Source organism: Nomascus leucogenys, chromosome 20 (genome assembly GCF_006542625.1).
Source record: "Nomascus leucogenys isolate Asia chromosome 20, Asia_NLE_v1, whole genome shotgun sequence".
NCBI lineage: Eukaryota > Metazoa > Chordata > Mammalia > Primates > Hylobatidae > Nomascus > Nomascus leucogenys.
In genome coordinates this window covers 50,477,635-50,549,723 of record NC_044400.1, presented here as the reverse complement: position 1 = coordinate 50,549,723, position 72,089 = coordinate 50,477,635, and positions in this window count along the sequence as shown.

The following is a 72,089-nucleotide window of genomic DNA, read 5'->3' as shown; positions in this document are numbered from 1 at the left end:
TAAAACATTATGACTATTCCTTCAGATAAATTGTTAAAATCTAGAAAACGTCAACGTCTCTTTGTTTAATAGTGTCATGCTAGTCTATCCTAAGTATATAGTACAATTATTTCAACAATTCCTTCATGAGAATTCAAGTGGTTTCCAGCTTGTTACCACTTTGCTTAATTATAATTGAAGGTATGATAATAGTTGTAATTTACAGAGCCACTCTATCCCATATCCAGAAGATGGGGAAACTAATACTCCATATGTAGGAAAATTCAGCTATGTATAAATTATTTACTCAGTGGAGTTAAAGATTTGGAAAAATCACTTGGAAGGAAATAATATCTAGATTAAGACATTATGGATGAGTAAGAATTACCTGGAACAACAACAACAAAAAGGCATGAAGAAGCTTCCAGATAGGCAGTGTGTATGCCAAAGGCAGGACACAGATACAGATGTGCATGGTAAAGTGCAAATGGTTCATAATTGATAATTTGAAATGAAAGAAGGGAACGGCAGAAGATGGCACCAGACTGATGTTCATGGCCAGACCCTAAGCAGTCCTATCTGCAAATTTGTGCTATGGACATTTTTAGCTAATTTTCTCTACTTCAAATATATCAAAATAATATTTTTATTTAAACTTGTGTATTTTAATTCTGTTATTTAAAACATGTAATAATACTGTTATTTAAACTTGCATATTTTAATTCTTTTCTTTTGTATGTGAAAGAAGCATAATTGTTTTATTTTCCCTCAGATTCCTAAGAATAGTCTCATTGATAAAGCACAAAAGAAAATGAATGTGGGTTAAATAGTAATCATTTAACATGAAATACGACTATCGATTACAGAAATTCATTAATTGAGTTAAATATTTGCCAACAGTTCTACCCACTTATTTTATTTTTAAGATATTTCCATCAAAACAGTCTCATTAAATTTTGTATGTTAATCAGAATGTTTACCATTTAATTTTGCCTAACATTGCTCTGCATTTACGTTTTGGAATCTTTTTTCATTATAATTTTGAAGCAATTAACTCACAAGGAAAAAAGTAATTTGCAGGTTTGTATAATTGCACAGATGTTAGTTGGCTACAGTAGAAAGAATGGCAGGATTTTGAGAGTTTCCTTCAAAAGGAAAATAGAGACAAGAATATGTACACATTAAATTCTTCTTTGGTTGATAATTCTTATAAATCTATTTTTTATATTGTATACAGTAAATTCAGCTTAATAAAAGTGTGGTATGGAAAATTGTTTCTGAGCTTCTGAAATTAGCCTAAGCAAGTTAGAAAACTATTAGTAGATGGGGAAAATTGTAATTATGAAAGACATAATATACCATTGCAGATGATTTTTTATCCTTTTTTTTAATCCCTTACTTTTACATAAAGACAGAAAACCAAAGTCAATTACTTTCCATTCGGCTTTACCAAGTTATAAGAACTTAAATATGAGACGTCTTTTCTTTGTTGAAATAGTTTTAAATAAGTTCAACTGTGAACACCATTAGAAAGTTAACTATAAACCTCGATCTCGTATAAATATTTAATTATTTCTAACTTAACTGTACTGCAAGTTTGTTCTAATACAGAGGACATACATTACATATATATGTTTATATTAGAGAGAGGCTTAATTAAATGGATTTAATATTAATTGAAATTATCTATGCATATAAAATTAAACCATTCTTTATTGTAGCTGTTATTTTATTTATTCTACATATAGTATCTACTCTTCCAAGTCATGATCTATTGACTTTATTAGTCTGTAAACATAAAAACCTGCATTCTGTTGACAAAATTACATTTATTCAGTGTCATTATTGTTTTATCTAATATTGTTTTAAATGTACTAGCTGAATTGCACAACCTTATATTACCTAGTTATTGAGATCTTCTCACTGCTTTCCATCATTGACTTCTTAAGGAATTTTCCTCATGGGCTAACCGTATCTGATATTTTTAATAAAGTGGCTACTATGTGACCTTATTCATCCTTGAATGTGAGGTACAATGGCAAACCAGGATTGCCACTGGGAGGCTATGACTGGCATCTTCAAAAGTAAGGTAGGATTACCAATACGGAAATTTAGAAGTTTCAGAATTCAAGTTCACCCTGGATAAGCTTTGATGCTTATCTGAAGCTTATTCAAACCTCCTGAATAGGTAAAATTGAACTGTAAATGTAAAAAAGCAGACTTTCTCATGAGATTTACTATACTTTAACTTCTGTTCCAAACCAGAAATACCAAGAGGACAGTTTCTTTTGCAATGTCATTGTGACTCTTTTTCAAGTGTTAAATTAAAAGGTGAAAATAAAAAGGCAAGTTGGCGGGGGCAAAATATATAATCTACATTCATTTAAATACTTGTTTAGTTTAAATGATGGAGATAACATGAATTGAAAAAAATTATATTCTTATTGAATTTGTTAAAACTAAAATGTGGCCGGGCGCGGTGGCTCACGCTTGTAATCCCAGCACTTTGGGAGGCCGAGGTGGGCGGATCACGAGGTCAGGAGATCGAGACCACGGTGAAACTCCGTCTCTACTAAAAATACAAAAAATTAGCCGGGCGTGGTGGTGGGCGCCTGTAGTCCCAGCTACTCGGAGAGGCTGAGGCAGGAGAATGGCGTGAACCCGGGAGGCGGAGCTTGCAGTGAGCCGAGATTGCGCCACTGCACTCGAGCCTGGGGGACAGAGTGAGACTCCGCCTCAAAAAAAAAAAAAAAAAAAAAAAAAACTAAAATGTATCTGTGTTCTGTTTTCTCATTCAGTGAGCAAATGAAATTAATAAAGTTTATGTCATTCGCGTGTTTTCAATATAAACAAAATACTCAGTCTATGAAACTGCATATCTCTCCAAGAAAACATTTTGCTAAGGTGGACATTGGGCAAGCCTAGAAGGGCATTTAATAACTTGGCACCTTCAAGCCTCATGCTGAGAAGCAATGACCAATGTTATATTTCTATAACGTTGGTCCTAAATCTACATAAGCTAAGGTTACCTTTTTACATATATTTATTTCAAATATTGTTAATTAAGGGGAATGGGGCTTGATAGTAATACATAAAACAGTTAATACATAAGTTTGTCTACACCTCCTGTATTGAAATCTCAAGTTTTCTTCTTATTTGCTGCCTGATTTTGGCACACAACATAGGAAGGCCTCTGGTTCCTAATATGCAAATATGGATGATAACAAGTTAATTAGTATTGATGTTCAGATGTTAATTTCTTTGCAGTGTCAAATATAAAATTGGTATTAATAACATCATTAATATGACTTTTTCCATACCCTATGTTTCATGAAGTATAGTGGTGAGGTGGGTAATTTTTTTTAACTTCTTGTTTTCAGAATATTGTATTTCCACACTCTGCAAAATTTCTGTATTTGGGAGTCATGTCATCTGTCTAACTATCCTGTACTTTAACACATTTTTGTTATCTACCAACTTTCCAACTATTCCCTATTCATTCATCAAGGACATTCACATAAGTTCCATTTTATACACACCTTCCTATAAATATTCAGGAGATGTGCCAACAATAGGAAGTCTCCTAATTTTGAAATCACTGATTTCTAAATCCAACTGTCACTCTCTCTAGCTCTCTTACTCCATCATTATTCCTTGACAACCTACAATCTTTATTTTATTTTATTTTATTTTGTTTTATTTTATTTTTGGTTGTGGGGCTGATTTTATTGTAGGTCTAGGGAAAAGATGGGTTAAAATTACAGCAAAACAAACCTCTTCCATTTGAGTTTAGACTCCCCAATTCTAAAAATACCCACCTGCCTTTTCTTCTAACTTGGGCTTGAGCCATGTTGCTCTACCTTCTTTCTTCTCTTCACTTGCTCTTTCTTTCTTCTGTGCAGTTCCTCGTAGCTCTAGTATTTCTGCTGCAGAATAGTTTAGCTATCTGTTCAATTCCACTGCCCCCCTGCCGCCACCCCCAATGAGCCTATCAAAACATTTCCTTTAGAAAAGACATACAATGTAGGAATTTTCAGAAAAGGATTTTAAGGCATGTAAAATTTAATTTTAGATCATTCAATCTGATTGACCTTCTGCAGCAGTTCTGTGTTACTTGGAATATTCAGTGCTTATGGAAATAACACCCAGGCATCTGAAATAGTCTACAGCCCTCTATGCTCTTAATAATATCTATGAGCTCCATCAGACTTTCTTTCATAAAGATAACTTCAAACTTGAATTTCTTTATTAATTCAGTAAACACTTGTTGACTATTTACTCTGGAGCAAATACTGTCCTACCAATCAGGGATGCAGTATTTAGCATATGTTACACGGTGCCTTCTCTCTTCGATCTGATTTCCTGTTGTGGGAGGCCTGATATTAACAATCACACAGTTAATGTACTTACACACTGCATTAGTGTTATGCATTAAAGCCAATCAAAGTAAGAACAAAATTAAAACATCTATTTTAAAAGGTATAGTAGAGATCTTTGGAGATTTGACACTTAAACAGTCTTTAAGGATGAGAAGAATGAATAAGATATATGAAAATCAAAAATAACACTCATCCATAAAAAGAACGAAATCATGTCCTTTGCAGCAACATGGATGGAAATGAGGGCCATTATCCTAAGTGAAATAGCTCAGAAACAGAAAGTCAAACACCGTATTTTCTATCTTATAAGTAGCAGCTAAACAATGGGCATACGTGGACATGGAATAAGCATTGGAGACTCAAAAAGGTGGGAGGGTGAGAGGGAGGTGAGGGATGAGAAGTTACTTATTGGGTATAATAGACACTATTTATGTGGTGGCTACATTAGATGTCCAAACTTTACCACTACACAATATATCCATGTAAGAGATCTGCACCTGTACTCCCTAAGTCTACAAAAATTTATCTATGTATATATATATATACACACAGAGAGAGAGAATGAGACATATCAGAGACATATCCAGTGGCAGAAGCAGCATGCAGCAAGACCCTAACATGGAAAGGAGTTTGTGATAAAGGAAGGGGTTGGCTCCAAGGAAGACCAGAGCCATATCATGTAAGCCATTTTTGAGCACTGCAGGCATAATCCCACCAGGATTAGAATAAGAGCTGGGAAGAAAAACCTATTGAGTGACAGAATCAAAATATTTCTTAAAAAGATTATCGACCGCTATGCAGGTGAATAGAGGCTGGGATAAAATCAAGAAAAGAAGTCAGAAAGCTATGTCTGTATTTCAGGTGACAGAAAAAATAAAATATCTGCAGTTAGAGATATAATTTGCAGACAGATCTGAATTGGATATGAGGTTGAGGCAGTGGGTGGAATCAAGGATGACTTCCAGGTTTGTTCCATGGGCAACTTGATGAGTACTGCTGGCATTTACTAAGATGAAAAAGACTGGAGGAGAAGCACATTTTGACTGGGGAATATCATGAATTCATCGACTGTTACCTCGATTTCGGCCTCTTTCCTTAGCATCTTCAATCCCATGACTTAGACAATGTTTGAGGATTCACATATCTGTAGTTGCATTTCAGGTATCTATTTGCTGTCTCGCTTTTGTTGTTATCTCAATGGTTAAACATGATGCGCATATCCGGACTCATCCATTATAGACTTATTTTACACACACAAGCACAAATATAAAACACTTAAATATCTATAACTGTACATATACATATATATGCACTGTGCATGTATACACACACAAACACACGCAGACACATATACAGACACACACATATACAATTGACCCTTGAACAACACAATTTGAACGGTGCTGGTCCACTTACATGTGAATTCTTTTTAAACAAAAGTGGATTGAAAGTACAGTATTTGTGGGATGGTGAATCTGGAGAACCAACTTTGCAAGTATGGCTGGACGTTGTCACGGAGGTCCTGGAACCAATTTCCTGCATATACTGAGAACGACTGCATACAGAACATATAAAACAGCAAATAGTGACATTTATTCCAAAAACCACAATGCACTACATGGATACTATTTTACACTTGAATAATGTAATATATTTTCATGGTATTTTTGGATTCACTGTCATATAAATGATTCATTTATTCAAGATTCCAAAGCTGGATAAAGTCAGATTTGGTATCAAAGTCTTGTCCTGACTACAAATTTAGCAAAAATAAACAATCTATGTTTGTAATAAAAGTTCTTGTGTTACCGTTCTAACCCCATTCTGGCCGTTAATTAATTAATGTATTATTCAAGAAATATAGCTTATGGTTATACACAGCATGTACTACAAAGGATACCAGAGATTTATAACTTGAAAAACACAGTCTGTGAGGCCAAAGAGCTTGTTATCTTTATTTCATGAGCCATGACAAGCCATTTAACATTTCCAAGTCATAGTGCCTTAAACTACAAAATGGAGACAGTAAATAAGATCTGCTTTATATAAATTGAGTGTATTTATGTGTGCATTTATGTGTGTGTCGTGGGGAGAGGAGAGAAAGAGAGAAAGTGTTTTATTATGCAGGTGGGATATTTTGGCCATGATTTCCACATTTAGAATGCCTGTGTTCTTATTTTAGCTCCAACACTAAGTCTGTAATGTTAGACAACAAACATCATAATAGCATACACTTCTATTGTGCTTACTGTCCTGTATTAAATATTTATATTAACGCAGTAGCCCCACAACATCCTTCTGTGTTAGGTATTATTGTACTTCTATTTTACGGCTAATGAAAATTAAACACAGACGGTTTCAGGGACTTGCCCAAATTTAAGAAGCTGGTACAAAAAAGAGCCAATTTTCAAACTCAAGCAGTTTGACTTTAGATTCTGTACACTTAACTATTGCAGTATGCACTACTTCTTATAATTTCTGATCTTTTTTCTCTTACCTGTAAAATATAAAATATTATAGTGCTTATTTCATAACATTGTTGTTAAGACTTAGAAAATGTTTGAATTAAGGTCAAATAAATATCAGAATAAATTATCAAAAAATGTTAGTTATTATATATTGTATACATTTTAAAATGGCTATGCAGTCACTTTCACTAAAATTTTAATTTCTTTATTAATTTTTTGCAACTATAATTCTGAATCTCACTACACTTTTATTTCCCTTATTCATTTTTATTTTTGTTGTGCTTCCATAATTGTACCCATACCATTTAAATCTGACAGCCTCTCTTCTAACGGACATTGCCAAGGGCAAATAAGCACAAGAAAAATGTACTTTGACAGAGTAACATAGAGAAGAAGAACTGGGATAAGGTTTGGACACTGTATTAGTCCATTTTCACGCTGCTAATGAAGACATACCTGAAACCAGGCAATTTGCAAAAGAAAGAGGTTTAACTGGAGGACTCACAGTTCCATATAGCTGGGGAGGCCTTACATCACGGTGGGAGGCAAGGAGGAGCAAGTCACATCTTACGTGGATGGTGGCAGGCAAAGAGAGAGCTTGTGCAGAAAAACTTCTGTTTTAAAAACGGTCAGATGTTGGCCGGGCGCGGTGGCTCACGCTTGTAATCCCAGCACTTTGGGAGGCCGAGGCAGGCGGATCATGAGTCAGGAGATCGAGACCACGGTGAAACCCCGTCTCTACTAAAAATACAAAAAAATTAGCCGGGCGTGGTGGCGGGCGCCTGTAGTCCCAGCTACTCGGAGAGGCTGAGGCAGGAGAATGGCGTGAACCCGGGAGGCGGAGCTTGCAATGAGCCGAGATTGCACCACTGCACTCCAGCCTGGGCGACAGAGCGAGACTCCGTCTCAAAAAAAAAAAAAGCCGTCAGATGTGATATTTATTCCCTATGATGAGAACCACACAAGAAAGGCTTGCCCTATGATTCAATTACCTCCCACTGGGTCCGTCCCACAACATATGGGAATTCAAGATGAGATTCGGATGGGGCCACAGCCAAACCATTTCACACAGTAAAGCATGAGGAAAAACTTCAGAAAATGTCTCCTTTTTAGGGATGATGTAGATGGAGACATTATTTAAAATAAATATCTAAGTAGGAAAAGACTTGATCAACAAATTAACATTGCAAGTAAAAAAATCACTAACTATAGGCTCATTATTGTGGTAAATAGGGGCTTGTAGATAAGCTCCAGTTTTACCTATCAACTTTGTATCCCTTTTGGTACCCAACTTCAGGATGTCTCTTCTCATCTAGAAGACCTCTTTCTATGCCCCGTCATGTAGGGTTATATTGAGAAATTGTCTGAGTTCCCTAAAAAAAAAATGAAATGGTTGTTACCTCAATCTCCTTCAGGTCTTAACTCTCTAGTTCTTAAAACCAATGTGACTGATATTTTTATCAATATGTAACACCAAGTGTAATGCCTAGATCAAATTTTTCCAACCTGCGGCCCGTGGGCTGCTTGAGGCTCAGGATGGCTTCGAATGTGACCCAACACAAAATCATAAGCTTTCTTAAAACATTATGAAATCTTTTTGCAACTTTTTTTAGGTCATCAGCTATCATTCGTGTTAGTGTATTTTATGTGTGGCCCAAGAAAATATTCTTCCAATGTGGCTCAGGGAAGCCAATAATTGAATACCCCTGGTGTAGATAATAGCTATAATTTAAAAAAATGGGCTTTTCACAAAGTTGTCAGACTTATACACAACGTATTAGAATCTTTCTTAAAATTTTGATGACTTCTACTGAGATTTGTCCCTTCCCATTATCCTGAAAACATCAATCTGACATTTTTATTTGTATTTCACCTATTAGCCATAAACAAGGATATTAAGAGAAAACATTCATAAAGCAATAGTTCAAGGTGTATGATACATTGATGAAATGTCAACAGGCAGCTTACACCTTTGGTGTTTATGGGATAGAGTTAGTGTAAGGAAACACAATCAGAAAAAGAGAAAATCACAGGGAATCAAAAAGGAGTAAATTGAATTAGAAATGCACCAAAATGATTCTGCTTGTCTTTTCTCTAAGGAATGACATGGCATTTAATCAAAGTTATAAATTCAAATGTAAACAGGGCAGGATTTGTCAATCAACATCCTTATAATCTCAACATCAGATATGTCAAATGCTTATCCTTCACTTATGAAAAAATAAAATATTGTAGTCCATTTTCATACTTCTATGAAGAACTGCCCAAGACTGGGTAATTTGTTAAGGAAAGAGGTTTAATTGACTCACAGTTCAGCATGTTTGGGGAGGCCTCAGGAAACTTGCAATCATGGCAGAAGGCAACGGGGAAGCAAGGTACCTTCTTCACAAGGCAGCAGGAAGAAGTGCTGAGTGAAGTGGAAGGAGCCTGTTATAAAATTTTCAGATCTCATGAGAACTCACTTACTGTCACAAGAACAGCATGGGGGAAACTATCCCTATGACTCAATTACTTCCACCTGATCTCTCCCTTGACATTTGGGGATTATGGGGATTATGAGGATTATAATTCAAGATGAGATTTGGGTGGGGACACAAAGCCTGTCCATACCATGGCTTCTTCCACTGTTCTCTTCTTTAATATTGGGTCATATGAAGACTTATTAGTATGTAAATAATTATTATATTATATTCGTACTTTATAAATAGTTTTAGTTAACTGAAAAAATAAACATCCCCTGAAGCTTAAGTTATAGACACTGTAATTGTATATGTGTAGAATACATTTTAAAAATGCTTTTATAATTATATATAAATGTATGTTTATTATAAGCAGATAGATTATAAACAGGTGAAAGATATCCTAAACTACATAATATTTAGAAAACAGGGAACTTATTTAGCCAGATGAAACTCCAAAATTTATGTGTCCTGGTATTTTGAAAGTAAAGTGTACACTATAGAAGAAATGAGATTTTGAATATCATTAAAGTCATATGACTTCAGTCACCATCCACCAAAAAATATGCTTTTAGACTGGTACATATGAATATACTTCAAAATGTAAATGTGTCAAAAAACAGAAAGTTTCAAACTTAGACCACACATGTCCTTTAATTTTTCTTTTAAATCTGATTTCATTTAACAATAGAGTAAACTGGAGTTTAGTATGCAAGGTGTTTCTTTATATACTAGTAGTGTCAAATGTGATTCACCATTCCCCTTCTAGAGTAGTAAAATACTCACTGGAAAATACATACAGGTTCCACACCAAACGGTACAGTGAAGCAAGAGTACAATGTAAGAACATTGTATTGCCTTTTTCCAAGAAAACTTCTCTTCTAGGAATTCAACATGAGCGAGAGGGAAAAAAAAGGTTAGAAACATTGTCTGCGTTAATAAAGCACTAAATTAACTTTAGTATCCATCAATAGAAACTTTTGAAAAATTACAGTAACAAATCATATGTAATATTAAGTAGTCACTGAGAATATATACATTTGTAAACATTTTTCTTAAATTTAAAAAATGAATTTAAAAATCATATTGCAAGACAATGTAGAATAAGACCAGTTGATAGATAACAGATACGAAAATAGATAGAAGATATGTTATAAAATGATTATTATGGATTACAATCTAGAGGACTTTTGACTATTACTTTCAGTGTTTATATATCTATATTTTTAGTTTATACAGATTATATTACTTTTGTAATAAAATTAAATACATTTTCATTAAAACCACATTTTCCTTGCTTCACATTACTTATGGTAAACAATAACCAAGCTAACTATAATTTTTTGAAAAATGTGTTAACTTTATAAAATTCTTCAAATAACTATGAAAAGATTATCTAAGAGTCAGTGACAGAGGAGCTTATTTATTTCTTTGTAAAAAAGAAAAAGGTAAACCTCATTTATTTTCAAAAAATCAGGAAATTTGATATTATTTTGAGGAGTTATACTGTTAAATCTTACTGTTGTGTTTGTAAGTTTTGTAAATAATCTAAAAAATACCTATACCTGTAGGTAAAATACCACATTCTGTAGAGAAATGGTACGTAATGGATACATGCATGACCAGAATTCTCCCACCTAAAACTTAGACATCTATAATATGTGAAATAATTAACTTTTAATGATATAGGGCATTTATTTATATGACACAAGGGCATTTTACTTTTAATATTTTTGAATACTTCTGGACTCACAACAATTCAATTCTGTGTACTAGGGTATAATAATTTACTCTTGCAGTAATCACTAGGATGAGTAAAAAAGAATTGGATTCAAAAGGCCAGGAAGAACAAAAAGGCCTTTTTATTAAAGAGCTTATTTCAGTACTATTTACTTCCTGCTGATCTCTTACAAACCTTGCTAGTCGTATAAATCCTCTTAGTCTCCTCTCAATCCTCTTTTTATATGTGAGCACATTTTAAGAAGAAACGGATGCCAGTTTCCATCTTGCATTATTGTTTTAAAGAACAACAAAAAAAGAACGCTTAAGCTTTAGGAAATAAAGAGTATTCAATGAATTTAATTAATAAGTTAACCTTAAACTATGTACATACAAACCAGATTTTTCCATATTCCTATAAACACGTTTAGTTAATAACCTTGTGAATCTCAAATACTTTTTTCATGTAATTGTGTTTTTTTAAATGTGCTAAGATATATATATATACATAATATTCAAAATACTTTAAAACAAAATTTATTATTAATTGAATAAATATAACCAGATGCACAACTTCCAGTTTTAGAAGTTGGTTTTTTTTTGTTTTTTTGTTTTTTTGTTTTTTTTTTTTGGCCAATTTAAGATTATCTGATGTCAACTGGGGAAAAAAAAGGGTTAAAGAATCGAGAATAGCATACTCAATTCTCAGCGCCTTGATAATCCTCACCATGCGGGCCTCAATGTCCCTTCATTACTTCATCCTAGTCTCTAACTGTGGATTCTAAAATTCTAAGAACTATTGATTACTAAACAAGTTTATTCCTCCAAATCTCAAGTGTTACTGTCACTCAACCTCTTCTTTCACATCATAAATTCTTCCAATGCCTTCCTGTCTGTTCTCCCTGGATCTCACTTCCACAGCCGTGGCTACTATTCTCAACTTATTTTTAATAAAGTATCTTACTTCCTCATCAACTCAATTATCTCTTACTAATTACTTCAATTATTTAGGCTTCTTGTTCATCCACACTATTATGTGACCTATTTTGTCATGATATAGTCAATTCTCATTCTTTTTTTCTTTATAAACCTAGTTCATTTGTTTTCTATGCTTGCTATAACAAACTACTGCAAATTTAGTAGCTTAAAACAGTACAGGCCTCTTAAAAAGACCACATTTCCCTTAGGCTCATCTGTCATCAGTTACCCTGGGCCTAAAAATCTCTGCAACATGTGCTTCATATTCTGCTCTAATTCTTAGATTAAGATCATTTAATAAGGATTATTTAGGATTATTTAATCAATTTTAAAAGCAGAATTTAGGACCTACCCAATCTCTTTGTTTTCCCTCCTGTCACCCTTCTATGACATATCAATATTCCATATTTCAGAAAAAATATCAGTTTCTGAAACATATGTATGCTGTACCATATTTCTACATGTGGTTCCTTCTCTCAGAAACTTCTATTTACTTCTCATTTTGAAAATGTATTACTATCTTCGTGTTTACTTAGCTAGCTCCAGGTAATAATACTGCTATTTCCTTTATTCTTTGGATGTCTATTAAACAAATTATAAAGTAAAAATTAACATAGAATAATCCTCATTAGCATGTATATACATAATAAGTTTTATTGAAGCAAACAATGAGTATAATAGTAAGTTTTGGAGAAACGGGTAATAAAGAAAATTAAACAATGTCATGTGGATGATTCAGATTCTCTATTTTGTGCGATGACCTATAATAATCCATTTTTTTCGTGCAGGTTAAAAAAGATTTAGCATCTAACTAGAACTACGTTTAGCCTCTCTAGTGAAAGTTTCATTGGATATTTTGTTCAACACTTTCAATAGAGTTAAAATCATGGAATGTCTGTGAATTACAATTTTTCATGACCCACAGATAATAAACAGTTGATTTAAGTTGACTATAGAAAATATTTATAGTAATGAAATTTAAATGGACTGCTTTGGGTAAAATGACATGTTGTATTTTATTATATTCTGCATATATACTGCCTCCTTATTTGAAGAAAAAATATGAAAATCATCATATTTAAATATCACTATCAAAAAGTTAAGGTACTTAGGAGAAAATATAGAGGCTGTCTTTTTCGGAATTAAGTTAAAATCTATCTCTCTTGATCTACAAAAGTTACTGCCATTTGTACTTTATAAGTTCTATTTATACAGAGTCCTTTGGGTATTAAACTGCTTTTTCTGCAAGTCTAGTTGCTTCTTATAAAAGCATTTTCTCCAGGTTCATTGACAGCTCATCAACCAACAAATCTCAGTAGTGACAAACTTCAATGATTGAAGCACATATCTTGATTTCTCTGAGAATCTCAATATATTTCTGATTCAATACTGACTTTACTGTTATTAGCTCATCTCCTTTTTCACTGCCTCCTTTCATCCATCAAGGATAAACTGCATGTCAGCACTCTAATCACTTGAACTGAGAGAAGGAAAAAAAATAACATTAGTTAACTTTATCCATACTACCATTTAATTCAACTTGCTATAAAATATGTTTCTTAATGATCATACCCAATAATAAATTATACTACTCTAAATTGCTAGTAAATTCCTGAAAATTGAAATTATTTCTCATTCAATACCAACCAAAGATTTGTTCAGTTTTTTTTTGGTATGCTTCCAACTACCAAGCTTTGAAGCAATATCTGTAATTAAATGTCATATTATAAATATCGTCTAGTGATGATATCCATCCAGCAAATCAAGCTAAGCTTGTATTTTCAATTATTATAGTGCTGCAATTAATAATACATACATAATGCACAGTACATACTGTATATTATGAGTAATATTAATTAAGAAAAACTCAAATTTCATTTTCAAATCATTCCTTTAATTCTTTGTCTAACTTTTTTTTTTTGTCTAACATTGCAGAACAACAATTTATATTGTACAAATAATTCCAGTGAGTCATTTAGGCTTTAGAACTATATAACATTTGTATAAATTTAAAATAATAAAACAATGTTATAAAACATTATGTAGAGTATGATAAAATTATTTTACAAGTATATCAGTGGATACGTGTGTACATATATATGTATGATAAAACTATCTATTTAAAAGGTAAGCTATATATTCAAACAAAAAAAAGCTAAGACAATTTCACAGATGAAATTTTATTAGGCTATAAAATGAACCTAGAAAAAAGTAATTGTGGTATAAATATTTTCCATTTTATACATGAGCATGTGTGTGTTTGTAATAGGTAGAATAATGACTCCTATTAAAGGGAGATGATAAAAGTTGCTGATGAAATTAAGTCACTAATTAGTTGACCTTAAAGAAATTATACTGGGTTTTTCAGTTGGATGCAATGTAACCACAAGGGTCCTTAAAATTGAAAGAGGCAGTCAGAAGATTTAGCGTGAGAGCGATACAATGGGAGAACTCAACCTGCTTTCATTGGTAGATGGAGGAATATGACCAGGAGCCAAGAAATATGGGTGGCCTATACAAGCTAAAAAAGGCAAAAAAGCAAATTATTTCCTAGAGCCTTCAGAAAGGAATGCAGCTTGCTGACAGCTTGATTTTTATACCACCGAGATCTATGTTGGACTTCCAATCTAAAAATAACAAATTTGTGTTTTTTCAAGCCACTAAGTGTGGTATTTTGTTATGGCAGCAATAGAAAGCTAACCAAATACAGTATGCAATAGAAAATGAGTGAAAATAGCATGCTTACATTTTAAACATTTTGTTTTAATCATATTAATAATTGATACAATTTGCATATCTAATTCAAGAAAGACTTCCTTCTTTTTTGTTGTTACTTGAAGAGTAAGAGTTTTTGCCTATTTACAGTGAGTAATTTATCAGATATCATTTACTTAAAGGTTTGAAACCACTTACAGTCAAAACAATACTTGTAAAACAGAATAATTTTTCCATAATTATAAAAATGCATGGTGCCCATTTGTGCGTCAGAAAAGTAAAATTATGTGTTTGCTAAAGGACGAATCATTCTGTTGTTAAAAATAACTAATTTAATTAATTTAATTTACATGTGTCCACACGCACACAGCACCATCAAACACACAGACGTGACCTGCATTTTACCTTATTTTTACTGATATACAATTTTATACAGTGGCATACACAGATCTCAAGTTGTGTGGTTAAGAGTATTGAAGGATTATAAACCTAAGTAACCAATACACCAATGAAGATGTAGAACATTTCCATCCTTCAGGAAAGTTTCCTTGTGACATCCAGTAAATCAATGTCAACTGTTACCACTCCCTCCCTACACACTATTTGTTATTCAGTTCATCTGCAGATGGACATTTGAAGTGTTTCTAGTCTGAGACTACTATAATAAAGCTGCTATACACATGTGAGTGCCAAATCATTTTGAGGATATTTTAGTTATTTAACCACGTGCACATAAGTGTGTATTTGGTTAAATAACTAAAAGAAATATTACTAGATCATAAGGAAATTTTATGTGTATAATTTTATAGGAACCTGGAAAATGAGTGCCCAAAGTGGCTATATGATTTTGTACTCCACTAGCAATTTATGAGGGTTTATAATTAATCTTTTGTTACGTAGAGAAATTTGTAAAACTTTCTTTTTTAACATTTCAAGATACTTTTGGCTATTCTAGGTCCTTATCTTTTCCATTAAAGTAATAAAACACCTTGTCAGTTTCTTAAGAAAAATCAATCTGGTCATCATGATTGGGATTAACTTGTATCTACAGATCAAATTAGAGGAAGTTAGCATTTTGTCTATTTTGTATATACATACAAACACAAATATATAGAGAACACTATACATTTATTATACATATGTTATATATGCGGGTTTGTTACATGGGTATATTGCATGACACTGAGTTTCGTGGTATAAATGACACTGTAAATCAGTAGTGAGCATAGTAACCATGAGGTAGTTTTTCAGCCCTTGCTCCTCTCCCTCTCTCCCTGCCAGTAGTGCCCCGTGTATTTTGTTCTTATATTTACATCTATATGTACCCAAGGCTCAGCTCCCACTTCTAAGTGAGAACATGCAGTATTTGATTTTTTGTTCCTGTGTTAATTCGCTTAGGATTATGTTGCTGCAAAGGACATGATTTTGTTCCTTGTTTATGGCTGTGTAGTATTCCATAGTGTATATGTACCACATTTTCTTTATCCAACCCACCATTGATGGGCATCTAGGTTGGTTCCATATCATTTCTAGTGTGAATAATACGGTGATGAACATACATGTGCATGTATCTTTTTGGTAGACTGATTTGTTTTTCTTTAGTTATATACCCAGGAATGATAATGCTAGGCTGAATGGCAGTTCTAAGTTCTTTGAGAAATCTCCAAACTGCTTTCTGCAGTGGTTGAACTAATTTGGGTTCTCTCCAAGAGTGTGTAAGCATTCCCATTTCTCTGCAGCCTTGCCAGTATATATTACTTTTTAACTATGCAATAACACACACATAGACCAATGAGAGAGAGTAGAGAACCCAAAAATAATGCCACACATCTACAATGATGTGATCTTTGACAAAGTCAACAGAAATAAGCAATGGGCAAATTACTCCCTATTCAATAAGTGGTGCTGGGATAACTAGCTAGCCATATGCAGAAGAACGAAACTGGACTCCTACTTTTTCCATATACAAAAATTAAGTCAAAATAGATTACAGATTTAAATGTAAGGTGTAAAACTATAAAAATCCTAGAAAAAAACTAGGCAATACCATTCTGGACATAGACCTTGGAAAGAATCTATGGCAAAGTCCTCAAAAGCAATTGCAACAATAACAAAAAGTGCCAAGTGGGATCTAATTAAATTAAAGAGCTTCTGCACAACAAAAGAAACTATCACCAGGTAAATGGACAACCCAGGGAATGAGAGAAAATATTCACAAACTATACATCCATGGAGGTCTAATATCAAGAATATATAAAGAACCTAAACAATTCAACAAGCAAAAAACTAATAGCTTCATTAACAAGTGAGCAAAGGATATGAACATACCCTTCTTAAAAGGAGACATATACGCAGTCCACAAATGTATGAAAAAATGCTCAGCATCACTAATCTTCAGGGAAATGCAAATCAAAACCACAGTGAGACACCATTTCACGCCAGTGAGAATGGCCATTATTAAAAAGTAAAAAGACAACTGATTTGTATATTGTTGCTGTATCTTGTAAGTATAGTAAGTTTAATTATTATTTCTTTTTTATTTTAATAGGCTGCTTAGGATTTTCTATGGTATACATTATATTATTTATGGATAAAAACAGTTTCACATCTTTACATTTATATATTTTATTTTTCTTTATTATTGAAATGGTTATGATCTCTAGTGGAATGTCAAATAGAATTGCTTGGAAAGAACTTCCTTGCTTATTACCTGAAATTGTGGAGAAAGTATTTAATATGTCACCATTATATATGATGTTAATGGTTGGTTTAATATAGATATGTTTTATCAGATCAAGGAAATTTTCTTTAATCTCTGGTTGTTGCTGAATTTTATTCAAAGTTTTTCTGTATCTATGGAAATAATCATATGATTTGTACAGATAATGTGATGAATTAGTTTTCATATGTTAAGCTAACCATACATTCCCGTAATCAATGCCAACTGTTAATGTAGAATAAACCATGTGGTATTATTCCAACCTCCTAAATAAGATGGGAATAAAGGAAGCCAGAATATTTCAGCACAAAATATGCCTCTTTGACATAAAAATAATGTTTTAACTGAAGGCAATTAAGAAGCAGCAAATGGAGAAAAAAACTCTGCATATTCTCCTCCTTTTCTGCCTATAGTCAGGATATACATTTTCCTTGACTAGAGACAACTCTAGACTCTTAACAGCCCAGAGAAGGTACCAGAGGAATCTACAGACAAACCTTACTCCATCAGTTTCCTTCCATGTAGTTACATCCCACAGTGTTCTGTCCTGTGGAAGCCTAAAGCCATTTGTTCTATCATTTCTTCACAAGTTTATTGTTTTCTATTGGAAATGCCAGAGTTCTAAGCCACTACTTTGAGTTGCTTTTTATTAAGTCTTCTGCCAGATGATGTGAGTTATATGCATTAATAAATTTGTTTATTTTTCTCTTGCTAATCTGCGTTTTGTTACAGGGGTTCATCCTAACTAAAAACTCATGAAGGTTGAGGAAAAAATATGTTTTCTCCCCTGTGGAGGTATTCATACCTTTTCTTTTATGTGAGAGTGTTTATTATTTTTGAGGAAGAACCTTTAATGCAACACAAACTATGTTGAACAGACACAAATTTTTAAAATTTTATATAAAAATTTAGATATATATGTATCTTCTTCTAGTCCTTCCCAAAGAGACATATGGTCCCCCCAGAAATGAATTATATGCGGGGAAAAGACAATCCTCTGGTCTTTGGGATCTAAGCAACAATTACCAAGTGACTGATCATTCAAATCTTCCATCATAAATTCAATTTTGGCCGAGCCACTAAGTCAATGAGTTAGGCAGACCCCATGGATTATAACACAGGAAGTGATATATTCAGAAATATCCCCCAGGAAGGCCAGAGGACATGAGTAAACTGCATAAATACGTGGTCTCACTCCCATTTTACCTATCACTATGTCACCCATGCCTCTCACTCAACTCATAACCATGACCTCATGGATAGTTCCCTATGAACAACTATAAGAGGAGGAAACAGTCCAGGCACGGTGGCTCACACCTGTAATCCTGGCACTTTGAGAAGCCAAGGCGGGCGGATCACCTGAGGTCGGGAGTTTGAAACAAACCTGGCCAACATGGTGAAACCCTGTCCCTATTAAAAATACAAAAATTAGCTGGGCGTGGTGGTGCATGCTTGGAATCCCAGCTACTGGGGAGGCTGAGGCAGGAGAATGGCTTGAACCCAGGAGGCAGAGGTTGCACTGAGCCAAGATCATGTCACAATACTCCAGCCTGGGCAACAGAGCAAAACTCCATCTAAAAAAACAAACAAACAAAAACACAACAACAACAACAAAAAAAAACAGAGCAGAAAACAATACTGGGCCTTTTTCACAAAGGAGTTGACTCAGAAAGTTGGGGTAAATCAAAGATAGAGTTTTGGTACAGTGAAGACCCACTCAAGGGTAACTCTGACAGACAAACACACGGGGAAATTGACTAGTAGGCAGAACTTCAAGCGGTGGATCTGACCATTTTGTGGATAGAGAAAAGCAGCCTGAAATAAGGATAAGACTGGGCCCCTGGGCATCAGTGAATGGGTTGAGTTTTGTCCAAGTTTGGAAGAAACGAGATTATACAATTGAAAAAAATGGGTTTAGGCCAAAGGAATGTTGACAGAACTGTGGGAATTAATCTGTGGGCAAGTTAAGCATCATTCTTAACGCTTACACATGTAAGCACTGATACATTCATGTTCACCAGGGAGCAATGGCTGCTGTCATGTGTATGATTTGTATAAGAATTTATAAAGAATGATGTTTAACTTGCCTCCAGATTAAACTTGATTTGATAGAATTTTACCCCTAACTTGTCAAATTGTAAAAATCTTGTCATTAACAAATTTCATAAACTTATCCATTTAAAACTTGTTTTGAAACTGCTATTGTTGAGAACGCATTTTCTTAAAACTTTTACCTGAAAAAAAGTAATGTAAGTCTGTTGTTTGTGCTTCAGAGAGGGCCTGAAGAAGTACTGATAGAGATCTCTGCTAATACATCAAGGTGCTGGAACCTTAAATCTCCCTGTAAAAGAAACTGACAGAAAAGCTCAATCAGTCATACCATGAATAAACATTGAGCACCTAGGCATAAATCTCTCTGTGATCGTCATGGATTGTGCTGAATTAGGTTTTCTGTGGACTAGAACACTGTAAATGAACTCCAACTTCCTTATTCAGATGATAAGAAAATAATTTTGCTAGTAAAGGTTATTACATGCTAGCCCGAGGAGTCAGAGTGCCTTATGCAATGACAGACTAACCACTTTTAATGAATAAGTGCCCCTATTGCCCTTTCTACTCTAATTAGCTCACTGGCTGCTTAGCTTGTGGAAGAAAATGAATGTATGTGTTTCACTAACCAAATGTGTGTGTTATCAGTAATTCCTTTGAGTATTGTCTACCCTTTGACATCTTGAACTGAATAATTTTGCCCTTAACCTTCAGCTAATGCCCACAATAAAATAACTGCAAAAGAAGCAGCAAGCAACCAAATGGAAATGTTGACTGAGTCAGAAGATATGAACTGGTGTCTGGTCTTGACTCTCGTGAAATTGCACAAACTCATGAAAGGAGGGGTCATTGAAGCTTCACATGGGCCCAATAGCACGTGTTCTCTCTTGCCAAGGCTGATCTAGTTACTGACCCTTGTGAATTTCTGAACAGTCAGGAGATTAGGAAAACACTGAGCTCACAATGTGGTAGAATGCCTCAAGAATAATGTATCATTCTACTGCTGCATAACAAATCACAAATTTGGTGGTTTTTTTTTTAATACATTTATTAACTCACAGTTATATAGGTGAGAATTTTGGGTGGGCTTAGCTAGGTTCTCTTTGTAGAGTCTCACAAGGTGAAAATTAAAGTATCAGCCAGGCTTAGGTCTTATCTAGACATGTGGGAGAAGAATCCACATCTAGATTTATATAAGTTTTTGCAGAACTCTGTTTCACGTGATTGTAGGACTGTAGAATCTTCTCGACTGGCTGACGGTCAGGGGTGTTCTGGCCTTGCACACTGCCCCTTCCATCTCCAAAGCCAAGTTGTGTGTTGAATCCTTCTTGTCCTTCACGTGTCTCTGAGTCTCATTCTGTAATATGTAGGAGAAAACTGTCTGCTTTTAAAGGGATTATATGATTCAGTTAGGCCTAACTGGATGCTCTTCCTTATGATTGACTTAAAGTTTACTGATATCCATGCACATTAACTACATAAAGGTGGTTAAGATGTAGTAACTTAATTACCTTTTCAAAATTATTTTCTTCATGTAATGTAACAAAATCACAGGCGTGATAATCTCGTCATATTCACAATAATGGGGACTGGGGTCCAGGGTAAGACATCTTGAGGAGCTATCTGAAAATTCTTGCTACTGTGCAGAATTATTAACCACTTGTGAAAAATAGTTTATATTATACTTCTTCCACTCTGGAAAAAACAAAAATCATTTCTGAATATGACTATCAGGTATTCTGTGTATAGTTTCATTTTCCTGCCTACAGCACTTTAGCTAATATCATTATTCAAGGGATCATAAAATGTGTGATTTATTAGCATGGGATTCCAAATAATCACCTTGGATTAAGGGACCAATTTCAAGGCTAAGAAAGTATGACAACTGACAATAAGATCATGGATCCACTCTTCTTACTATATACTACATGATATGTACTAAATATTTATGCCCACCCCCCAAAAAATACATACATAGAAGCTCTAATCCTCAGTGAGATGATATTTCCAAATGGACAATTAGGAAGTAATTAGGTAATGAGGGTAGAGCCCTCATGCTGAGATTAGTGCCCTCAAAAGAAGAGACACAAGAAAGACAACCTTTCTCTTTTCCCAATGTGAAGATACAATGAGAAGACTGCAAGCCAAGAAGAAAGCCCTCACCTCGGAACTGTATCAGCTGGTTTACTTGTCCCATCCTCCAGAACTCTGAGAAATAAATTTCTGCTAAGTCACCCAGTCTATGGTATTCTGCTATAGCAGCCAAAACTAAGACACTGCATCTCTCTGAAGATGACAGCCTGATAAAACATTGAAATAGCCTCTTGAGAGTGCAGGAAATAAGCCAGTGGAGATGACATTTTATGAGGTTAAGAAGTTGTCAGGATTTGGTATACAGCTTAACCGTCTGGTATTACATGATGCTCTGTCACCAATAATCAGACTACATGGATCTAAATTGAAAGTGATAGTGTCTCTATTCCCCATTATTTCCAGTGACCCACTTGAATAATTTGTACTTCTGTCCCCACAATACTGTACCTTCTGGGTCAAATCCTGCTTCCCAGAGGAGGAAATCTTTCACCAGGAGACACATTAAAATTCCCACTAAACCTTCTCAGCCACTTGATCACTTCAGATTTCTCATGAAGAGTAATTAGCAGGTTAAAAAAAGGAATTATTATATTTGCAGAGGTATCTATTTTATATGTATATAAATATATACACACACATACACATATACATATACATATATGTGTATATGTATAATTGTGTATAACAATATATAACTATATATATACATATATGTACACATTTAACTTTTCAAAACAAACACTTCTTCTAAAAAGAAGTCCAAATTTATTTTCAGCATTATATTACCAACATAAATATAAATGATTTTTATACCTAAGTTAAGAACTCCAATAAGTCCATTTGGTTCATGGAACACTCATAACAATCATGGAATATAATCAATCATTTGTTCCGTCCAGTAATCTGGAAAAGTTATTCAGAACTGCCTAGATGTATTAGAGTCAATATGTAATACTGACTAATTCTTCAAAAATATATTTATCAACGAATTCATCAGTAATGGAAGTATTATTCCCTGAGAAATCACCATGTACCACGCAGTGAACTAAGTATTTCTCATATAGAAAGTCAACTCACCACACTGTGCAGTGGATAATATTATTATTATATTTTTATATTATATTGAATATGAAGACATATGTAAAATATAATGATAAAGCTACTAAATGGTTAAAATAAGTTAACAATGATAATAGATAGAAATTAATTAATGCTCAATATACATGAGATATAGAAATAAGTAAATCATTAGTATGTAGTAGTAACCCATACATTTGCTACACAAAATTTTGCTAATGAATTTTGGGTAAAAGCAATTTGGTGGAAAACAAGATGGTCTTCATTATAGTTTTTTTTTTTAAACAAATACTTATTTGAAAATTAACATGCTCCATTTTTCTGTGTCTTATATATTGGTTATTTTGATGAATTATGGACCAGAATTTTGAGCTTTCAAACATTTTAAACAAGTTTTTTGTTGTTTTTACAATTTTGTTTTGTAATTAAGTTTCTCCTTTTGTGAGTTCATTACCTCCTACTACAATAAAAAATATAAATTGTATGCAGAAATGCAGTGATAATCAGGCATATCCATTGTTAATTAAAGTAACATCAGCCAACAATGTTATTATTTTCTTTGATTTGCCTAAAAATATTTAACTTTTATTTTGTGACACCATTTGCAATTTCCCTGTATTTGGCACACTTGTAAGACACAGTTTTCATATTATTTGTATTCTGTGACCTGGCAAATAAGATTGACAATCTTATTAGAACAATAAAAAAAAGACTTTGAATGAGCATTTACAGTAAGTGCAAATATTTTCATTCATTGCATCTAATCTTCCCTTAGAAATCCATCCTTACTTTCTGTTTCCAGTGTGCATTGATCAGATGTATTTTTTCAGAAGTGTGACATGGACAAACTAAAGGGCAAAATTGAAGAAAAAAGACCTTTGGCATCAGGATGACTAGGGCTCAAATCTATACTCAAACATCAATTTGCTGAAACAAGCTGTTCAAATATTTCAAATCTTCATTGCCTTATCTATAAAATATGAAAAATAAGAATTCTACTTTCTAAAGGTGTTTAGACAAGTGCCTGGCACATAGTAAGTATTCCACAGATGTTCCTTTTCCTTGGCCTTATTGCTGTTATCAAATGAAAGTTAATGAAGTATAAATAAGATCAATTGAAGAAACATCAAAAGATGATGTTTCTTAACTACCAATTTCTTAGGCCATTGATTTTGAAAATAAAGATTAAATCAACCATACTCAACCCTAAACAAAAGCCATGTCTTTCTACCAGTGGTACAAATTCCAATACCTGAATTCTACTTCATGACACCAGATCACCAGATGGTTTTTAAAAGCAATATGTGTCTCATGATACACTGAACAGTAGAATTCTTAATATGTTTATCTTTTATTATACTACCCATTATTTAGTTTTAGACCTCATAGAATGATTTCAGATGCAAAGGTTCGACTATGTATCCTCTAAGAATTCAAATAAAATTAATATCTGCAAGCATTCATCAATTAATTCATTTAAAAAATTCCCTGTTTGCTTCAATAGTAACACCAAGTTTTGGTTCAATTTCTAATTCTCAACATATGTATATTTGGGACCAAAATTGATTCATGTACATACACTAACTTTATTTTATTGTACTATGATATCCACTAAAAAAAAAGGCATTTCTTTTTTTTTTTTTTTGCTAAAATCAAATGCAAACAAAGTTTGGCTTCTTTGGATGTATTTTCCCTAGAAGTTCATAAAATGTTTATAGAAAGCCATTAACAAGATAACAAGTGGTAAAGACAATACAGTAGTTGCTATTGTTAATACTGTGTTCCAAGAAATAAATGTCCTCCACACTGAAAAATTTCCAATTCCTTATACATATTCACATTACTTATTTCTATGAATCTTTATAGATGGGTATTTCTAACAGTGTTTATTACAGCAGCTAAAACAGCATTCAGTTAAAAATCTGCAACTTAAAAAACAGTGGAAATGTACCTCAGTGAGATAAATATGATAAAATATGTGAGTGTGTGTGTGTGTGTGTGTGTGTGAGTGAGTGTGTATGTAACCACTCTTGCTGGATATCAAGGAAAATTTTAGATTTCTATTAAGTTAAACGTTTTTCTTCACCTACAAATTACCAAGCATTGTGCTGTGCTTTAGGAATATAAAAGTGAAATACTATCTATACTTATTAGGCCAGGCACGGTGGCTCACTTCTGTATTTCCAGCACTTTGAGAGGCTAAGGTGGGAGGATTGCTTGAGGTCAGGAGTTCAAGACCAGACTGGACAACATGATGAAACCCTATCTCTACCAAAAATATAAAAATTAGCCTGGCCAGGTGGTACCCAACTGTAGTCCCAGCTACTCGGGAGGCTGAGACAGAATAGGTTGAACCAAGAGGGCAGAGGTTGCAGTAAGCTGAGATTATTATGCCACTGCATTCCAGCCTGGGTGACAGAGCAAGACTCCGTCTCAAGGAAAAAAAAAGTTTTACTTACTAGTTGTCTGTTATACACAGTAGCAGAATATTTATCTCATTGAGACAAATTTCCACTGTACTTTATGTTGAAGATGCCATGCTTTCAGGTGAGTGCAGCAGAGTTATAACATCAGCAGACCAAGAACGCAATGTTTACCAGGAGTTAACAAAGAAAATAAAAGCCCTCTTCAAAAACGAATAAATAAAACTTACTATTTCCTTCACTAAAATTAATATTTGTGACAGGCATTGTTGGGGGCAAATACATCCCTGAACAAAACAAATTTGCATTTTGTCCTGCTAGTCATGCTCTAGTATATTCAGACACGTTGTTTTGAGGAACCATTAAAAACAGTTGAAATATAAAACTTTAGACAAAAAAAGTAAGTGGTTTGCTTCAAGCATGGAATGAAGTACAAAAGATTCTCAAAAAGTCCATTCAGCATATAACCATTCTTCAAAAGGAAAAACACATTCAGAAAGCCTGAATTATTTCTCAAAACTGGGCCAATAAGATGTCATATTTCACAGTAAAATAATTTTAGAAAATGCTCCAACCATTTCTATTTCTTATCAAGTAAAAACAAATATTAGTAGGTTAGTCTCTGAAATTTGGTGCACTGAAAAAACTACTGCATTTGATTAAATCCTGTATTTCTCAAATTTGAATTTCCTATAAAAACTGTTTTTCACTGACCATCTGTCCTCTAGAATTATTACCACAGCATAGGACAATGTTTTAGACATGTTATTCTACTTTATATATACACATGGATTCTCAAAAACAATAAAATCAGGACATCTCTGTAAAAGTTAAGATATGTGAATTATAGGATAAAAGTGGGTGGGAAGGTAATTTTTCTCCATTATGATCCATATTCATCTGTTTCTCCTTGATCAATGATTATCTTCCCCAGCATCAAGAATGAGATATGGTCATCAAAACTGCGAATCACAAAGAAATCAAAGATAAGTTAAATTGCATTGTAATTTTTTTACAAATAAATATTACTTAAAATGTCATTAAAATTCTCTTTTTCATATGTAGTTTCTTCTCGGTTTTATGTTAGGAATAAAAATAAGAGCATATCTTTGATCTTAAGTAAGTCTATCCCATATGATATTAACACTGAGACAAAAATACTGTAAGAGTTTCTATAAACCTAACTGTACCAACTAAAAACATCTTTGTGAAATACTTTGCTGTCTTTATTTCTAAAACTTAGAGCTTATTTCCAGTACTGGAATATTCTACAGTTCTGTAGAAACATAAAGTCTATTTTGGAGGTTACTACCAAACTATATAGAAATCCAGGTCTAGTTATTTAATTCACCTAAGTTTATTTATGATGAATAAAAATTGCATTTTCAAAAAGGAAAAAGGTCTTCAGACACTTTATGAAGGTGTTGTTGTCACTGGTAACTATCACATTAGACTTTTCATAGATTATAAAAGGTTTTAATAGTCAGGGAAAGTAAGTAACTGCATAAGGTCTATTTAGAATCACCTTCACCACTTTATTCTCCAGGTCACTAGAATAACTATCAGAAAAGCAAGCAGTTAAAGCAGAATTAGGTTTGATTAAGTGTAATGTTTCCTCTTAACTGTTTTTCTTAACTTCAGAGAAGATACTAATTGATAGCAATTGACTAGGGGGTTCTTTAATAAGGTCATTCATATTCAAAAATTAATTCATTTTTAACCTGTTTCAGGGACCAGACACCTTAAAGATACCAAACTACTTTTTATACTAGCAGGATGTTACAATGAATGAAAGAGAAGCAGAGCAGGACATGCAATATGGACAATAGGTACAACTCATCTTTTAATAAGTAGTAAAATATAAGTTGAATAATGCAAAAAGAAATGGAGAAAATTGTCCCACTCAGTAGAACCCTATACATAATGACAGAATGAAATCATAAAATGTATATTCTTCTCTAGATTCTATCTCAAAATTTGACAGTACATTGTTAGATGTTAATTATAATATATAAATTTCAAAAGAGAGCTATAAAGCAATAAAAGGTTGAATTAAGGTAAATTTGATGAAGAAATAATGTTCTTTTTTTATATTTATGTAATTGAGAAATAATCCTCTGGATAAACATCTGCAGACATTTTAGGTGGGATATAAGAATAAACATAGCAGTCATATTTCTCACGTCTCATTACCCATTGGAGTAAATGATCAGAAAAAAATAGATTTAAAAAACCTTCATCAAAGTTGAAAATTTAGGAAAGTGTCATTGATGTGTGGTAGATACACTTCAACGAGAAGGGCTTGAAGGGCTTGATAGCTGCATTGTGAGGCTGTCTCACCTCTCTTTCACTCCATCTGACCCCTTCCTCCTTTCCCATTCAAAAAGTTAAGGCTCTCTACTTGGCCTTTTTACTTTTGTGTATTCATGGATTGGGGCTACATTTCTGTTTTTCCTGTGGTGGTTGACTGGAACAGAGTGATTATTGTCTGTAAGTTTTTGTCTAATTAGGCTGCTCTGTTCCTAGTTCTTTAGCTTTAGAGGGCTGGCATTTTGGTGGGGCCATTCTTATCTATGCCCATTGACATGACTCATTATACACAGTATTCTCTCTTCTATCAATTAAAGCTTTACAATACTTAAAAATACAAACTTGGTGTGACATGGTAAATGGATATTATCACCATATGATATGTATAATATGATTTCCATCCTGATGAAGCTATAAGAAGGCAGCCAATACCCTCCCCACCCCTCACTAGGATGGCATCAGAGAAGGCTAAGAAGGGAGCCAGGACTTTCATCCCCATAGGTAGTAACAAGCAATCTCTCTTGTGAAGTTACTGGAGACCATGAGGCTACCTGGACTTCCATATCCATTCAGCAGTAGTGAGGTACCCCTTCCACTTTTCACTGGAGTAATGTCAGAGTGGTCCTAGTGAAGAATCAGAACTTTTATCATGACCCAGCATTAAAGAGGCCTCTGTCTCTACATGATAGGGGAGGAGGCCACATGGCAAGCAATAAGGAGGCATTCATACCCTTCCCAACCATGGAGGTATAGTGAAGGACTAGCAGAGAGCCAGAACTACCACTTGAACCCAGCAGTAATGAGGGGCCCTCACCCGCATGTGCTAACAATAGCCAAGTGGAGCACTTGGACTTCTACCTCCATCTGACAATAAAGAGAAAATAACCCCATTCCTCTGCCAAAGTGTTGTCAGAGGATACCAGCTAAAACAGAAGGTTTAAATAAGATTCAAAATGTCATAACATAACACTCAAAATATCCAGGTACAATTTAAAGTTACATGTCATACATACAAAGAACCAGGAAAATCTCAAAATAAATGAAAAAAGACAATCAAGATACTAACACTGAGATGACAGAGATGTTAGAATTATCTGATAAAAATTTTAAAGCAACCATTACAAAAATGCTTCAACAAGCAACTACAAACATGCTTGAAACAAGTGAGAAAAATAGTCCCAGCAAAATATAGAAACTTTATAAATGAATAGATAACATAAAGCAGAAACCTAATGGAAGTTTTACAACTGAAAATTACACAGATTCTGGGAATTAGAATGCCTACCACAATGATGTTTATGAATATGAAGATTCAACATAAAAAAACAGATGTCTATTCTCCCAAATGAATTCATAGGTTTAATAGCACTCCTGTGAAAACCTTGGCATAATATTTTGGTAGATAGAGAAAAAATTATTCTGAAATGTAATACAGAAAGGCAAATAAACAAGAATACTAAAATAATTATCATAAAATATTAAAATGGGAAGAATCAGTTTATTTGATTTCAAGACTTATATAGCTACAATAATTATGACACTATGGGATTGGTAGAGGTGTATAAAGAGATTGATTAATAGAAGAGAGTAGAGAACCTAGCTAGGAACAGACCAACAAAAATGTGACCAAAGGGAATATAAAAATGGCAAATAAGCACAAGAAAAAATATCAACATCATCATCCATTAAAGGATTATAAATTAAAAGTACAATGAGTTATCAGTAAATGCCTATCAGAATAAATGGAATAAAATATAGCAGCAATACCAAATGCCAGTAAGGATGCAGAGAAACTGAATTACACACATATTTTTGGGGAATAAAAAATCATATAGCCATGCTGGAAAATAATTTAACATTTTCTTCAAAACTAAGCATACTACTTCTATACCACTCAGAAATTGCATTTCTGGGCATTTATTTCTTAGAAAAGAAAACTTATGTTCATGCAAAAACTGTACATGGGTATTTATAACAATTTAATTCATAATAGACAAACCTGCAAACAACTCAGGTAGCTTTCAACAGGTTAATGTCTAAAATGTGGTATATCCACACCATGGAAGACTACTTAGTAATAAAAATAAATTAACTATTGATGCACACAACAAGCTGAATAAATCTCCAGAGCATTATTCTGAATGAAAATGTCAATTATAAAATGTTAAATATTACATTACTTCATTATAACATTCTTGAAATGACAAAATAATAGGAATGAAGAATAGATAAATGGTTGCCAGGAGTTAAGGGAGGGTGAAAGTGGGAGAAAAGTAGGTGTGTCTATAAAATGGTAAAAAAAAAAAAAAAAAAAAAAGCGATTCTGGTAGTGATAGAAATCTGTGTCATATCAACAGCCTGGATGTGATATTGTATTATAAGTTTGCAAGATGTTATTGCAGGCGGAAAGTGAAACCAAGTACATTGGATCTCTTCATATGACTTCATATAAGTGCATGGAAATCTTCAATTATTTTAAAATAAAAGTTCAATTAAAACTTAAACAATAATCCACTGGCAGAAATGCCAAAATAAAAGATTAAAATAGTTAATAAGTAGAAATATAAACCATTATACACAAAGTATATCAAAAATTAAATAAACTATAAATTGTGAAAACTGATGGAACTTGGTAATAAAACTGATAACAAAAATATAAATTAAAGATGAAAAATTACAGAAACAAATTATAATTTTAATGAACCTAAAAAATTAACTGCAATGATAATTGTTAATGCTTTTTGACATAATGCTTTCCTACTCCCAAATTAACACTTATTTTAAAGGTACTCTTCAGTGAAGGAGAGAGTATCGTAAATTTTGGGTTTTTTTTTTGAAATCAAGTCTTGCTCTGTTGCCCAGGCTGAAGTGCAGTGGCAGGATCTCGGCTCACTGCAACCTCCACCTGCCAGGTTCAAGCAATTATTGTGCCTCAGCCTCCCAAGTAGCTGGGGTTACAGGCATGTGGTGCCACACCTGGCTAATTTTTGTATTTTTAGTAGAGACGGGGTTTCACCATGTTGGTCAGGCTTGTCTCGAACTCCTGACCTCAGGTTATCCACCCGCCTCAGCCTCCCAAAGTGCTGGAATTACAGGCATGAGCCACCCGGCCTGACCTGGTAAAATCTTAAAGAGCAGATGTATACATTTACAGATGCTCTTTTTGGAAGCAAGTTATCAATATGTACCAAGAATTTTTAAAATAATTGTAACCATTCCTCCAGTAATAGTGTACATAAGAATTTATTCCTGGAATAGATTATTATCCCAAGGATGACAAACGGCAGTCTCTGAAAACTTTGGTACTTAAAATGTTAGTGATAGAGTCATCGTATGACATACATTTCTCTGGACACATGAATTCATACATCTGCATAAAAACATATACACAAGTGTTCTAACAGCACTAACATTGAAAAAGTGGGAGGAAAAAAGTGTTCACTAACTGATAGATAAGTAAATGAAATATGACATAGCTATATAATGAAATATTAGTTTTCAATAAAGATAAATGAAGTAGTGAAACATGCTGCAATATGAATTCACCTTGAAAATGTTATTCTAAGTGAAAGAAGCAAGTCACAAATGTTCAGAATACGCAAATATAGAGAGACCTAAAGATTAATTGTCTGAGGCCGAAATGATTGCAAATAGGCATTCGTTTCTTTTTGGACTCCTTTTGGAGGTTAAACAAGTGTTCTAAAATTATGTTATAATAATGTGTGAACAAGTCTCTGGAAGAAAACATTAAATTATATGTTTTAAGTGGGTGAATTGTATGATGTAAATTATGCCAATATAGCTATTAAAGAAAGATTTTAATGACATAACCTGAAGTGTGAACAATGATATGTACTCAGAAAATTATATTGAAAGTTTATGCCAAATGACAGAAAACAACCTAATGCCTAAGCATAGGGAAAATGTTAAGTCTCTTTCACTTACGCTGTGGAATGAAATATTATACAGAATTTAAAATATATTGATGGCAAAGTTCGAAGAATTTTATTATGTGTTAAAATATACAAAATGACATACAGTATAAATTGTGCTATATCAATACTTCTATGTATGTTAGGGTCCATACACATATTGATTTAAGTAGCCTGGAGATATTTTTATATCTATATATATATAATCACTCAAATTACATATATATACATTTAATATATATATTAAATGTATATTACATAATTTGAGTGATATTTTTATCTTAGTAATCATTTGCTCATTTTTTTGTTTATTGGGCTTTTTGTTTGTTTTAGTTCCCTCTTTATCTTATAAATTTTTACAATTTACATATTATAGTTTTTTCTTTTTAAAAATGCTTATTTAAAAAAAATTTTAAATAAATTGTGAAGCACTTTATTGCTAAAGTATGAAATAATTAATATTATCTTATTGGGAACTTTCACTGAAGGCCTTGATTTAGTTTTCTAATCCAGAAAATTTAAATTATAATGACATATCACAGTATTTACAAGGAAAAATATAAAATAAATACTAGAAAATCTCTTGAATATACTTAGAATACAATATGACAAGGAGACAGAAGTCACATAAAGGTCGCAACGCCTACCAATTTGAGAAAAATACACAAGAAGAATGTTCCGGTGAAACTGCATTATCTGTCATCCATCACCAGAGTATAATAAAGAGGGATACAAAAAAGAATCGTCATGCTTAGAGTAGGTCTTACACTAAATATTTTTTTTTTTTACAATAAATGACCATAAACCCTGCAATAATTCTAGCTTAAAGTATAAAAATATTTTTTTTGAGGTTTTGCTGAGTGGACCTCTTCTAAATAGAGGACTAGGAGAAAACCATCACCAATTATAAGCAATACCACATCCATAAAAAGAATTAAAGCCATACGTAGGAATAAGCCATACAGTAGTTGCAAATGGTGTCTGTTTATCCTGAATCCTGTATAGGGAGTGTGGCTCAAACTGAAAGTATCAGAGAAATAAAATGAACACATTATACTTGCATAACACTCTCTGCATTTAGAATTGCTCCTTATGAATTATCTGTATTTCTTAGTGAATTTTATAAGCTTCTATAATACAGGTGCAGGTCTACATCTCTATTTTGTTAATACGAAAAGAAAGTCTCATATAAATTGCTTGCTTTGATGTTAATCACATAGTTAATAAAAGATGTAACTGCAGTTTCAACCTGAGGCTTCTATCTCAAAAAAGGTTTTTTGTTTTTTGTTTCTAGACATATAGACCAATGGAACAGAATAGAGAAGCCAGAAATAAGGCTGCGTACCTACAGGCGTCTGATCTTTGACAAATCTGACAAAAACAAGCAATGGGAAACGGACTCCCTATTCATTAAATGGTTCTGGGTTAACTCGCTAGTATATGTAAAAGCTTGAAACTGGACTCCTTCCTTACACCATATACAAAAACCAACTCAAGATGGATTAGAGACTTAAATGTAAAACCCAAAACTATAAACACCCTGGAAGATATCCTAGATAATACCTGGATATGGGAATGGGCAAATATTTCGTGGCACAGATACCAAAAGCAATCACGACAAAAGCAAAAATTGACAAATGGGATCTAATTAAACTTAACGAGCTTCTGAATAGCAAAAGAAAATGTAAACAGAGTAAACAGACAACCTATAGAATGGGATAAAAAATTTGCAAACTATGCATCTGACAAAGGTCTACTATCCAGAATCTATAAGAACTTAAACAAATTTACAGTGAAAAAGCAAACAACCCCATTAAAAAGGACATTAACAGACATTTAACAAAAGAAGACATACATGAGGCCAATAAGTATAAGAAAAAAAGCTCAACCTCACTGATTATCAGAGAAACCTAAATTAAAACCATGATGAGATACCATCTACACCAGTCAGAATGACTATTACTAAAAAGTGAAAAAAAAATGAATGCTGGTGAGGTGTGGAGAAAAGGAAACACTAATACACGCTGGTGGGAGTGTAAATTGGTTCAATCATTGTGGAAAGCACTGTGGTGACTCCTCAGAGGTCTAAAGACAGGAGTACCATTTGACCCAGCAATCCTGTTACTGGGTACACACCCAAAGAAATATAAATATTCTACCATAAAGACACTGCACATGTACGTTCATCACAGCACTATTCACAATAGCAAAGACATAGATTCAACCTAAATGCCATCAATGATAGATTGGATCAAGAAAATGTAGTAATATACACCATGGAATACTATGCAGCCATAAAAAAGAACAAGGTCATGTCCTTTGAAGGAACATAGATGGAGCTGGAAGCCATAATTTTTAACAAACTAAAGCAGGAACAGAAAACCAAATAGTGCATACTCTCACATATAGTGGGAGCTATATGATGAGAACACATGGACACAAAAATGGGAACAACAAACACTGGAGCCTACCTAAGAGTACAGTGTGGGAGGAGGGAGAAGATGAGGAAAAAAAAAAAAAAAAAACTATTGGCTACCAGGCTTAGTACCTGGGTGATTAAATAATTTGTATAACAATCCCCGTGACATGAATTTATCTACATAATGAACCTGCACATATACCCCTGAATCTAAACTAAACGTTTTTAAAAAAAGATTTTTTCTACTACCTCCCCTTAGATTTATGAAAACATGCTGAGGTTTTCTTTTTTTTCCCTGAAATCTTTTAGAAGCATTAAAATTGAGAAGGAAATGAATTTTAGAAAGAAATCTTGCAGCAGAGGGGAAGCCATGGCATTATTTCAGATTTTAAAAAATGGTTTTAAAATGAGATAGTGTGGTAGATGGAGGAGGTCCACAAATTCTCTCTTAAGTAGGCAGAATCTGTTTTCCCAGGCCTTCAATATAAACTGTCTTTATGACTTGGTATGACCACAGAGTGTGTCTGAAGACATATGACATCTCAACCCAAGAGCTAAGAAGTCTGGTAGCTTCTGCTCTTGTCCTATCAGAGCATTGCTAAAGACAGACTCATTCAGGAAAAGGGATTGAAACAAACTATGTGAAGAGAAGCTCAGCTGCCACAGACTTGCCAGCCATTGGAGCTAAGGCCCCACACGTGTGATTGAGGCCTCTGGGCCTAGTCGTCACCATTCTCCCTTAGCTCCATTTTGCTTTCCTCCTTTTGCCTCTTACCAATGCTTTCTTCTCCCTCTGTATAGTTCCAGGTGAAATTTACAGTTCAGAAAAGACCCACAAAAATAGTACATTGTCTACCCATTGTTTTTTAATTGATCTTTATGTTATATAAATTGCATTTGATTCTTATTTTTTCTACACTTATTGATACTCCTATTCATATTTTTACTTACATTATTATTCTTATTATACTATTTCATACTTTTTCTTATAATAATTATTTCTGTAAATTAATAAATGACTGATTAATTGAAAATAGAGACACAGAAATTTAATCAATTTGATTATTCAGGGTTATGCTGACTCCATATATGTTTTAGGATTGCACATTTGTTTTCTAACCCGGAACTCTTCATGTATAGAAAAGTCACAATATTAGAGCCAGTATTTTATTTTTTAGTATTTGGTTTCGTTTTTTATTTTTTAGTATTTGGTTCAGTTTTAATTTCATTACGTGGACATACCTTGGGATAATATGAAAGCTGTAATTATTTATCCAGCTGACACACCTAGTGACCCCAAATGTTGAATGAAGCCACCCGATGTTGTGCAGAACAGACACCAGATGTCCCAGCTGGGTAGTACCCACAGTGCCAACCCATAAAATCATTAAAAAGCAAATTTTTATTCTTTTAAGCCACTGAGTTTTGGAGTGGCTTGTTTGTCAGTGACAGGCAACCATAGTTGAGCATCATCATTACAGGCTTTATGTTGAAATAATTTATATGAAAAGCAAAAATAAAATCTGCTATTAAAAGACAATTTGAGGATTTATTAATGATGAAGTTTCCTCTTTCCTTAGTAAATTTGAATTGTGACAGAAACTCAGCTGTGCAATGAATGATACATGATGCTAACACACTGCATTTACATATATACTATTTTATAGCCATTAAATAATACTTATAAAAAGAATTTGTAGCGATGATGAATTATTCCATTATCTAAGTAGAGAATGTAAAAAGGAATTGCATTTTTACAAATGGCATATACCAAATAAAAAGTTACAATTAGCACTTCTTTATCATGCTCAGATTTTTCTCCAAAAATATGTATCTCATCAAATAACTTTAAAATAAATAAATATTTGTATAAATTAATAGATCAGAAGCCTTCAGTCACAATTGCCTCTTATACTATCTAGCTACTTGTTTCTCAAAATAAAAATCACATTTTCATTGAAACAATATAATCTGGAAGCTTTTTATAAACAATTATAGATTTCAAACTATCCCAAGTTATATCCACACAATGAAATTAAAATAGAACCAGATACTAAAAAATAAAATACTGGCTCTAATATTATGGATTTTCTATACATGAAGGGTTCATGGATAGAAATCAAAAGTGCAATCCTAAAACGGATACAGGGTCAACATAACCCTGAAGAATCAAATTGATTACATTTCTTTGTCTCTGTTTCCAATTAATCAGTCATTTATTAATTGGCAGAAAAAATTATTTTAAGAAGAAGCATGAAACAGTATAAGGAAAAATAATAAGTAAAAATATAAAGAGAAGTATCAACAAATCTAGATAAAACAATAAAATGCAATTTATATAACATAAAGATCAACTAAAAAATAATGGGTAGATAATGTACTATTTGTGGGTCTATTCTGGATGCTAAATTTCACTTGGAACTGTACAAACTATACATATGGGAAAAGGGAGCATTAGTAAGAGGGAAAAGGAGGAAAGCAAAAAGGAGTGAAGAGAGAATGGTGAAGCATATAGCTAGGAAAGAAATTCTCTGATTGCTGCTGATCATCAATGTAAGAAATTAATTGGTTCCCCTGGGACATTGATTCTGACCCAGAAATGGGGCATGTGAATAGGAGAGGAAAAAAGAAAAAAGACTGACAAAGATTTTTAAAGCATAGGAAACCATGAGAGGTGCTTCCCAGTAAGCTGGACAATTCTCAGAGATCACAGAGTGCTAAAGACCAATGAAGTTCCCACTAATTAAAGAGAGACTCTGCTTAACACATAGGGCCTTCAGTGGCAAAATCAGAAATTTTTAAGTAAAAACTGCAGACAAATTAGCGCTGGCGTACAGATTTCTCTAGGCCCAACTTAAAATAGTTTAAAAACAAGCCGTAAAAAGATCAACCTGATCTGCAAGTTATTTAACATCCAACCAGAAGAAAAAGTCCAATACTTTACATTACTACAACATAAACTAACATATAATAATGCAAAATTCGCAATACCGAATCCATCAGAAATTACTAGACATAAGAATAAGCAGGAAAATGTAACTAATAGCCCAAAAGATAGCAGGTGATACAGAACAAGAAATAATAAAAGTTAAATAACTAGCAACAATGACATTAAATTAGTTAATATAATGCCTAATATGTTCAAGGATATAAAGGCAAAAGTGAGCATAATTAAATAACTATGATAATATATAAAGAAGAAAAAAACCCAGAAATTAAAAATTTACAGATTTTACACTGCAAAAGCAAAAGTCAGTGAATCTTAAGAGCTAACAAGGGAAACTTTTCCATGTGAATAGCAAAGAGGAATAAAATAAAGAAAAATAAAGCACTACAGTGTCACAGGGCTCAAAGTCAGGCTGATTAACCAATAAGTAATCAGAGTTTTAAATGGAGAGAAAAGAAAGGGAAGACAGAAGATATGCTTGAAGATATCATGACATTAAATTTTCTAATTTCTGAGAGTTATAAATGCAATGCTCAAAGTTCAGTAAACACAAAGTGGAACAAACACAAAGAAAATATATCAAAATACAGCACAATAAAATTCCTAGACTCAAGTTATAAAGAGAACACCTTAATGATAACAAGAAGGGGAAAAATTATACAGAATGATACAGATAAGAATGACTACAGCATTCACCTAAAAAATTAAGCAAGCCCAAGCTGCTGCAGTGGCTCACACCTGTAATCCCAGCATTTTGGGAGGCCAAGGTGGGAAGATCACCTGAGGTCAGGAGTTTGAGATCAGCCTGGTCAACATGATGAAATCCCGTCTCTACTAAAAATACAAAAAATTAGCCCGGGATGGTGGCAGGCACCTGTAATCCCAGCTACTTGGGAGGTCGAAGCAGGAGATTTGCTTGAACGCTGGAGGCAGAGGTCGCAGGGAGTGGAGATTGTGCCATTGCACTCCAGCTTGGGCAACAAGAGTGCAACTCTGTCTCAAAAAAAAAAAAAAAATTTAAGCAAGCCCAAAGAAATTAAATGCATCTTTAAAGTGATGAGAAAAATGCATTTTACATATTTTGGTTACCTAGAATTTTATACTCAAAAAATATTTTTAAAATTCAGGGAAAATAAGAAATTTTCAGAGAAATGAAAGCTAAGATATCTGGTGACCAATGTTATCAACAATAGTCAGCCAATTTGAATCAATTTGATTCAAATGACATTAAGAGTACACTCCACCCAATAGCAAAACACTGATAGACAGTATGTTAGAACAAGAAATCAATCTCAATTAATTTAGATGAAATGAAATTATGAAGTTTGATCTCTGACCACAACATATTAAGTCAGAAATAAAAATAAGATTGGGAATACTTTCAAATATGTAAAAATTAGAGAGATTTCTAAATAATTATATAATCTATAAAATAAAGTTATAAAAATGTGAGCAGAAATCAATGGCAAAGATAGAAAAGTATTTCAATGGGAAAGTTTTTATTTTATTTTATTCTTAAAAAAATGGTGCTGAAACAATTAGGTACTCATAATAATAATAATAAAATACTCAATGCTTATCTCACTACATTCACAAAAATGAACTTGAATGGGTCATAGTTTTACAATTCTTCAATTGTAAAATTGTTAAAGAAAACATAACGGACTTTATAACCTTGGAGTAGGCAAATATAAAGATACACTCAAAGAATATCCATTCAATAATTTATAAAATGGAAATTTTCAAAATTAAAGAATTCTATTTATGATGTACCATTAAAAATAAAAAGGAAAAACACAGAACCAGGATAAATATACCTCATGTTATGGTTTTTCAACTATTTTTCACCTGCTGATTTCTTATTTTTCAATGAAAAAACAGTTAATCCATGTATGTCCAACACTGTATTCGGACCTCTTAATGAACCATCAACATGACATATATATGGCAAATTATCTTATCTAGAATAAAAAACTTTTATTTAGTAGTAACATGAAAAATTTGAACAGACACTTCACAAAAAAGATAACATACAAATGCCCACGAAGCTTATGAAACGATGCTCTACTCAGTGGTCCCTGTTACTGGTTGAAGGTGTCCAGGTTCTTGGAGTATTTAACAAATAATTGGACAAAATGCGCAAACAAAGCAAGGAATGAATGAAGCAAAAAAAAAAAAGCAGAGATTTATTGAAAACAATGGTACACTCCACCGTGTCCGAGCAGGCCCGAGCATAGGGGCTCGGGAGTCCTGATACAGAATTTTCTGGGGTTTAAATGTCCTCTAGAGGTTTCCATTGGATACCTCTTTGACTTTGTAAAGTTACAAAGTCATTTACTGAGTGTATGTCCTACCTAAATGAATAGGATACTTCCTGTCATAGCTGAAGGGTTTTCATTTCATTTAGTTCTAGGAAGTCCGTAGGTTCCCTACCTCCAGGCCCTATTCTCCTGCCTCTGTCCTCAACCTTTTGGCACCAGGGACCCATTTTGTGGAAGACAATTTTTCCACAGATCAGAGCAGGTAGGGGGATTAGTTTCAAGATGAAACTGTTCCATCTCAGATCATCCGGCATTAGATTCTCATGGGTGTGCAACCTAGATACCTTACATGTGGGCAATTCACAATAAGCTTCGCACCTCTATGTGAATCTAATGGCACAGCTCGCTGGCCCCCCGCTCACCTCTTGCTGTGCAGCACAGTTTATAAGGGGCCATGGACCGTAACCAGTCCATGGCCTAGAGTTGGGGACCCCTGCACTACATCATTAGTCATCAGAAAAATGCAAATTAATGCCAACATAGATGAAGCACTAAGCATCCATTAGAATGGCTAAAATAAGAAGACTGATGATAAACATTGTTGAAAATGTGAAGAAAGTAGGATGTCCACATAATTATCTTCTAGTCTTCTTTGTCTACACATGGATTTATTTGCCCCAGTTTTCACCTCATATACTTTATAAATTTAAGCATTTGGCAAAGACAAATTTGAATGACGTGGCTAGAAGACAAAAGTTTATGAAATAAACTCATCTGTCTAAAGCAGACAAGTGGTCCAAGTCTAGTGTAATTCACGGTGGCTAATAATGACAAGGACACATAATCCAGGGCACACTCTATAGGACAGGAGAGCAGATTGTCATTAAAGTGTAGGCTTAGGAGGCAGCTTGATATGCATTTTACCTAAAATAATAAAGGTTACAGAGTTCCTGTAAGAATTAAATGAGATAACCATGCAAACTTATCCAGAAGAATTTTGGAACGGATATTCAATAAATGTTAGTTTACAGATTTTTTCTCCTCATTATTTCATTCCTTTTCTTTTCTTTCTAGCACTCTTCATACTCCTCTCTATCCCTACTTCCTGATTTCATTCTTTACTCATTTCTTTTTAATCATTTCCCAATTTCCTCTTTTCATTTTCATTTCTTCCTTTCTGTCTCCTTTCTTAATTGACTGCATTTCCAAGGAGGTTGTTATAGACAAGGAAGAATCAAATCACAGAGACTTAATTCAAAGAGCTGAATTTTTAACCATATATTAGAAGTTTAAGTTGAATGGAACTAATAGCCCAGTGAGATTATCACTCTATACACATCATTTTAAAGATGGGCAAAGGGTTGAATTCAAGTTCCAGCAGAACCCCCAAGATGACTGACTTTACCCTTTCAACTCTGTTTTTCACCAGCTGATTTCTTATCCTTCAGCGAGAAAACAGTTAATCCATGTATGCCCAAGATCTCTTAGTAAACAATCACCATAACCCTTGATCACAATTTATACAGAATATCTACTAACTATAAATACATATTGGAGAGAAGAACAGGGTGGGATGACAAATTTTATGCTTTAAGAGATTTCTAATCTATTGCTATGTGAATCAAATCCTCTAATACTTTTACACTTTTACACTTCTGTTTTCTCTCCCTTGGCCTGTGGGGCTCTGTGTAGTGAGTGTTGCTGGCTCCACCTTCAGCTATTCATTCCAAACACTATATTCTCGCCTGTTTATTTTTACAGCTAAGATTTTTGCACACTAGATAATGATAATTTTAAAAGTTCCTAAATTTCAATACACATCGGCACAATACCACACAATTATACTTTTTCTTCATCATTCTACCTTATATTGCAATATATGTGGTGTATTCTAAAGCAAAAATTATCTCGAGTACATGCATCCCAAATACATTACCAAACAAATTAACACACACAATACACAGCCAGCAACAGAAAAAGTTCATACTTGATAAAATATTACCTATGAAAGAGTGCTACAGAATGAACCATCCTAAGCATATTTTCTGTATTCTGTTGCTTTCCTATGAAAATCAAGGAAAACATTATTTCCAGTAAAAATTCAGAGCTGGGAAACATGCCAGTAGGATTAGAGTATCTGAAGAAGGCATGACAAAACCTTCTTGGGAAATATCTCTGCTCTTGCTTATGAAACTGATTTATAAGCAGAGACAGTTCAAGTTTAAATATAAATGTATTTGGTGTATAAAAGTGTTTTAAAATATTATTTATACTTTCTATGAAACTGGGACTTCCATATATCCTATGTCATTTTCAGGACAATTTCAAATCTTCTGTGCTTAATGACTTTCAAAAAGGATATATGTGGGCATAATGGAATATATTCTGAGTTTTTCTTTTAATTCTTACATATTACATTATTTAAATCTAAAGCAGTAGAAAATTAAATTTAAAAAATGGTATAGTGATATTTAGAGTTACAGAATTTTCTCTTATCCCTTGTGTCCCCTCTGCACTTAGATGTGATGCTCCACAACCATGAGAAAGGGAAGGAATAATGGAGCAAGTATTGAAAGAACCCATATGATTTTGCTCTTCTGTCAATGCAATGCTTTTCAACTATATAATGAAAACTTTTCCCCCGCCCAGTTCTCCCCCAACAGATCTTTCTCCCTGCTGTTCTCCAGATTCCTCAGTTTGATGTTTCAGAAAAATATTTTTTTTTTCTGGTTTCAGGAAAAAAAAAGACTTAAATAATTGTCCCAGATTTCCTACTTAGAAGCTCTGTACCTCTGAGCCTTGGTTTCCTAACCTACAAAATGGTGATAACATCACAATCAGTTATCATAAAGAATAAAGTATCATGTCAAAGTTCTTTATAAAATGTATGTGAACAAATGTGAGGTATTAACTTTTCATATCCTGTTTGTGTATTTTTTATCTTCACTATTCTATCAATTTATCAATGTTCTGTTACTCTTCCTTTATTAACTTCTTTATTTCTGTTTCTTTCTTATTCACCAAGCTTTCTTTTGACTCATACTAGCAAATAAAATAACTGTGTGGAATCATTAAGAATTCTAAATGTTTAACTGTAAATCACTAAATAAATATAAAGTATGCATGATTGATATTCACTATTCATTTTCGTTTCAACTTATAGTATTAATAAATTCCAAAAGGACACAAACTCTTTTTATTGTAAATTATCTTAAATAGAAGATTTGAAATAATAAACTACTTTTTTGTGTGTATTTGCCTTACTTCATTGTTTGACCGCAGACACTTCTTATGATTAATGGTCACAGATGCCTTCTGAATGAGATTAAGACACAGAAAGTCCTAATTATAGAGAATGTCCTACTTACCATGATTTTTTTTATTGCAGTAAAATCTATAATTGAGAAATGTATAAGCAAACTAAAATATTTAAACCTAAGAGGATAGTTTTAAAAAAATATTGTTTTCAAAGAGAGAATCTTCAAATTTTATCCCAATTTTTAATTTAAATTTTATTTTGCAAAAATTAAGTAATAGAGAAAGTGTTTATATTCTATAAGCAGAAGATCAAGACACAGTATTCTATATTGTAATTACAGTATGGATTAGTCAGGGTTCTCTAGAGGGACAGGACTAACAGGATAGATGAATATATGAAGGGGAGTTTATTAAGATAATTGACTCACAGCATCACAAGATGAAGTCCCACAATAGGCTGTCTGCAAGCTGAAGAGCCAGAAAGCCAGTTTGAGTCCCAAAATCTCAAAAGTAGGGAAGCCAACAGTGCAGCCTTCAGCCTGCGGCCAAAGGCCTGATAGCCCCTGGCAAAGCACTGGTGTAAGTCCAGGAGTCCAAAAGCTGAAGAACTTGGAGTCCGATGTTCAAAGGCAGGAAGCTTCCATCACGGGAAAATGATGAAAGCTGGAAAAATGATGAAAGCTGGAAGAGTCAGCGAGCTTTCTGGTTGTCTAGTTCTTCCACATTCTTCTGCCTGCTTTTTAACCTACCCACGCTGGCAGCTAAGTAGATGGTGCCCACTCAGACTGAGGCTGGGTCTGCCCCTTCCAGTCCACTGACTCAAATATTAATCTCCTTGGCAACACCCTCACAGAAACACCCAGGAACAATAATTTGTATCCTTCAATCCAATGAAGTTGACACTCAATATTAACCATCACACAGCAATATAAAAAATTTTAAATATACTACCTCCTCCCATTTCCTAAAGTTTTCTGATGAAAAATTTCTTATATTTTCTGAGTTATGCATCTGACCATCCACAATTATGAAAACATATTAACATAAAAATCAGTTTATGTTCTGTGACTGTACTGGATACACATACTGTTATTAATTTAGAATTTTTTTATTATACTTTAAGTTTTAGGGTACATGTGCACAATATGCAGATTTGTTACATATGTATACATGTGCCATGTTGGTGTGCTGCACCCAGTAACTCGTCATTTAACATTAGATATATCTCCAAATGCTATCCCTCCCCCTTCTCCCCACCCCACAACAGGCCCTGTTGTGTGATGTTCCCATTCCTGTGTCCATGTGTTCTCATTGTTCGATTCCCACCTATGAGTGAGAACATGCAGTGTTTGGTTTTTTGTCCTTGCAATAGTTTGCTGAGAATGATGGTTTCCAGCTTCATCCATGTCCCTACAAAGGACATGAACTCATCATTTTTTATGGCTGCATAGTATTCCATGGCGTATATGTGCCACATTTTCTTAATCCAGTCTATCATTGTTGGACATTTGGGTTGGTTCCAAGTCTTTGCTATTGTGAATAGTGCCTCAATAAACATACATGTGCATGTGTCTTTATAGTAGCATGATTTATAATCCTTTGGGTATATATATACCCAGTAATGGGATGGCTGGGTCAAATGGTATTTCTAGTTCTAGATCCCTGAGGAATCGCCACACTGACTTCCACAATGGCTGAGCTAGTTTATAGTCCCACCAACAGTGTCAAAGTGTTCCCATTTCTCCACATCCTCTCCAGCATCTGTTGTTTCCTGACTTTTTAATGATGGCCATTCTAACTGGTGTGAGATGGTGTCTCATTGTGGTTTTGATTTGCATTTCTCTGATGGCCAGTGATGATGAGCATTTTTTCTTGTGTCTTTTGGCTGCATAAATGTCTTCTTTTGAGAAGTGTCTGTTCATATCCTTTGCCCACTTTTTGATGGGGTTGTTTGTTTCTTTCTTGTAAGTTTGTTTGAGTTCATTGTAGATTCTGGATATTAGCCCTTTGTCAGATGAGAAGATTGCAAAAATTTTCTCCCATTCTGTAGGTTGCCTGTTCACTCTGATGGTAGTTTCTTTTGCTGTGCAGAAGCTCTTTAGTTTAATTAGATCCCATTTGTCAATTTTGGATTTTGTTGCCATTGCTTTTGGTGTTTTAGACATGAAGTCCTTGCCCATGCCTATGTTCTGAACGGTATTGCCTCAGTTTTCTTCTAGGGTTTTTATGGTTTTAGGTCTAACATGTAAGTCTTTAATCCATCTCGAATCAATTTTTGTACAAGCTATAAGGAAGGGATCCAGTTTCAGCTTTCTACATATGGCTAGCCAGTTTTCCCAGCACCATTTATTAAATAGGGAATCGTTTCCCCATTTCTTGTTTTTGTCAGGTTTGTCAAAGATCAGATAGTTGTAGATATGTGGCATTATTTCTGAGGGTTCTGTTCTATTGGTCTATGTCTCTGTTTTGGTACCAGTACCATGCTATTTTGGTTACTATAGCCTTGTAGTATAGTTTGAAGTCAGGTAGCGTAATGCCTCCAGCTTTGTTCTTTTGGCTTAGGATTGACTTGGCAATGCAGGCCCTTTTTTGGTTCCATATGAACTTTAAAGTAGTTTTTTCCAGTTCTGTGAAGAAAGTCATTGGTAGCTTGATGGGGATGGCATTGAATCTATAAATTACCTTGGATAGTATGGCCATTTTCACAAGGCTGATTCTTTCTACCCATGAGCATGGAATGTTCTTCCATTTGTTTGTATCCTCTTTTATTTCATTGAGCAGTGGTTTGTAGTTCTCCTTGAAGAGGTCCTTCATGTCCCTTGTAAGTTGGATTCCTAGGTATTTTCTTCTCTTTGAAGCAATTGTGAATGGGAGTTCACTCATGATTTGGCTCTCTATTTGTCTGTTATTGGTGTATAAGAATGCTTGTGATTTTTGCACATTGATTTTGTATCCTGAGACTTTGCTGAAGTTGCCTATGAGGTTAAGAAGCTTTAAGGCTGAAACAATCGGGTTTTCTAAATATAAATCATGTCATCTGCAAACAGGGACAATTTGACTTTCTCTTTTCCTAATTGAATGCCCTTTATTTCTTTCTCCTGCCTGATTGCCCTGGCCAGAACTTCCAGCACTATGTTGAATAGGAGTGGTGAGAGAGGGCATCCCTGTCTTGTGCCAGATTTCAAAGGGAATGCTTCCAGTTTTTGCCCATTCAGTATGATATTGGCTGTGGGTTTGTCATAGATAGCTCTTATTATTTTGAGATATGTCCCATCAATACCAAGGCATATAATTGTCAGATTCACCAAAGTTGAAATGAAGGAAAAAATGTTAAGGGCAGCCAGAGAGAAAGGTCGGGTTACCCACAAAAGGAAGCCCATCAGACTAACAGCGGATCTCTCAGCAGACACTCTACAAGACAGAAGAGAGTGGGGGCCAATATTCAACATTATTAAAGAAAAGAATTTTCAACCCAGAATTTCACATCCAGCCAAACTAAGCTTCATAAATGAAGGAGAAATAAAATACTTTACAGACAAGCAAATGCTGAGAGATTTTGTCACCACCAGGCCTGCCCTAAAAGAGCTCCTGAAGGAAACACTAAACATGGAAAGGAATAACTGGTGCCAGCCACTGCAAAAACATGCCAAATTGTAAAGACCATTGAGGCTAGGAAGAAACTGCATCAAATAACGAGCAAAATAACCAGCTAACATCATAATGACAGGATCAAATTCACACATAACAATATTAACCTTAAATGTAAATGGGCTAAATGCTCCAATTAAAAGACACAGACTGGCAAATTGGATAGAGTCAAGACCCATCAGTGTGCTGTATTCAGGAAACCCATCTCACGTGCAGAGACACACATAGGCTCAAAATAAAGGGATGGAGGAAGATCTACCAAGCAAATGGAAAACAAAAAAAGGCAGGGGTTGCAATCCTAGTCTCTGATAAAACAGACTTTAAACTAGCAAAGATCAAAGGAGGCAAAGAAGGCCATTACATAATGGTAAAGGGATCAATTCAACAAGAAGAGCTAACTATTCTAAATATATATGCACCCAATACAGGAGCACCCAGATTCATAAAGTAAATCCTTAGAGACCTAGAAAGAGACTTAGACTCCCACACAATAATAATGGGAGATTTTAACACCCCACTGTCAACATTAGACAGATCAACGAAACAGAAAGTTCACAAGGATATCCAGGAATTGAACTCAGCTCTGCACCAAGCAAACCTAATAGACATCTACAGAACTCTCCACCCCAAATCAACAGAATGTACATTCTTCTCAGCACCACACCGCACTTATCCCAAAGTTGACCACATAGTTGGAAGTAAAGCACCCCTCAGCAAATGTAAAAGAACGGAAATTATAACAAACTGTCTCTCAGACCACAGTGCAATCAAACTAGAATTCAGGATTAATAAACTCACTCAAAACCACTCAACTACATGGAAACTGAACAACCTGCTCCTGAATGACTACTGGGTACATAACGAAATGAAGGCAGAAATAAAGATGTTCTTTGAAACCAATGAGAACAAAGACACAACATACCAGAATCTCTGGGACACATTCAAAGCAGTGTGTAGAGGGAAATTTATAGCACTAAATGTCCACAAGAGGAAGCAGGAAAGATCTAAAATAGAATTTTTTTATTTGGGTTTAAGTATTCATTTAATAACACTAGCAGGAAATGTCATCTACAGTATACCTATCTGCCACTCCCTGCCTTAAAGATAACTTTAAAAAAGAATATGAAGTACGAAGGAGTACAATCATTCATAGTGTTTTAGTGGTAACAACAGAATATGATATATTGCCCCAGGACACTTCTATGTAGTACTATGACCTATCTTTTATTCTGTATTGTAAAACAATTGGTATGAATCCCCTCCCATAGATCTTATTCTCTGTGGATAATATTGCTACTTTCTCTACAAATATTACTTCTTTAGTAAAGTTGTGTATATTTTGGAAATAATTTTATTAGGTCTCAAGATAGGCATAAGTTAATACACTCAAATTAATTCCTCCCAGAAAACGGCCTTCCAGTATATCTTTACTGACAAAGAAAAAAGATATTCTTAGTTGAAAAAAAAACAGTTCAGACAAGTTTAACTTACTTTCTTGATTGAAAACAAGAACTCACTTATTCGGAAGAATTGAGAGATCAGCATCAAAGCACTTCACATTTAAAAGAAACCATATTCCCTATACATAGCTTTGCTTTTAATCTCTTTACGAAACTGAAATGTAATTTGAAAGAATGCTAAATCCTCCCATATGGTTTCAAAGAGAGTAGACAAAGAGGCCGGGTAAACACAAATGTCTCTTTCCAATTTATTCTGACCCTGCTCTGCTTACATCTCTGTTAGCACAAAGATATATATGAAACAATATACATATCCAACAAGTATGTGATATACATTTTGACATTAAAAATGGAGCTGGCTGAGCACAGTGGTTCACGCCTGTAATCCCACCACTCAGGGAGGCCAAGACAAGAAGATAGCTTGAGACCAGGAGTTCAAGATTATCCTGGGAAACACAGGGAGACCCTGTCTCTACAAAAAATAAAAATAATATAAAACAAATTATCTGAGTGTGGTGGCACACACCTGTAGTCCTGGCTACTCAGGAGGTTGAGGTGGGAGTTTCCCTTGTGCCTAGGAGTTTGAAGACACAGTGAGCCATGATCCTGCCACTGCACTTCAGCCTCGGTGAAAAGCAAGACTCTGATTCTTTAAATAATCTTTAAAAAAGCTTTATAAATCATTAATTAGAATCAACAATTCTATCTTCACTCTGGCTTTCATGTTGCATTTTCTTTCTTCTTTCTTTTTTAGTGATTCTTTTTAGATATATCTGTATAGGTAAGGCACAAATAATTACAAATAAATAATAACCCTTATCTTTTATATTTCTATATAACCAACAGTTTGAAAAAGAAATATCACTTTTAGCAGTGTCTAAATACTATTTACTGACACATCACATCACAATGATATTCTTATAAACTAAAGTATCCAGAAAATGTTAACTTTAAAAAAAATTATAGCATTGCTCCTATGAAATTTTAAGGAAACTTCAGTAGTTTTAAAATATTCATTTTAAATATAAAATGTTCATTTTTTGGCGAGACAACTAAGATGTTATTGGTTTTATATCATTTAGAGCTCAGTTTTTTCCTTTCTATTCTAATAATCTGATGTCAAGATATGTAAAAACAACATAGTCACTAATGCTAACGAGTAGTTGTCTGGAATTGCTGACAAAGAATAGAGCAAAGAAAGATTGCAATTTTTATTCAGGTACCATTTTAATAAAAATTAGAATTTTTATAGCGCAACTTCAGAGAAGAGCTTGATGTACTTACTAGGTTTTAAATTTTCAGAAAAGAAAATGACCAACTCACTCCCTGTGATGGTTAATATTGAGTGTGAACTTGATTAGATTGAAGCATGCAAAGTATTATTCTTGGGTGTGTCTGTGAGGGAATTGTGGACAGGGAGAGGTAGACCCACCTTCCATCTGGGTGGGCACCATCTAATCAGCTTCCAGTGCAGCCAGAATAAAGAAGGCAGAAAAAGGTGGAATGAGCAGACTTGCTGAGTCTTCTGGTGTTCATCTTTCTCCCATGCTGGATGCTTCCTGCCGTCGAACATTGGACTCCAAGTTCTTCAACTTTTGGACTTCTGGACTTAACCAGTGGTTTGCCAGGGGCTCTTGGGCTTTTGGCCATAGGCTGAAGACTGCACTGTTGGCTTCCCTACTTTTGAGATTTTGGGATTTGGACTGGCTTCCTTGCTCCTCAGCTTGCACACGGCCTACTGTGGAACTTTACCTTGTGATTGTGTGAGTCAATGCTCCTTAATAAACTCCCCTTTATATATACAATTATTCTATTTATTCTGTCCCTCTAGGGAACACTGACTAATACACTCCCCATCTCTTTAAGTACAAATAGTTGTCATACAATGATGCTTTTCAAGATGCAATATACTATTGTGTTTTTTTAAGAAAAAAGTATCGTTTTCTGACTTAGAGGGTGGACTCCTAAAAAGTATCATTTCTTTACTGTTCAGAAACTTTAGAGCTATTTTCTTAATTTTATTAATTATAGTAACTGCATTATTAGACTTGAGAGCAGATAAAAGTCTCTATGTATTTTTTCTATATATAGTCATCCATAATAGCTTATTCTTTATTTCAGAAATATTAATGATTTTGAAAGAGCATAAGAACATAGAAATTGAACATTTTACTAGAATAAATGAGAAAAGCTGGTAAATTTTGGGACTGTACCTTTTTGTGCATACATTTCATGAAGTTACTACATACTTCCAAGCATTTTTTCTCCTATAATCTGCGACTGCTGCTTAAATAAGGATATGTATATGTTGCTGTCACTTGTTTACTTTAAAAGATGATAAAACTTGTCATGATTCAATACTGGACATTGTGACTTACAATGTATTTCAGTGGCAAGAAAACACTCCACTCTCTTCCTGTCACCAAGTTGAGAGTCACTACATTAACAGAAAACTTCTGATTGTGTGAGAGAATGAAACTCTGTGACCCTTGTGTAATAGTAAGCCTATGCTACTCATTATTAGGGCAGAAGTGCATTTTTTTATTTGGTGCTCAGCTCCATCCCATGAGAACTGGTTATATCCCCCTTTGAAATAGAAAGACATTGAAGATCCTTAAGAGCAGTTATGGGCTTTGTGCAAGCTATTTAGAAAGCAGGAGGAGATGCCTCTAGTTTTGTTCCTTTGTCTTAGGATTGACTTGGCAATGTGGGCTCTTTTTTGGTTCCACATGAACTTTAAAGTAGTTTTTTCCAATTCTGTGAAGAAAGTCTTTGGTAGCTTGATGGGGATGGCACTGAATCTATAAATTACCTTGGGCAGTATGGCCATTTTCACGATATTGATTCTTCCTACCCATGAGCATGGAATGTTCTTCCATTTGTTTGTGTCCTCTTTTATTTCGTTGAGCAGTGGTTTGTAGTTCTCCTTGAAGAGGTCCTTCACATCCCTTGTAAGTTGGATTCCTAGGTATTTTATTCTCTTTGAAGCAATTGTGAATGGGAGTTCACTCATGATTTGGCCCTCTGTCTGTTATTGGCATATAAGAATGCTTGTGATTTTTGCACATTGATTTTGTATCATGAGACTGCTGAAGTTGCTTATCAGCTTAAGGAGATTTTGGGCTGAGACAATGGGGTTTTCCAGATACACAATCATGTCATCTGCAAACAGGGACCATTTGACTTCCTCTTTGGAATAAGAAAATATGGCACATACACACCAGGGAATACTATGCAGTCATAAAAAAGGATGAGTTCGTGTCCTTTGTAGGGACATGGATGAAGCTGGAAACCATCATTCTCAGCAAACTATTGCAAGGACAAAGAACCAAACACTGCATGTTCTCACTCATAGGTGGGAATTGAACAATGAGAACAGTAGGACACAGGAAGGGGAACATCACACACCGGAACCTGTTGTGGGGTGTGGGGAGTGTGGAGGGATAGCATTAGGAGATATACCTAATGTTAAATGACAAGTTAATGGGTGCAGCACAGCAACATGGCACATGGATACATATGTAACAAACCTGCACATTATGCACATGTACCCTAAAACTTAAAGAATAATAATTAAAAAAAGGAAGCAGGGGGAGAATAAAAATTCAAACCCAAACATGATATTGTGTATTTGATTAAATAGTAATTATTTTATTTCCAGTCAGATAACCATCCTTTTGTTCTTTCCTCTCCAACATCCATTCTATTTGAAGAAATTTTGCCTTGCCTGGTGCTTTCACAATTAAAACTGATGGATTTAGTACAGATTGTCCAAGTCATTTTATCTTTACTTACAATGAAAACCTACTGGGTGATGGAATGATGCTTTATAACACTAACAGTGCACTTCATTTGTAGTTATTAGACACGCAGCAGGCTCCTCACCACACTGACATTTGTTCCCCAGTCAAAGCTCCTGCGTGACATGGCCCCACTGTGTAAGGTGCCATTTACTGAAAATGAGAATTTGGCTTGGGATAATTAATAAATGCCACGGTACTCTCAAACAAATGCACAATTCGACATGTGAGAAATAAAATGCAAAAGGCAAAGACACACAACACAAGCTCTCTTGCGTAGCATCTTAAGGTTTTGAAAGACTGAAGTGGACATCTGGCCCTGTCTTTTTTCTCAAAAGAAAAAGCCACACGAGAAGCCACTGTGAAAAACCCCAATAGATGATGAGATGGTATTAGTGTGGATTAGCATCCCAAGAGACATAAGCTCCCCAGTTACTAGACGGCAAATTCTACAGTGATAAAAGGCTCTAATACCTCTCACTTGCTGTGCGGCTTGACCTCTGTAAACCTCTCTCCTTACATCTGTGAAATGCATATAAAAAATTAATCTAGACTTTCCAAAGTGTAGCTGGCAGACTAATGATGGGTGAGAGATTATTTTAAGAAATATACCTGATGAACTTTTTAAAAATTCCATAATTTTTTAATTTTAATATAGATTAGGAATAAAAGAAAATTAGTCATACCATACCACTTATTTCAAAAATAACATTTTTAAAGAAGAGATTGAAGTAGAAATATTAGGTATGCATGAATTTAAAGAAAAAAGTGATATAATAATAATACAGATAATCTACAGTTATGAAAAAAAACACTATATTTGTACTTTCTGGCATTTTTAAAACTTTCTGGCATAATAAAATTTTTTTGTTTGATTATTTGTTTTTGAGACAGGGTCTTGCTCTGTCATCCAGGCTGGAGTGCAGTGGCACAGTCTCTGCTTACTGCAACTTCTGGCTCCTGGGTTCAAGCAATTTTCTTGCCTGAGTCTCCTGAATAGCTATGACTACTCGAACTCCTGACCTCAAGTGATCTGCTGGCCTCAGCCTCCCACTGTGCTGGGATTACAGGAGTGAGCCACTGTGCTTGGCCAGATAAAAGGTGTTGTTGTTGCTGTTATTATTGGTAGTGCTGGAGGTAGCAGTACCAATAGTAGCATGTGTAATAGTAGTAGTAAAAATAGTAGTTATAGGGTTTTTTTTTTCCTTTCTTTTTCTTTTTCTTTTTTTTTTTAAACAGGGTCTCTCGTTCTCTAGTGCGGTGGCATGATGATAGCTCACTGCATTCTGGAATTCCTGGGCTCAAGTGATTCTCCTCCCTCCGCCTCCTCAATAGCGTGAGACTCCAGGTGTGCATAATCATGCCCAGCTATTTTGTACATTTTATTTTCTTTTTCTTTTTCTTTTCTTTTTTGTGGCGATGGGGGGGGGGGGGTCTCACAATATTGCTAGGCTGGTCTCGAACTCCTAGCCTGAAGTAATTCCCGTGCCTGGTGCTAGAATTACTTGCAGGCATGAGCCACTGCAACCGGCTTTTCGTTTTGTTTTGTTTTCAGTTATTTCTACCCGCTTCTTCCTTGAAAAACAAAAATAATCCTATCTCTTAAGAAAAAAATTTAAAGACTATATTTAAACATTAAATACCTTCACATGTTCGATGACTCTCATTGCCGCCTTTATCTGCAACTCTAAGTTGCTGACCCCACAGAGCTGCCACGCTATGCTGTCCACGGAGTTCCAATGAATGGTTAATTCACAGAGATACTGTAACTCAATAGAAGGATTAAAATGCTAAATAACATGGTTCATAGACATAAACTTTTTAGTCCCAAAGTTTTTTGTCATCATTTCATTTGATGTTTATAATGAAAATGTAAAAAAACAGTAATAATAATATGCCCATTTAACAAATGCAAAAGAAGAGACTGGTTATGGTTAAGTGCATCACCAAAAATCACACAACTTGCTCTGGACAAAGAATTTTGTCTCAAGAGAAAAATACTACAGTTTATTTTGAATGAAAAATATAAATTTTTGAAAAAATGGAAAGATTTCATATTTTAATAGCAATTTTCCCTTTGAATTCAGTTTCTTTGATGCACAATAACATTTTATTTTGAAAATAAATGTCGTACAACAGTGTGTGGTGTAAATACAGTTAGAGTGTGAAAATAATTTTCTTCTTTCAAGAGAAATGAAAATAAGCAATTAGAATACTTACATTTTATACTTCACAAGATTACTGGAGAACACATAAGCACACACTTGAAATTAAACTCACATTAAAAATACTACCAATTACTTCATTTTTCTTTAATGAATTAAATTGCATAAAGTGTTTTGCATCTGTGAGGAAATGGCTACTGTTTGAGACTTTTCTCCTTTGCTATACTATTGCTCAGGAGATCAAGACCACGGTGAAACTCCGTCTCTACTAAAGATAAACAAACAAACAAACAAACTTCGCCGGGCGAGGTGGCAGGCGCCTGTAGTCCCAGCTACTAAGGAGGCTGAGGCAGGAGAATGGCGTGAACCCAGGGGGCGGAGCCCGCAGTAAGCCGAGATCCCGCCACTGCGCTCCAGCCTGGGCAACAGCGAGACTCTGTCTCAAAAAAAAAAAAAAGCGGCAGGCGCCTGTAGTCTCAGCTACACGGGAGGCTGAGGCGGGAGAACGGCGTGAGCCCAGGAGGCGGAGCTTGTAGTGAGCCGAGATCAGGCCATTGCACTCCAGTCTGGGCAACAGAGCGAGACTCCGTCTCAAAAAAATAAATAAATAAATAAAAAGGTTGTTTTAATTTGATACAGCAAGAATAGAAAACTAATATACAAATAGAGACTTAAATAATTAATGCATATAATCTTTGTTGCCAGATTCAGTGACTTATGCCTGTAATCCCAGCACTTTGGGAGACTGAGGCAGGCGGATCTCTTGAGTCGAGGAGTTTGAAACCAGCCTGGGCAACGTGGAGAAACCCCATCTCTACAAAACATACGGAAATTAACGTGTTGTGGTGGTTTTTGCCTATAGTTCGAGCTATTTGGGAGGCTGAGGTAAGTGGATCTCCTGAGCACAGGAGGTTGAGGCTACCGTGAACCATAATCATAATACTGCACTCCAGCCTGGGTGACAGAGCAAGACCTTATCTCAAAAATAATAATTATAATTTTTTAAAATGTTTGTTAAATTCTTGTTTTGTGCTGGGCACTATTCGAGGCCTTTGGGAAACATCAGTGAACAAAACAAACAAAAATTTATTCTCACGAAATTTATATTTTTTTGGATGGGGAACAGGGGAATTTGAAGCCAGGTGGTCAAGTTTCAGAGGCCTCCTACGGTTATCCTATCTCTGAATAAACGTAATAAATGTCACCTTAATTTAAAACTTACAGGTTGCATTTAAAAAGAAAGGTATTTTAAGCAGTAGAAATTTATATCTTATTAAAATACATTTACATCAATCCCCTATCAGTAAACAATCATAACCATATATTTAAATCCTGCTTTAATCTACTAATTTTTGTTTTGCTTTGCTTCTACAGAAGCAAGTACCAAGGGTAAAAGAAAGTAATTTAAAAAATTATCTCTGGAACATATTTTAATATACATTTCTAATAAATGTACTTTATTCAAATACACTATGTCATGGCATCTAAACCACTGATTATCTGAAGACATAACATCCCATATTTTGAAAATAGGGAACAAGTGCATCTACCTTTTGATGAAACAAAAAAAGAATGCTGAGTTCAGTGCTCAAATATCATGAAAACACTGAAACACATCTTGCTGATAAATTGTATGAGATTATTATATTTTTAAGCATTGAAAAAGTGATAAAATTGTATCCTGCAGCAGTTACCTTATAGATCTTCCTCCTAGATATCCTGCAGACTTCATAGATCATGGGAATTCAGCTTTAACTACACCTAATTTTCTATGGATTTATCATTTTATTTTCATACAGTACTATCAAAATTGCTGTGTGTTGAAAAACTTACACTATTCAATAAATGGAAATTTATGTTATAGAAGGAGAAGAAACTTTGATGGAAGATATATTCACGAAAAATATGGGAATAACACAAGTTATAAACAATTATAACTGAAGCTTTTCTCTCAGCGCACACAAGCTTACAGTCATTTGAAAATAATGCAATTCATTGTATCCAGTCATTAATCTTCAATTCAAAGTTTTTAGCTGAAACAGAAAAATGAAAACAAAGAAAAAAGCAACCATAGATTATCTTTTGACTGTTTTTCTCTGTAGAGATCAGTTGTTTAAAAATGAGAAAAAAAAAACACATTTCCACAATAGTAGTAATCAAAATTTAACAGGTGAGGTGACAAACGTAGTTTGTAAATGACCTTTTAAGTATATCTGACTTTTTATATAAACTTTTATAATGTTTTTTTTTTAATTCCAAGGGAAGTTTATCCTTTTTCTTTTATTTTTTTTTGGCAATATTTCTTAATGAGCCCTTATTATTGATCAAACACTATGAAGGATACTAGAGAAAAAGAAAGGTAGGGAAATATTTGCAGTGTATATTTTGAGAGTTCAGTCTAGTACAGTGATTGTAAACAGTGTGTATGGCAGGCATTTTGCATTATCTGGAGAATTTGGCAGTATCTGGAGACATTTCTGCTTGTCACACTTTGGGGAAAGGGAAGTTGCCATGAGCATGTACAAGTGGAAGCTAGGGATTGCAATTCAAGGTGAGGTTTGGGTGGGGACACAGAGACAGAATCAAAACATACTGCTTTCAAAAGTATATATACATATGTTTAGATAAAATTTTAATTAAGAATAAATATTTTATTTTAAAACTTGTCAAGAAATAGGTATCAAGAACCAGAAAAGGATCTGAGAACTTACCCTACTTCTTCTTTTTTTAACTTTTATTTTAAGTTCAGGGGTACACATGCATTTGTGTTACATAGGTAAACTTTTTCACGAGAGTTTCTTGTACAGATTATTTCATCACCCGGGAGATGTGAAGCCTAGTACCCATTAGTCGTTTTTCTTGATCCTCTTCTTCCTCCCACCCTCCACCCTTCGATGGTTCCCAGTGTGTGTTGTTCCCATCTATGTGTCCATGTATTCTCATCATTTAGCTCCCACTTATAAGTGAGAACATGCAGTATTTGGTTTTTTGTTCCTGTGTTAGTTTGCTAAGGTTGGCCTCCAGCTCCATCCATGTCCCTGCAAAGGATATGAAAATAATGAAACATGATCTCATTGTTTTTATGGCTGCGTAGTATTCCATGGTGTATATGTAGCACATTTTCTTTATACAGTCTATCATTGGTGGACATTTGGGTTGATTCCATGTCTTTAATATTATGAATAGTGCTACAAGCTAACAAATGTGGCTGTCACAGTTCCATGGATGAGGGTAGAAAACATGAGACTCCTGGGTAAGAGATAAAGGACAGTTTATTACTCACAAAAATAGTAGTAGACAGAGTATTAGCATTTTCTTCACTCATTCTCAGAGGCTCAGTTCCCATAGGATGAGACAAAGAGGGTCAGATAGTCTGCTGAAAGGTGGGTTGTGTTCCCTGAATTTAGAGAACCCAAATCTTTTATAATGAACAGTGAGCATGCTTGTTCTTTGTGCCAGAAACGACTATATCTATCTTGAAAGACTGCTAGCAAATCTGCCCTCTGCTCCAGACACGTGCACTCTCTCTCTCCCAAGGCTGTTCACTATACGAACACCTTGAAACTTTAGTCTAGGATAAAGCACAGTCATTACCTTAGGCTCACAAGATGTACAGAAACACAAGAAACTTATAAAAAACTGTCTCTAATAGGAGCAAGTCAACACATCATTAATCCATTCTGTTTCATAGAAATACAGTTGAATTTACTTTGCTAAATATTTAATTTTATATCAGGGATTATTTGAGGTATTTGGAAAAATTCTAGCTAATAATTCATTAAATACCTAATATCAATAATATTCTATGAAAAAATGTTGGAAATTTTGTTATTGATACAATCAATACATTTAGCAATGTATATCAAAACCTGTATTTTGTTAGCTAAAACTCTTTTAAGAGATAAGCATAAATAAAATAACTTAAAGTTAAGAAGTAAGCAGTGATCTATAAGAAGAAAGAGTAAACAGTTGTCTCACCGAAACCCACAGCAATGTAGATGTATATCTATTTAGGCATATGCCATTTCAGGTAAAAATTAAGATTGCATGTTACATTGGTAGTCTATTATTATGTTTGTAGATATATTTTTAGGTTGTGAAATCAATATATCCTTTATAATTCTCCAGTATGGTAAGATCACGCCTGATCAATTCACTTGTATGTTTCTTGGCAGTATATTAAGATTAAAATGGTCCATAGTGAAACTGTAATATGGTAATAATGTATCTATACATATATATATGTATGTAGTTGTTACTATGTCACCAGCCATTTACTCAATTAGTAAGCAAATATTTAAAATAGTAGAAAAGTACTGCTAGGCTCAGTACTCTTGATATCAAATAGCCTCATCAAAATTCCCTTTTGTACAAAATATTAACTTACTTTTTTGCCCACTTCTGCTACTAAACAAAATTACTTACACGTTACAAATACTATAATTCTCAAATAACAATTTCAAAATACATGATTCCAATTGTTACCATTCTCCAAACTTAAAAGCTACAGAATTTGCTTAACAAATGCACTTTATAATATAATAGATGCTTACAAGATAAATGTTGGGCCATATTATAATCTGTTGAATTTAAATATGCATATATTATATTTGGGTACTTAATAGTCCCTTGTATACATAACTGTCTCATTATTTGGCTTTTTGGGCATAGCAATATAACACAATACCATTGAAAGCCTTTACTTTAGTACTGTGTGTGTGTGTGTCTGTGTGTGTGTGTGTGTGTGTACATATATACACATTCAATTATAATTTCTGCTCTCTTATTGTTGCTTGTACTTAAATTCATTCCTTTATTTTAACCCCTCAAACATAAGTGGGAAATGTTGTCTCTCTTAAGTTTACTAACCTACTCTGCAAAATATAGCCCTCACATAAATTGTTCAGCTACAGGAATAAAAGTTGAAGTGAGTTTGGAGATGTAGTGGACCTTAAAACGTACTTTTAATTTTAAATGACCTTAAAGCATACTTTTAATTTTGTGTCTCTGCTTTGCTTTTTAATTTCCTCTCATGTGATCATTGGTCCATTCAAAATCCTGATGATGTTTTGATTGCATCTGCTTAAGGATTAAGAACCTGTCTCACAGTTTAGTGGTTTGTCTTGCAATTTGATTGGAAAAACACAGAAACAAATAAGCAAAACTAATAGCCTAACACAACACATGCACACATGTGTGTGAACACATACACATTCCAGAGTTTGTTTAGTTCTAGTAAGTAGATCCACCTGTCTACAGAAATATTTTTCTTTATTTAGATATACATCATACCACCCAAATAAAATATTCTGTTAAGGAATGACTTATCTGACTTTTGCACATCAAATTGACTATAAAAATCAAACAAATATAGTTTCTACGAATGCAAAATTTAGGATAATTTTCTGGGAGATAAAAATGGAACTCACTATGTGATAGGTTGATTTCTACATGCTTTCATCTAGGTGAAGGGTTAATTTGGCAGTTAGATACATGGGACAAAATGGTCTGGGAAAGTACAAAGAGTCAGTAACTAAAGAGAGAAGGGCATTTAAATTGAAAATAGAGAATGGATGAATATAAGCCCCTGCAGAAGAAATCATATTTAAGAATCAGTGAGATCCTAAATTGTATTTTAAAATAGCAGCATAGTTGAATAAGAAAGCACACATTTCTGGGAGTGAAGAAAAGCCATCGAAAGAAACTTTCAAGATTTGGCACAGACTTCAAGTAGAATGCATAGTGAATAGAGATTGGCAGTTAGAGGATAATACAGCTTTAGCAAGAGTCTTTTCAGAGTTTGGAAGACTACATTTAACGTTTCATAGAAAGGTAAAAAGTCACTAACGAACCATTTGCTACCACATTTACCTTTTCACAGAAAGGTAAAAAGTCACTAACGAACCATTCGCTAAGATACAGATGAGAAGTCAAATCCTTCATGATGCCATCCTGGATTCTTCCAGGATTCATTAATTCAAGAGAAGCGAGTGGCAGGAATGGGCTAGAAAACATAAAGTGCACAAGGGATAAAAGCCAAATAATTAAAGAAGATGATTTTTACCCAAATTATCTTATTTCTCCAACACTATCGATTATCTGTATCAAATAATATAATTATACAGTTTTTATATTGTACAATAATATTTTGCACATCAGCCTTCTCTTCACAAATAGATGGAGCTTTTTAAAGAAGAGTTTATTTTTTAATTTATTAATATATGTACCCCCAAATCAATTGAAAAGCTATCATAGGATGGGTGCCAGTAGGATTTCTCCAAATTTGAACTATTGCTGTGAATCTGAGACAGAAGAATATGGGACAAATGAAGCTGCTATTATATAAATGATAATATATAAATGAAGTTGAATTATAACTGAAGTATAATTTAGAATTATGCAACCCAAACTAGAAAGTGAAAGACTCTTACATGCTAAACACTGTTTTGACAAAAAAAATAATAATAATGATAAATGGTGATATGGCTTGGTTGTGTCTCCACCCAAATCTCATCTTGAATTGTAGCTCCCATAATCCCTACATCTTGTGGGAAGGACCTGGTGGGAAGTAATTGAATCATGGGAGTGGGTTTTTCACTATCTCATGATAGTGAATAAGTCTCACAAGATTTGATGATTTTATAAAGGGCAGTTCCCCTGCACACACTCTCTGGCCTGCTGCCATGTAAGACGTGCCTTTACTTCTCCTTCACCTTCCACAATGATTATGAGCCATGTGGAACTGTGAGTCCATTAAACCTCTTTTTCTTTATAAACCAGCCAGTCTCTGGTATTTCTTCATAGCAATATGAAAATGGACTAATATAAATGACATAACCCCTGTCCCACCAAAATTATAGCGATACAGAAATTTAGATAAGTAAATAAACAATTCTGATAAAATGTTGTGATAATTATAATGAGGGAGGACAAGATACTGAGAAAGCACACAGGAGACATATCTACCATGGATTTAGAAGTGGGCGTCTGGCTCAGCATTGGTCTGAGAAAACCATCTATTGGGACTGGTAGCTAAAATAAGACCAGAATGGTAAATAGGATCCAGGCAGAGAAGTGAATGGAGTGTGTGTGTGTCTATGTGTGTGTTTCTGTGCATATATACAGTATGTGTAGAAAGGTAGGGTTTGCACTGAGAATGTGCTAGGCAAAGGAGAGATTCTTGATGAAAGCATATTAAATGAGAAAGAATAAAGCATTTTGATGTATTAGTTCAGTATAGCTGAGGTGAATAATGTGAGGAGAAGAAGAATAAGAGATGATGCAAGATAGACTTCAGGAAAGACCCTGCAAGGTTTATTAGGTAATTTTAAATTTCACTTTAAGGGTAATGGTGTGTGATCAAAGAGTTTATTTATATACATATATAGTTATATTCTGGAATACATATGCAGAACTTGCAGGTTTGTCACATAGGTATACATGTGCCATGGTGGTTTGCTGCACTCATCAACCCATTACCTACATTAGGTATTTCTCCTAATGCAATCCCTCCCCTAGCCCCTCACCCCCCGACAGGTCCCAGTGTGTGATGCTCCCCTCCCTGTGTCCATGTGTTCTCATTATTCAACTCCCACTTATAAGTGAGAACATGCAGCGTGTGGTTTTCTGCTCCTGTGTTATTTTCCTGAGAATGATGCTTTCCAGCTTCATCCATGTCCCTGCAAAAGACATGAACTCATTCTTTTTTATGACTGCATAGTATTCCACATTTTCTTTATCCAGTCTATTATTGATGGGCATTTGTGTTGGGTCCAAGTCTTTACTACTGTGAATAGTGCTGCAGTAAAGATACATGTGCATGTGTCTTTATAATGGAATGATTTATGATCCTTTGAGTATATAACCAGTAATGGGATTGCTGGGTCAAATGATATTTCTGGTTCTAGATCCTTGAAGAATCACCACACTGTCTTCCACAGTGGTTGAACTAATTGACACTCCCACCAACAGTGTAAAAACATTCCTACTTCTCTACATCCTCTCTAGCATCTGTTGTATCCTGACTCTTTTAATGATCACCATTCTAACTGACTTGAAATTATATCTCATTGTGGTTTTGATTTGCATTTTTCTAATAACCAGTGATGATGAGCTTTTTTTCATATGTTTGTTGGCCACATAAATGTCTTCTTTTGAGAAGTGTCTCTTCATATCCTTTGCCCACTTTTTCATGGCGTTGTTTCCTTCTTTCTTGTAAATTTGTTTAAGTTCCTTGTAGATCCTGGATATTAGCCCTTTGTCAGATGGATAGATTGCACAAATTTTCTCCCATTCTGTAGGTTGTCTGTTAACTCTTTTGATAGCTTCTTTTGCTGTGCAGAAGCTTTTTTGTTTAATCAGACCCGATTTGTCAATGTTGGCTTTCATTGCTATTGCTTTTGGTGTTTTAGTCATGAAGTCTTTGACAGTGCCTATGTCCTGAATGGTATTGCCTAGGTTTTCTTCTAGAGTTTTTATGATTTTAGGTCTTACATTTAACTCTTTAACCCACCTTGAGTTAATTTTTGTGTAAGGTGTAAGGAAAGGGTCCAGTTTCAGTTTTCTGCCTATGGCTAGCCAGTTTTCCCGACACCATTTATTAAATAGGGAATCCTATCCCCATTGCTTGTTTCTGTCAGGTTTGTCAAAGATCAGATGATTGTAGATGTGTGGTGTTATTTTTGAGGCCTCTGCTCTTTTCCATTGTTCTATATATCTGCTTTGATACCAGTACCATGCTGTTTTGGTTACTGTAGCCTTGTAGTATAGTTTGAAGTCAGGTAGTGTGATGCCTCTAGCTTTGTTCTTTTTGCTTAGGATTATCTTGGCTATACAGGCTCTTTTTGGTTATATATGAAATTTCAAGTAGCTTTTTTATTCTAATTCTGTGAAGAAAGTCAATGGTAGATTGATGAGGATAGCATTGAATCTATAAATTACTTTGGGCAGTATGGCCATTTTCATGATATTGATTCTTCCTATCCATGAGCATGGAATATTTTTCCATTTGTTTGTGTCCTCTCTTATCTCCTTAAGCAGTGGTTTGTAGTTCTCCTTGAAGAGGTCCTTCACATCCCTTGTAAATTGTATTCCTAGGAATTTTATTATCTTTAGAGCAATTGTGAATGGGAGTTCTCTCATGATTTGGCTCTCTGTCTATTATTGATGTATAGGAATGCTTGCAATCAGCCAAGGGAAAGAGATAAAGGGTATTCAAATAGGAAAAGAGGAAGTCAGATTGTCTCTGTTTGCAGATGACATTATTGTGCATTTAGAAAATCCCATCTTCTCAGCCCCAAATCTCCCTAAGTTGATAAGCAACTTCAGCAATGTCTCAGGATACAAAAGAAGGCAAAAGAAAAAACATAGTTTAAAATATTGGAACCAGTAATTAAATAAGAACACAATATAAAGCTTTTCATATTACAAAGTGTATTTAAAGCACCTAATATCTTAAATAATATTTACTTTACAGAGTTGTTTGATAATTAAATGATATAAACTTGTTTCTCACCAGTGTACTACTGAAAAGATACAAGCATTCACAAGTATTCAGAGTAAGGTATTCTTTCTTTCTTTCATTAACAATATGTAGAAAATCTTCAGAGAATGATTGCACATCTGTGTCCTTGAAATTATGATAGAAAGTTGAAAAAACATAATTACCTTCAGAATGAATTTTGAACATAACTGTTACTCTAAAATAGCATCACACAATAGCCCTTTACACGCATTACATAATATGAACAGTCAGCACAGAGGGAGAGAGCTTCTTCCACTGGGCTAAATAAAAGCATGAGAAGTAAATAATTGTACATAATAAGACCAAAACCTTTCCTCATCATTTTATAATGAAAAATTGCTTGGATTTTGTAACAATGCTTTGAAAAATAATATATGATTAATTTCTCTTAAGGCTTTCAGTAAAATGAATTTTTCTGTGCTGAGATGCAAATATGAAATTTCTGGACCAGGTGCAATGGCTCACGCCTGTAATCCCAGCACTTTGGGAGGCCAAAGTGGGTGGGTCACAAGGTCAGGAGATCGAGACCATCCTAGCTAACATAGTGAAACCCCGTATCTACTAAAAATACAAAAAAATTAGCCAGGTGTGGTGGCGGGTGCCTGTAGTCCCATCTACTCCAGAGGCTGAGGCAGGAGAATGGCATGAACCTGGGACGTGGAGTTTGCAGTGAGCCGACATCACGCCACTGTACTCCAGCCTGGGCGACAGAGCGAGACTGTCTCAAAAAAAAAAAAAAAAAGAAAAGAAAAGAAAATTCTACTAACAGGAAAGAGGGAAAATAAACATCTGGGGATGATTTTTTCCCAGTGGAAATACAAAAAAAAATTTGACTCCATAATGGAATAAAATTTCAACAGCATATACCTTTAGTTACCCTACTGAAAGCATGCATTTATAAATTTTACATAACTAAGATGCTGTTTTAATATGCTTGAGCTGTTGTCTTATGCTAATTTTACTGTCAATATTTTCCAGTTATCTTTACAGCATTACCTTAAATTAAGCCACTTTTTCATTATATACATGGCATATGTTACCCAGTACTTTGAAAGCCTCTCAGCCTCTGAAGAGACTGAAAAATTATTTGATCTTTTTTGGTCCATGGAGATGTTTGATACCTTTCTGACATATAACCACAATAAACTGCCAACTTGGCCAACTCTTCAATATGTAATACTATAATAACTGTATTATAATGTATTATTATATAACTATGATTATCACTATCATAATTCCATAATGAGAAGATAGATATTCTTTTACTCAATTTAGAAGAGTCAAGTTGGATTCAAGATACTAGTGTCAACAGTGTTGTGAATATAGTAAATAAAAATGTGTTGTACATTTCAAAATTACCAAAAGAAATGATAAGTATTTGAGGTAATATATTTGTTAATTACCTTGATTTCATTATTCCATGCTGTATTTGTAAATTATAACATCACTTTGTGCGCCATAAATACATACAACTATAATTTGTCAATTTATAATTTTAAAAATTTATAAAATGATGCTACTGTCAAAAGTTTAGAAGTCTATTCTGCTCAAAAAACAAACCTAGATCTTATTTCTAAAATACAATCAAAAGTATAATTAAAGTGTGTAACTATTCTTTGTATGCTATTTACTAACAGTATTTCATTCAAATTATTTTCTCAGTCTGTCTTCTAATTCTGCAATCTTTTAGTCTATCTACTGTAGTGGTTATGAGGCAAGCAAACACCAGATGGACATAGTTTATTTAAACCTAATAAGATTTTTCAGACACAATCCTTGGCTCAAATTATGTAGATTGTTGGAATAAGGATAACAATGTATATTCCCTTACATCATATATGTACAGAAATTTTAGATCCTATTTACTGACAATTTTAATTACACAATAGTGGGAAATGAGCATTAACAATTCTAGAGTGCATGTGTCCATGTGTTCAGTGCAAGGCCTTTACTTGGATGTTACATACTTATCCCAGCCTTACTGACATTATTTATGGTAATTCATTTAATAAGTTTACTGTGGGTTAAGACTTTTTCTATTGTTTATTTGTTTGCTTGTTTTTAACCACAGGAAGCAATCTTATTTAGTAAGGTTTTTTCCTAAAATGTTGAAAAATAGGTAAAAGAGGCCATATCTTGTGCTTATTCCCCCCTTGGATTATTTTTAAAAATTCCTTATTATTGAATCCAGGCTTTCTACTGGAAAAAAATACATCCCACACATCACAGCCAGAGGGAAATAAACAACTTGTCTAGTCATACCATTTTATTAGCTCTTCTCACACTGCCCTAAAGAACTATCTGAGACTGGGTAAGTTGTGAAGAAAAGAGGTTTAATTGACACATAGTTCTGCAGGCTATACATGAAGCATGGTTTGGGAGGCCTCAGGAAACTTACAATCATGGCAGAAGGTGAAGGGGAAGTGAGCACATCTTCACATATAGAGCAGGAGGAAGAGAGAGGGCAAAGAGGGAAGTGCTACACAATTTCAAACAAACAGATCTCATGAGAACTCACTCACTATCATGAGAACAGCAAGGGAGAAATCTGCCCCCAGGATCCAATAACTTCCCACCAGGTCCCTCCCCCAACACTGAGGATTACAACTCAACATGAGTTTTAGGTGGGGACCCAGAGCCAAACCATATTACCATTCATCTATTCAAAATGCTTGAAAGAAATATTAGCCATATGATTGTGACTGTCCTGATTAATAGTTGTGAAACAAGTCTCTGTTATTTGCTAAAAAGTTTCTTACATGTATCATTAGGATGCTCCTAGAGTCTATAAGAAGCCTACATTTTACGATGAACCCCCAAATATCACTCTCTAAATCTGATTAAAATGTGTCTAACTACAGTGTGATTCTATCAAAGGGATAATATATGAGGCTCATTGCCTCTCAGTATTTTGAAAGTATTGCATGTTGTAAATTCTTAGTGTATAGAATAAAACAATTGTAACTATGTTATCTCAATGTCACAATTTATTTAATAGATTATATTACAAAGAGGGAATTCAAAACTCACAAGTAGCTATGTCTAAATACGGAAAAAAGGTATGCCAAATCAGAAATAAAATTCTCCTAGTCTATCCGCTTAGATTCACCATTCATTTAGGCATTTAATTCTCAAGAAAAAAGCTTGTCAATTTTATAGCTAGAAAGATTAATTGCAGATCTTTCTCTACTGACCAAAAATTCCAATTATGCAAGTTCTTTTGGAACTATAAAAAACTATCTGTGGAATCTTACTTCTCTCTGGCTCCATTTTTATCCTTTTATCCAGGCAGATGACAGGTAATTGCTAAAATAGATAACTTCTATAAAGATCACAATATGCTTTTCAATTTTCACTGCAGTTAGAAATTTTCTCTTTCATCCTGAAGTCCTAGAGGGGATTCAAATCATTTACTTAGGCATTTATTTACTAGCAACTTAGAAAACATAATTACATACTTAGAATATTAAACCTTATGTGCACCATACAAGGCATCCAAGGTCTTAATTTTAATATCTACAGTTGCTACACCATAAGTGTCATATAAACCAAAGATTAAGTCTCTATTTACCCATAGAGAACAAAAAGGGGACTATCTTAAAACATGATTTTTATATCTACAGTTGGTTCACCAAATAGTATATATCTTTTTACTTAACCTGAAACTTGTATTCAACTGTAAGCAACAATCGTCTTTATTCTACAACTCACATGCTATAGAAATAATTTCATTGCTAGACTTTTACTTTCTTCATAAAGTTGAAAAATAAATGGTACAATAGCTTATTTAGCTGAATCTAATATATATATGTGAACATATATATGAATATATATATATATTCAAACTTCCCCAAATCAACACTTACCTTACAGTCAATGTAAAAACGGAATTTTTACCAGCCATCGAGGTATTAAATTGCTTCATTCCTTGAAAATGTCTACAGTCTACACTTAACTCACCTTTGAAGTACAAATATATATATATATTTTTTTTTCAGAGAGAGAGAGAGAGGGTCTTTCTCTGTTGCCCAGGCTGGAGTGCAGTGGCGTGATCTTGGATCACTGCAACCTCTGCCTCCCAGGTTCAAGTGAATCTCCTGCCTTAGCCTCCTGAGTTGCTGGGATTACAGGCGCCTGCCGCCATGCCTGGCTAATTTTTATATTTTTAAGTAGAGACCGGATTTCACCATGTTGGCCAGGCTGGTCTTGAACTCCTGACCTCAAGTGATCTGCCCACCTCAGCCTCCCAAAGTGCTGGGATTACAGGCGTGAGCCACCACGCCTAGCCATAATATTTCTATTCAACAAAACTTTTCACATAGTCAATACTGCCTTCTTAAAGCAGAATTTCTCCTTCTGCTTGATTCCCCTTGTGTTGCTTGCAGCTGGAGTCGAAGCAGGTAATCTGGGATCCCTCAATCAGGGAAGTCTATGCTTTATATTTTTGGACTTGAGAAACATAAAGAAACAAGATATATGAGGAAGAAAGTATACACAGTTTTGATCATTTTTGTATATGGGGTTTAAAATAGCATCTCTGCAGCCAGTAACAGTAACAGAGTTTGTGTCCAGTCTCCAGTATCAGTACTACATGTGTCATCTCCCCTAATTCACTGGGGTGCAGCCTGGGGGATTTCACTCGATCCATTCAATTTCTGTAGCTCTCATGAGTATGTAGCATGCAAACATGTTTTTCATGACCTCCTATAGAGCCTGTTTGTTACCTAGTATTTTGTGATTAATTCTCCTTCTGCTTAAAAAAGGCAAACCTGAAAACCATTTCTCACCAGATTGTCATCCTATTTATATTAGATGAAGAATGTGTAATTGAACTTGGATCCCTGATTATCTCAAAAAATGACTTAAAAATGATTATACTGTGTAATGTTGCAGGATACTCAGAATATGGCATGTCATATGGCATGCAATGTAATAATTGGCAATGTAATTGTCAAATAGTTCAGAAAACTTAAATAATTTCTAAGAATTCATAAGGCCCAAAGGGGGTTTTGTGAACAATTTATGAATTGAGACTATCATTCAAATTCTGAATATCTATGTGTCATAGCTGCTGGCTGCTTTGCAAAAGAAGTTGTTAAACATCTAATAACATCTAATTCACTAGCAAAAACATTTTAAAGTAAGTCTAATCAAATCGGAAGTAAAAATTATAGTCCAATATTCTTCAATATGCCTTGAATTTTCTTAGTTACATCCATAAAATTCAATATGGGAAGGAAATCAGGATTTTTTAAGCCTTAAATATATACAATATATAAAAAGATTTTTTTCCCAATTTTATGGTTTGAAAATGAAAGAGCTGAAAGACACAGACTGTCACTGAAGAGAAATACATATGAAAGAGCAAAGTCAAAACCGAGACAAAAACAAGGTCACAAAAGTAATTTGGAACCTCTTGATTCTATATGCAGGGCAAACATTAAATACAGTCTCACTTCTAGTCAGGTTAACATAAAACTTCGCACTAAGACTCTATTTACTTTAGTTCATGTTACCTGATACAATATGTTTAGAGTTCAACAAAAACTTACAAGGCATGTCATAAGGCAAGCTAAAATATGGTGTGAAGAGAAGAAATAAGAATCACAATCAGACTCAGCTATAATACAGGAACTGGAATTTTTAGACAGGACATTTAAAATATCTATAAACAATACGGTAAGAGTTCTAATTTAAAAAGTAGACAACATGCAAAAAGAATAGATGGGTAATGAAAGTATAGGGCTGGAAACCCTAAGAAGAAATCCACAAGAAATGTGAGAAATGTAACAGAAATGAAGAATGCCTCTGATGGGCATTCTTAGGAAAATAAACAGAAAATACATAAATTGTCAACTCAGAAGTGAAATGAAATGAAATGAAAGGGAAGTCATCACTACTGATACCATGGCTGTGAAAGTATAATAAATAATATTATGATCATCTCCATGTCCACAGATTTGATAATTTAGAAGGAGTAAACCAATTCCTTAAAAGACACAAACAACCAAAACTCACACAAGGAGAAATAGATAATCTGAATACATCTATACCTATTAGAAAAATTGAATTGATAATCAATAACTTCCCAAATAATTTTCTTTTCTAAAATGAAACCCAGATATCATGAAGTTTGTCTAGACAAATTCAGACAACCTTAAAGATATTGTGAGGAAAGAAAAGACAATTAGATTTTTCTATGCAAAGACATGGCAGCACATAAATATATATTTTAGATTTTCTGAGTGTGACTGTTTTTCGAATTATTGTTGAAAATATAATATTAGCTAATAACTTTTAAAGAACAATTTTTTAGTTTGACCATTTGATTACGAATCAAAGGGTGCTAAAATTTTCCTAAGGAAAAATAACGAGCGTTTATAAGAAATCAAAAGATTTTGAGAGTGGATATTTGTGAGTTCTGAGTTTTATTAGCTTCTTATTACTGTAAAAACAAAATAAATTACCACAACTTATGGCAAACTCTATTAGTGGCTTAAACAGCACAAATTTATTATTTTACAGTTGTGGAGGTCAGAAGTCCAACATTGTCTCCCTGGGCTAAAATCAGATGCCAGCACACTGATTTTTCTTTCTGGAGACTATAGGGGAACATTCATTTCCATGTTCGCTCAGGCGTTGGCAGAATTCAGCTCCATCCAATTATCTTGAGGTCTCCTCTGTGCTGCCATCTTTCTTGCCTCTTCTTTCATGGTCACTTTTCTCTAACCCACATTTTGCCTTCCTTCCTCACTTGTAAGGACCCATGTGACTACTTTGGACCCATCTGGATAATCCAGGATACTCTCTCTACTTTAAGGTCAATTTACTGGCAATTGATTCCATCTACAAGCATAATTTCCTGTTATGTAATGTTGACATATTCACAGGCTCAATACCAGGAATTAGAATGTGAACATCTTTGGGGACGTAAAAAGCTACCATGTCAAGCTTTTCAATAAAATATTAGGGGCTCTTATTTCACCTTTCACAGAGACTTTTTTTTTTTATTTAGAAACTTAAACTTAAGATAATGAACGCAACATAGAATAAACCCATGCTGGGAAATAGACTCACAGTTACTAGCTTTTGGAACTGATGGTGCATAGCCTCATGAAAGATTTCTACTGTCTTCTCATAGCTTATTACCCCTTTTACTGGTTTATGTAAGGATCTGGCTTGATGAGAGGCAAAACAGGAACAATTTAATCTTTTCCTACCCCAGGTTTTAGATGACTCATGTTAAAACTCTTCTTCCTATGTCTGGATAATAAATCCAGCAGAACCATAGCCTTTAAAATCATATTCAAGCATTAACAATTTTATTTTAAGTATTATAATACCTATCCCAAGTACATTTCAAATTTGCAATGTTGTTGTCAACATTTGTCAATGGATAAAGATATATATTTTATATAGAGAGAGATTTATTTTTCACATATTATGCCAAGCTTTGAGGTTCGATGTTTAATCACTAACAATATAATATGTAAGTTATATTTCATAATTGGTTATAACACATAGAATTTATATGGGATATACCTGGTATGTATAGCAAGCAAGTTAAATGCTGAAAGTCTATTTCGTGTCACTCACTGAGCATGTATTTTAACATGACAAACAAGTGTAGTGATTATAAGGGCACTGGATTCACAGTCTGGGTCATTATCTGGCTCTGTGTCTTCCTAGTTTAGTGTCCTTGAGCAGCTCTTAAATATTTCTATGACTCGATTTTCTTAATTGTGAAAGAAGGTAATGATGTAACCAAGCTATAGGGTGGTAGAATGTACTGTTGAAGTACAACATAGAAAGACTTAGAAGAATATCTGGAATATAATATACACTAAATGATAATAAGATCTTTGATTTTTATTGTTCACTTTTTAAAAAATATATATTCACTTCAGTTTTTAATATGCCCAAATAGAAGTATAGAGAATTGGCATTCATATAGAGTGACTGGACTAATGCTGAATATGTACATATATATACATATATTCTGCAAATGTCATGTGTATATATCCATATATACATATACATATATATAATAGCAGAGCTACACTCTTTCACATCTCAATAAAACTTAAAAGAATAGGAAATAGACACACGCATAAGAAATATTTTGTTTTGGGTACTAGAAAAAAGAGGAATTCTTTCAATAAATGGTAACTTATTCATTGTCCATAACAGTTAAAATTGTGTATAACATGGTTATACTACTCATGCTTGTTTTCATTTCAGCCTTTAAAAGAATTAAAGCACACTAAGACAGATTATGAAATGTTAATGGAACTTAAAAAATAGCTATTTTCCACTCTTTCCTTTTAGTGTTATTTTAAATAATGTTTGTCTCAAATAAGAGAATTATAATAAAATCACTGAGCTCAAAAAATGAAAAATAATGTAATATATTTATCATTTGTTTCATGCATCAGCTTATTGCTCACGGTGTGAAGCATTACTGAAAAAAATATTTGACATAGAAACTGCAGGAAACATATGAAATAGTTTTATATACGTATTATGGACACTTTATTTCTTTAATTTAAGCCTTAATTAAAGCTTTTTTGTTTTTAATGGGAAGCTTGAGTCTGAATAAGTAATAATATCATAAGTCCACTGGGCAGAGAGCCTGGGACAAGACAATAAGTGCAGGCTAAGCAATTTAATTTAAATTTGCAAGTAGAGAGGTATAAAATCCAAGACCATGATAAATCAAAAACAAATGAGAGAATTGGTATGAACTTAAAGAATTAGACCTTGGCTAAATCTCTCTAGAACTTTCAGAGTTTCATTTATTAAATCGATAAATCTAGGGAAATAAAACTTGACTTAACTCAGATATTATAGAAACTCTTAAAAGCTTTCAAAAGCACTAATTATAAGCATGCTATTAAAATTGCACAACTATGCACATCTAGTGCCTCTTATTTGTATTAAGATAACCTTGAGTAGACAGATTAAGAAATTGTCAGGTGTATCATGAATCTAGTAGTTTCATGGATGACAATGAAAATAATAGCTAGCATTTATTGTGTGCTTTATATTATATGTATGTCAGATATTGTGCACATTACAAGCAATTCAAAAATTTTTTATTTTAATTTTTCACACGAAGGCTTAGAAAGATAATATAGCTTATCCAAAGTTATAATGATCGAATTCGGATTCACCTCCTGCTGACACCATAGTCTGAACTTTTTAATCGGTAATTAAGAAATGATCCTCATCCAGCTTTATCTTCTATTCCTCTCCGATGAGGTCACAAAAAACTTATGATGTTGTCAACTGAGATCTAAGTGGATAC